The 72,089-nt window shown below is 36.6% G+C and overlaps 2 protein-coding genes across 2 annotated transcripts; one reads left to right on the forward strand and one right to left on the reverse strand.

Annotated features, from left to right (window-relative positions):
• Positions 1-2,748: 2,748 nt before the first annotated feature.
• LOC146136344 (uncharacterized) lies at positions 2,749-21,550 on the reverse strand. Its single transcript, XM_083396212.1, has 13 exons — positions 21,545-21,550; positions 21,386-21,499; positions 20,406-20,510; positions 19,746-19,857; positions 19,397-19,516; positions 19,117-19,244; positions 18,816-18,972; positions 18,143-18,307; positions 15,760-15,894; positions 14,433-14,591; positions 14,023-14,150; positions 3,580-3,730; positions 2,749-2,921 (listed from the first exon to the last, which is right to left on the reverse strand). Exons 1-13 carry the CDS (start codon positions 21,548-21,550, stop codon positions 2,749-2,751), a joined length of 1,653 nt encoding a protein of 550 aa, XP_083252338.1.
• A 36,368-nt stretch (positions 21,551-57,918) lies between these two features.
• On the forward strand, positions 57,919-60,324 carry LOC146136345 (UDP-GlcNAc:betaGal beta-1,3-N-acetylglucosaminyltransferase 7-like). Its single transcript, XM_083396343.1, has one exon. It carries the CDS (start codon positions 58,050-58,052, stop codon positions 59,031-59,033), a length of 984 nt encoding a protein of 327 aa, XP_083252469.1. The 5' UTR covers positions 57,919-58,049; the 3' UTR covers positions 59,034-60,324.
• The last annotated feature ends 11,765 nt before the right edge of the window (positions 60,325-72,089 follow it).

Consider the following 72,089-nt stretch of genomic DNA (forward strand, 5'->3'; position numbering starts at 1 on the left):
TTGCAAATAGTCGTAACAATACTTTTCACGATAACAGTTAAACCTTATAAGGATGTTTATACTAAATAAGGTTTTATGCCGAATTAAAGGGGAGAATGTTGTAAACTAAAGGTTAAAATATACCCTGCGTTGTTTGGTAGGAACCAATGTTAATTAATGGTCGCAATATGCAGAAAAAATCCTTAATTGTTTTGGGGGGAGGTTTAATGAAGACATTAAAGCAAACTTCCTTCATGTGACTCGTTTACAAATGATGAATCACTACAACATATTACGTTGTACACCATCGTCGTGTAAGTTAATGATGTTCTGCGCTGTTAGCAATAAAGCGTTAAGGTATTTTAACAGCTTTAGTTTACACTATAAAGGTGGTGTTTACGCTAAAAACGTGATGTTTTATAGCCAAAGGCACTACGCATGACTAAACACCTTACACATTTTCCTGAGGAAAAGGCCCATCTTGTGCGCATGAAGCTGACCCGACAAAATAAATTGCAAACAATATGGTGTTTTAAAAATGATACAAACACTGGACGAAAATAAAGGAATAGCCTATTTTCCAGCTAGATTTTATGCAGAAGCGTCCTAAGCTTAATGTATAAAACAAATCACTGCGTTTCTTGTTTAGAGTTATTTTGATGCGTATCAAACTTGAAAATTCGCTTGTTCTCGGCTGACCCAAATTACTTTAATTGCCCAATTAACAAGCGCAAGTAGCATGGCGTGTGCGCATCAATCCATATACTATCATCTGCCAGCAGTAGAGCGACAGCTATTTACTGCTCTGCTTAAAGGTATAATAAGAAAGATTTTATTCCGGCTTGAAACTATTAAAAGCAGTTTGATAAGTGGCGCCAGACATGCGAAGTGTCTTTTTTCTTGTTACTGTGTTATGCATATTATCTGACTAATCTTTATTCCCCTTAACTGGTGGCGTCATGCGCGGTTGGCTGCACGATCCTGATAACTTATCTTTCATGGCCCATATTCGAATTATCAGACGAGGTATGCAGAGCACAGCTAATTTTTGCACATTTTAAGACCCTATGCCGCAGTTAAAGCACAGTACTTCATTTCTGGATACATCTATGTCCCTAACCTACAAAACTGTTTCGGCACCCAACACATATATATAAAACAGAAATACCACTGAAAACTGCAATGTTTAATATTTCAATCACACTTTTTTACACATCTAAACCACAATTCTTAAAGATGCATAGTTCTATTGCTTCTCTTTCTTTCCTTATCACAGAGAAACAAATAGTTAGACGTCTTTGTTTCGATCGAAAATTCCTTTCCTTTTTGTAAGCCGTTTAATAAATCGCTAGTGATTTATTCGCATGGTTTATCAAATTGTGCAATATTTTAAACTCGTGATATACTAATAGACGGTCAACCTGCTAATCCTAACATTGTTATTTTGTCTGCAACAATAAAAACTATGTTGCTTAGCCGATGCCCCTTTGCAGACGATGAACAATAGTAAGAAGTCTGAAACCCTGCGACCAACACGACACTGCTATTGTTAGGACACATATCTCGTTGTCGCGAAAGCACTGCCTTTAGGATGTATTCCCGATTGGCATCTGGTATTGATTTCTCAGTCGCTTCGTATGTCGTCGTTGCCAAGACAGCCTGTGGGGTTAATAAAACAATCGATAGGCCTATATATTTTTTCAATTGCAAAATAAACACTGAGTAAGGGAAGCTTTGAATAGAGTTTCCTTTTACTCAATTTCAACGTTAAACGGTTCGCCTTTATGTTCCAGAATATTTATATCATTTCCGTACATATTGAGACTGGGTCCTGCGGAACTCTGTACTTTTTTCATTCAATGAGGAACACAATGTTTCAGGCTTTTGCGGTTCTATTGTGATTTCATTAAAGAAAGAAAAAAGTGAAAGAAAATACTTTTTGAGGTTGAGACGTTTGCTTTTCCTTCTGACCAAAGGCAAGAAAAACTTACAAGTCAGTTTAGGCCAATTTCTTAGTAACAATGTCATCCTATGAATCAGGGGTCTTATCTGGGGCGCGCCCCTGAGGAGTCATTATAAGGGTTAAAACGCAAAATGACTCAATGTAAAACCAAAACATGATTTATTCAATGCGAATCACTTAATATACTAATCGCTCAACTCACTATTCTCAATGATATAATTTTTTTTCTTATATTCAGTTATAATGATCTGAATATGACAGGATACTTATGTCCCCTATTTGTCAGTTCCATCAAGGGGTAGGCCTAAGGATCAGGAAAAAAGCAAAAACGAACAACGTGAGCCAGGAAGCAAATAAGGTGATATTCCATTGAACCAGGTGAACTCTAAAGAGAAACTATGCTCGTTTGTTATCGTCGTAATTTGTCACCAAGTAGGCCCAATACAACTGCTCAGGGGTGGATTCTGGATTGTGCATTTTATGTTGCTTTAAAAAAATTGGCAAAAGTATAGGCTTATGGCTTAGTGGTCCCCCACTGCATCGCTACCTGCAAGTGATCATGAACTATTACACATAATTATACTGCTTTTTAACTATGTTCAGCGTACTTTTTATCTGGGTACTAGGCCAACTAGCTTTACGAAAAAACAGCGTTCAAGAGATGCCAAACTAAAAAACGAATATTTAGATTTGCACCACTGTTCTGCGACGTTAACTATCTTTCAAAAAGCGTAACCAAGCGTTAAAACAAGAGCCTGGTCATGATCGATAATTTTTATTGCTCGCGTTAGTCAAGCTATCGACGATTACTGGCAGGAGCCCTGCAATTCGTAGTACAGGCTTTCCCATTGGTTGTAGTCGTATACGTTCATACCGTCGTCGATGTGAACAGGATCAGATTGCATCCAATCCCCACCCCACCTTAGGCCATCATTCTTTGCCTTGTTGATGAAGCAATTAGAGTATGAGTTGCGACCACCTGAAAACAGCTTATAAACATTTAACGCGTATAAATAGCTAAGGTACTTTAACCATTATACCGGTGCGTAAGTCAGGAGACAATATATCAGTTGGGATCTTATGCAATAAAATTGCAAGAGTATCAACCTATTGTTAGTCCTAAGTTTGCACAATTTAATTTTAAGTTGTTGTTCCGAAAGACAATTTGAGAAAGTAAAACTGTAATGGGCGATTTTTAGTTTATTTTGTAAAGGCTACCTGTCATTAGAAGCCCCAAGTTTCTTCTGCTCCGCTATGATTGCTACCCAAGAAGATTTTTTTTTAAGGCCCCAAGTATTTTTAAGGGGAACGTAAAACTTCCACATGGAAGATTTGGGCACCCAGCAACCTTTACATTTTATCAAAATAAAGTTTTCAGTTGCCTTGGAGTATTGCCCTGTCGTTTCGTTGTATTATTTTTAGGTGTGGTTTACACCTATAACGAGAAAACTCAGTCAGCGGCAAATACCGACATAAATTAAAGGCAACGAATAAAAAAATATAGTAGGGGAGTTAATAATTGGGGATTTTGTTTCGCCAATTGTAATATAATATATAATATTTGCACAACGTTGAAAACAACGCCTAACCTCTCCACATTTTAATACCCTCAACCCTGTGTTACATCTTATACGTACCATCCATGCAGTCGCCGTTGCACCAACCATTCGGTGTTTCAAGATTAAAGTCGATGGCATGTCCAACTAAATGATTTGATGTGGTTGATGGAGGAACCACTGTACCATCGAGATCCTGGCCCTCCGTTCTGAATGCGTGGGTTACTTGAACCTACACGTAAGAAAACATTTACAAATTCAAAAATCGTTCCATGCTATGCTTGACTTATAGTTAGGTGTCTGCCGAAATGGTTCATACTTTTTCGATTTGCATGTTTTACAGCTTCTAAATTTCCATTTCTTTGGTTGCTTTTGACGCCGATTTCGACTAATTGAGTTCTATGTTGCTTTCCGTTTCTGGACAATTTCTGCTCATGTGTGCATAAACACCCTTGCACGCTTTCTGTGCATAAAGCACATAATAGGACATTTTATATACCGGACATTTGACATAATACATTCAAGTTTACCAGACCTATAGTCATATTAAAATTTTTCTCAACCTAATTTAACATTTTATTATCGCGTACCCGAAGTATTCCTCTTATAATTTTTCTATAGCAACAGTAAGCAACAGGCTAGCGCGTGCGCAGGAGGATTAAAATATTTTTGTCATTTACGCGAATCCATAATATTTTTGCAATATATAACCTTTGGATTGTGTCGAACATAAACGCATTGTATAAATACTTGCTCTTCGTGCCAACTTTTCACGCGATTTTTATTCAGCCACAGCTGTGGAGTCAATGGCTCTCACAAGTCAAATGGTCCCCTCTGTTTGTTAAAATCAGCTTGACTAAAGCCAGTATCTATAGCTGCTAGCACGAGAAATATGCTATTTTTGTGTTTCAATGTCTCCCAATTAAAGTTAAGACAATTAAAAAAAAATAGGCAATTTGTCTGCAATTTGCGCGATGATAATAATTTATCTTTAGTATTTTCAAAGGTTAAGAACCAATGTTTATGGGCTCAGTGCTATTCAACCCTTTTTGGTCAGTGCTTTTCAACCCTTTTCCATTGTATACCTTTAATAACATACTAATGACTTCGCATAGCTCACAAATAGAAATGCACAAAGACTTGAAAAAATCACGCAGCCTTAAGAACTTGCTGTTTTTCGTAAACCCGTACACCAAACTCGAACCTAAATACATTTAAGGGTGAGAAGCGTTTTTTTAAAAGGAATCTCTAAAATATTCGCTTTTATTAGGTTAAAACTGCCGTTTTTATTTATAGAAGTCCTGACGTATTGATCATTTGGCAAACAAGTTGCTAGCGATTTCCGAGCTCCTGTATGGTCCCACAAAAACAGTTTGTTCCCAACGAAAAAATCGTATAATGCCTATATTTTGTTAAACTTTAGGTTGCATAGGTGTAATTGCGATGCAGTTTTGGTATGACCCCCACAAACGAAATTTCTGGATCTGTCCCTGCAGGGCTACGTGATATGGTGCTTCTGGTACATTTCATTGGATTAGTAATCCAACATCATTGTAAATGAACTCGAAGGAGGCAGCACTTCAATTGCTAAATCGGGGGCATCAAGCCATGACCCTTTCACAAACTGTATAATTTTTTTAGGTAATGGAATATTTTTTTTGGAGGGGTTGTAACGAGTATTTATTTTATTGGGATGGGCGCATTAAAATGTATGGACATGACGTAAAACAAGTATTAAACCATATCCATTTTTTTAATGGCTATTGGCCGTATATAGCTGCTTTGCTGTGGAGAAACCATGTAAATCTGACCATATTGCATATACGTTATACATTCGCGCCAAGGGCAAAAAAGTTACAGTAACTTAAGTAATATTTTTATCAAATTAGTCAATACAGCTTTAACCTCAGATGTATAGATTACATAAAAGAGCATTAATAAAAAATGTACGCCTTTTGTGGTTCATCTAGTTTCATTAAACATAATTTCAATTGAAACTAGACGGGGGTGCGGTTGTTGTATATTTTGTCAGGGGATATATTTTCAGGGCTTAGTGTTTATTTTCAATTTTTACTTTATATTAATTTTTTTTTTTTTTAATTTTTTTTTAATATTTTGTTTTGTGTACTTTATATTATATATTTTGTTTTTCATTTTCCTTAACTTGTTTCTGCAAGCAAAAACAGATATGGGCCGAAAACTTCCCCACTTAAAATATGCCTTTGATGCGAAAGGGGTTCAAATATGGCGTAGAATTTGGGGAATGATCGAAACATATATTTGATAAATAGAATTTACTTAGATAATGCATATGGCTATTTTATTAAATTTTGACCAGCTTACGTGTTTGAAAATCAAATATTATCATTCTCTTAAAGACTAAAAATGGTTTAACGCCTATGGTTTGCTATACTTTTGCAAACTTTCACTAGGTAATTTTTACCATAGCTTGGTCCGAGCAATCACTGTTAAAACAGGCTTTAAATCTGTCGTTTCAAACAATATGAAAAACACTATTACGTGCCTAATACGCAAACTATTAAATCGAAAGTTTTGCTAGATAAGTTTAGGCCTGATGTTGGTATGCTGGTTGGAGCAAGATGCACAACAGGTGCTAACAGAGAGACGTAGACTGCCTTAAGATTTCGCATTTAAACTTGCGGCGGTAAATACACCCTATTGACACTTAATTATTAGGCGAAGCTTATCGCGAAGTAATTGGTCGCCCCAAAAAATGCTGACGCCGCATTTAAAGCAAGCACTATAAATGTGTCGCCGATATTCTGCCTTGAACATCCCTACTCGAAATGCTTCCCTCCGTTAATTGTACGGTGGGTAAAACTTTATTCACGGCCTTACCTCTTTGTGTATTACCGCGACAATACGATGAAATACGATTTGGAGAATATTGGAAACATCGTATTTGGAGAATATTTGCTATTTGCACCTGTTCTGTATGTTACTCCAATCCAACATATCTACACACAATTATAAGTTGTGTATAATAATATAATAACTTATGGCTTTGAAGCGAAGGGGGTTCAAATATGGCGTAGATTTTGGCAAATGATCGAAACATACATTTGATCAATAAAAATTTACGTAGATAATGCTTACGGCCATGTTATTACATTTTGGTCAGCTAGCATGTTTAAAAAGTCAATATTTTCATTCTCTCTAAATGATTTAACGTCTATGGCTTGCTATACTTTTTCCAACTTTTACTGTGTAAATTTTTACCATGCCTTGGTCTGAGCAATCACTGTTGAAACAGAGTTTAAATCTGTAGTTTTGAGCAATATGCAAACACGTTTATGTGCCTAATAAGCCACGTTTTATATTGAAAGTTTTGCCAATTTAAATCCAATAAACGCAAGATTTATTTATTTATGACGCCATGTTATGACGTAGCTTTGTAACGTCGTCGTTAAGAATGCGTTAAACTTAAGCTTTTTGTTGTTGCAGCCCTTGTATAATTATATTTGCTTAGACCTGGTGTTGATATGTTTGAATGGTGCAACAATTACAACATGTGCTAACAGAGATGTGTACACTGCCTGTAGGATTCGCATTTAAATTTGCGGTGGTAAAATATTTTATGTTGTAAGAGCAATAGGTTTTTTTACTTAGAGAGGCCTCTTTATGAAAGGCAAGTCGCATGTGCATAGTTTTACTAGGCAAGCCACTTCCAACACAAATGTTGCACGCGCGGGACAATAGGGCGCAGCAGGGATGCCAGCAGCCGCCTCGTCGCGACGCGAGCTGGACAAAGCAAGCGAATGTGAACGAATTCTGTATGAAAGTTTTTCTGCTGCTAGATGGCTGTAGTTAGCTACAAAGTGCTAAAACGCAATATTTCAGGTTTTTACCCCCCAAGCAAAGGCCCCTGGGAGTGCAGCCTCATAAACTTTTACAAAGCACCTACATACCACTCTACGCCATGTCTGAAAATTTGAAGGTTCTACGATGTCTACTTTTTCTATAAAGCTTCGGACAAAAAGCGGTCTGAAACATACCATAGGAAACCAAAAAAGAACTAGACACGAGTTCATTTCAAATACTTACTACGTAAATGGGAAATTTTTCCGTTCGTTTACGTTTTAAAAATCCGGTTCGTTTACGTTTTAAGGCTGTCTTTTATGCATAAAAAAAAAAAAATCGCGCTCGCTTCGCTCGCCAAGTGTCCACACACAACAAGCTTAATAATCACGGAACTAGACCAGTGATTCTCAACCTTTTTTAGAGCAAGAGCCGCATTTCAAACCTAAGGTTTGCAAGGAGCCGCATAAAAAACAACAGTAGGCATATAATTAAAAAATATTAAGAAAGCAACTAGAAAACAACAAATATACATTACGCTAGCCTAGGCTAACTAATTAACAGTGTTTGCCATAGCTTGTCGATCAGGACTAAATATATTGTGACGTAACAAACCACAAAATTATTTTAAAGAGCCGGATGGAAGTACCCGGTAACATTAGTACTTCGTATTCGGGATCCTTGCTGATACAATTCGTTAATTCTTGATTTCTCTTACTTATTTTGTTACAATTCTCAATTCTGCTACTTCTAACTAATTTTTCACTCGGTTAGAGAGCCGCAAAATGTTCAGTTGAGAGCCGCATGCGGCTCTGAGAGCCGCGGTTGAGAATCACTGAACTAGACTAACTAAAACGGTTATCGCGTTTCCTCAATGTACTTTTATTACACTTTTTATATGTAGTATGGATATCGACGTGTGAACTAGAGTTTTAAACCAAACAAACGCTTTTTTTGCGCTTTGCGCCAACTTGACCTAGACCAGTGGTTCTCAACCTTCTCAACCTAAACTTCTCTGGAAGTATGTGCAATTCAACTACTTGTCGTTCTGTTAAGCTTGCTTTGACCACTTAACACAGGGGTGGGCAACCTTTTTCTATTTGCAAGCGAAAATCAAACTTAGAAATGTCTCTGTGGGCCGTTAAATTTAAACTGTGTAGACTTGTGTACGACACATTTTATATTAACAACCGCAAACACTGTTAATCAGGTATACCACAGTACGGTATGCTATTTTGCATTTGAAAGGGGTCTAAACTACATGCTACATTCGATGCAGGAACAAGATTTGCACACAGAGCCAAAAAAATTTGCATTTACTTATGGGTCGAGATTTGCGTTGGCGGGCCGGATATGTTCCGCGGGCCGTATGTTGCCCACCCCTGAACTAACACAATAAAGTTTACCACAAAATTCAATCAATGAAACAACAACACTGTCTCTTCGAGCCAAAATTGTAATATCGTTATTTGACGTTTTGCGAAAAAAATGTTAAACTTGCTTGTATTAGTTTTGCTATAATTCTAACTTGCGGTTTAAAAACTAATTAAAAACTTAAAGGATCCAAAAAAAAACTGTGTAAACTAGAAAAACACAAGTGTTTGTTGTATGTACCGTAACAATGTTTGCCAATTAGGAGACCAGATAAAGAATTGCAAGCTTAACGTCGACTGTTGCAAAACTTCTCACGAATAGCAAGTAGTAACGTGTAAGAAAAAATGAGTTAAAATAGGTCAAAGAAGGTTTAACACTGCAAGTTTAAGTTTTACTAAAAAAACTAAAAGTAGTGACACGGGTTTTGCGATACCACATTGCTACAGACTTATGCTCGTGGCCCCCCAATGACAGGTCCGTGTGCCACGGTTAAGAAAGACCTAGACGATGCGAAAAAACATACAAAACGCGGCGACCAAAATTAATACGGAACTAAATTCAAGGATGGAACAGTAAGTGTTCCTCTTATACCACAATACAAAGGAGTAAGTCGCAATGTGCTAACTTTACTGTGACCATCAGGGGCGTATCCAGAAATTTAAGGGTCCCGAATTTTCAACTTGGGGAATTCCCCGTTTTTCCGCCTGACGTTAATGACGTCATAAAATAGCGACTGTGATGACGTCATAAATAATACCGCTTAGTGTGCAATCGTTAACTTCTTGAGTAAATCGAAAACAAGACCGTGAAATAAATGTGATTGATTTTGGTAGATCCATGTACGGGACCACGCTAAATTACAAGCATTTCTTTGGCCACCTGCAATACTAAACGAAGATCGTTTTCCCGGGTGTTATTCGACTAGCATAACATAAAAACGCCAATCCAATAGTTCTAAAATCAGTGTTTAAACCTTTTTAAGTGAGGGCACACCTGACGAGCGAAGCGAGCGCGATTTTTTTTGGTATAACGGTATTTCTTTTAATTTTATTGCAAGTTTGCCCGCGACGCACTTGGCAGCCCTCCACGGCGCAACGGTAAAGCAGCGCTGATCTAGTTCAAAAGATAGCATTAAAATGTAAACAAAACGGATGCAGAAAAGCCATTCGCGCGAAGCGCAAAAAATGTTTCGCACTTACGTAGTTAAAATAGTCGAAAAGTATACGAATTGGTAAACTGCGAGAAACATGAGCACCGCCTAACTCGACGTTATAAGCGAGAAAAGGCGGAGACCGCTTGATTTATTGTTGTTAATTGTCGAACACACACTTGCTAATCAGCCAACCTGAACAAATAACGAAATACGAGAGAAAAAATATCCCGCGTTTACGGTCGACCAAACAAGACACGAAAAACGGCGTTTTGCGCTCGATCTTCGTTTTGCATTAGCTTAAGACGCGTGAGTCGCGACCCAATTACATTGAAAAACACGCAGCTTCGCTCGGTGAGTTTAAACGTTGACAAAAACGAACAAAAAAACGATATTGTCACTCACGAAAAGGGGGGGGGGGGGGGTCCGAACCCCCATAACCCCCACCCTGTATACGCCACTGGTGACCATCGTCACAAGCCTTGGTTGGCAAATTGCGCGCAATGCTTTTCTGTCGAAGGCAGTGATACAAAATTTTTCTCAGCCTTCGCCACAAATGTGAAAAAGTTCACTGCAAACTTGTTATGAAACCTTACTAAATCACTAACAATAAGCCTTACTACACAACAAGGTAACCACTAATTTTATGAGTTGTTAATGCACATTTAAGTCTAGCATACTTGCCTGAATGCCTATTTGCAATTTCGAATGAGTTGTGAACCAAACTAACAAAAAAATTGGGCTACACACAACAAAATTTGGCCAACATTGAGAATTTTATTGATTCACACTGCCGCGGCGCAGTTTAGGAGAATCATAGCTCTGAAGCAAGAGTGGGCAACCAGTCAGATATAAAGAAACTCATTTCTTACGTTAACGTAGGCTAAAATGTGTGTTCATCGCATAAAGCCACGCGAATAATTGTGAATGAATAAAAGTAATTTTAGGTCAGGTTTCAGTTTAAAATCTAGTTTTCGCAAAAGCAACAATTCTAATTCTACTATAATACTAAAAAACTAAAAAGCTGTCATTTTAATTCCAATCTTATCAAAAGCTGAACAAAGTTAAAGTTGTCCAAGGCCGGTCATGTACAATAAAGCCGAGTACAGCATATACAACGAAGCTACTATAGCTGTCTGACGGAACCTAATCAATAAAACATGTCCCCATTTTCACAAAGGGCACAGCAGTCCTCTTTCGGCAACAATGCCAAACTCCACTCTATGATTTTAAGTTGATGCTTGGCTTGGTTTGAAGTACGTCAGCTAACCGATCTGGTCACATATAGCCTAGGAAGCTAGCATTTTTACTCGTCTCGCGTTTTGGCGTGGGCGATTGGTGCGGAGTTACTGAAGTGGGACGTAAGAGTGCGGGGAAACTTTACCAATTGCCCAGCTCTAAGGTAACTACCCACGTCTATGTCTATCACAGAGCTTTGCACATCAAGAATATTTTTTGCCTTCTTAAAATTAGAAAACGCCTCTTTAGCTGTTGATGGAACACTTCAATCATCACGGTCGATTGATGTCAACTTTACAAATCAGTGTACACTTTTTTGTACTCAAGCTGTCTAAGATACATAACAATAAAACTTAATAGGTCTTTATTCAAATTAAGTTTTAGCAGAACTGATGATGCCGATTTTGGTGTTACTGCAGTAATTTGCATTTGAACAAAGTTGTTTAAGATCATTTTGTCTTTACATCAGGTTGTTTTAGATCGACTTAGATGCGATTAAAAGCAATATAAACTAGACGGGGGTGCGGTTGTTGTATATTTTGTCAGGGGATATATTTTCAGGGCTTAGTGTTTATTTTCAATTTTTACTTTATTTTAATTTTTTTTTTTTTTTTTTTTTTTTTTAATATTTTGTATTGTGTACTTTGTATTATATATTTTGTTTTTCATTTTCCTTAACTTGTTTCTGCAAGCAAAAACAGATATGGGCCGAAAACTTCCCCACTTAAAATATGCCTTTGATGCGAAAGGGGTTCAAATATGGCGTAGAATTTGGGGAATGATCGAAACATATATTTGATAAATAGAATTTACTTAGATAATGCATATGGCTATTTTATTAAATTTTGACCAGCTTACGTGTTTGAAAATCAAATATTATCATTCTCTTAAAGACTAAAAATGGTTTAACGCCTATGGTTTGCTATACTTTTGCAAACTTTCACTAGGTAATTTTTTACCATAGCTTGGTCCGAGCAATCACTGTTAAAACAGGCTTTAAATCTGTCGTTTCAAACAATATGAAAAACACTATTACGTGCCTAATACGCAAACTATTAAATCGAAAGTTTTGCTAGATAAGTTTAGGCCTGATGTTGGTATGCTGGTTGGAGCAAGATGCACAACAGGTGCTAACAGAGAGGCGTAGACTGCCTTAAGATTTCGCATTTAAACTTGCGGCGGTAAATACACCCTATTGACACTTAATTATTAGGCGAAGCTTATCGCGAAGTAATTGGTCGCCCCAAAAAATGCTGACGCCGCATTTAAAGCAAGCACTATAAATGTGTCGCCGATATTCTGCCTTGAACATCCCTACTCGAAATGCTTCCCTCCGTTAATTGTACGGTGGGTGAAACTTTATTCACGGCCTTACCTCTTTGTGTATTACCGCGACAATACGATGAAATACGATTTGGAGAATATTGGAAACATCGTATTTGGAGAATATTTGCTATTTGCACCTGTTCTGTATGTTACTCCAATCCAACATATCTACACACAATTATAAGTTGTGTATAATAATATAATAACTTATGGCTTTGAAGCGAAGGGGGTTCAAATATGGCGTAGATTTTGGCAAATGATCGAAACATACATTTGATCAATAAAAATTTACGTAGATAATGCTTACGGCCATGTTATTACATTTTGGTCAGCTAGCATGTTTAAAAAGTCAATATTTTCATTCTCTCTAAATGATTTAACGTCTATGGTTTGCTATACTTTTTCCAACTTTTACTGTGTAAATTTTTACCATGCCTTGGTCTGAGCAATCACTGTTGAAACAGAGTTTAAATCTGTAGTTTTGAGCAATATGCAAACACGTTTATGTGCCTAATAAGCCACGTTTTATATTGAAAGTTTTGCCAATTTAAATCCAATAAACGCAAGATTTATTTATTTATGACGCCATGTTATGACGTAGCTTTGTAACGTCGTCGTTAAGAATGCGTTAAACTTAAGCTTTTTGTTGTTGCGGCCCTTGTATAATTATATTTGCTTAGACCTGGTGTTGATATGTTTGAATGGTGCAACAATTACAACATGTGCTAACAGAGATGTGTACACTGCCTGTAGGATTCGCATTTAAATTTGCGGTGGTAAAATATTTTGTGTTGTAAGAGCAATAGGTTTTTTTACTTAGAGAGGCCTCTTTATGAAAGGCAAGTCGCATGTGCATAGCTTTACTAGGCAAGCCACTTCCAACACAAATGTTGCACGCGCGGGACAATAGGGCGCAGCAGGGATGCCAGCAGCCGCCTCGTCGCGACGCGAGCTGGACAAAGCAAGCGAATGTGAACGAATTCTGTATGAAAGTTTTTCTGCTGCTAGATGGCTGTCGTTAGCTACAAAGTGCTAAAACGCAATATTTCAGGTTTTTACCCCCCAAGCAAAGGCCCCTGGGAGTGCAGCCTCATAAACTTTTACAAAGCACCTACATACCACTCTACGCCATGTCTGAAAATTTGAAGGTTCTACGATGTCTACTTTTTCTATAAAGCTTCGGACAAAAAGCGGTCTGAAACATACCATAGGAAACCAAAAAAGAATAACGGCAAAAACAAGATATGTCCCGAAAATAAATTTTCGGCCCATATAATAACGGCAAAAACAAGATATGTCCCGAAAATAAATTTTCGGCCCATATAATAAGTCCGTGGTATCTTTTTAGTTACACAATTCTTGCGGCGCAAAAAATGCATGTAAATTACGATAACAGAAGGTTTCCTTTATTTAAAGAGTATCCTTATACGCATGGCGCTCACTTAGGGCTCGAAAAAAATAATTAGGAGTAAGAAAAGGGGTTTGAAGAGCGAATTTTTTTCTTTTACGTATAATTTAAACAAAATATATTTAAAACAAATTCGCTCGAAAACAACAGGTTGGATCTGCCCCTGGCAAAAACACTGTATATTAGCACAAACAGCGCGTCCACTTACTGTAACACTGCAATCTATAGCCCATGTGTTCATTTTTTCCATTCTCGAGTAGAAGCCTGATTCCACCGAAACAGTAAGTCCGTTGTAACCCTTCACGTTGGTATTAGAATATGTCATCAAAGGGCAAGCTGCGTGACACCCGTAACGTTTAGTAAGGATCAGGAAAACGTTTAAAAATACAAAAACAAAAGTATTAATGTAATAACGAGAGTCGCCCAAATGTTTAAAAATGAAAAAGGGAAGAAATAACATATCATTGACAGAATGTTAGTAATCAATGGTTATCCAAGACAATCGAAACACATTAACAACAAATATTTAGCGCTAGGATTATCGGTTCGACAAAAAATACCAGTAAAAAATGTGAACAACGCAAGTAACATAAAATAAAAAAAATACAACACACTTACGGCCTCCTCCCGTAGAGCTGCTCGAGCAGCATTTTCTTTCAGAAGACCCTCCACACTTTCCAGAACTGTAGGAGCCCGAGCAGTAGTTGGTGTCGTGCTGACATACACCGTTGCAAGCAGCATCACAGCAATTTGCCCAGTCCTGTTCATCGTTCACGCCTGGGTTTTTCAGGAAATTTTTATTTGAAAGGTATGTTCGTGGTTCTCCGAAACTTTCTGGCGGTTTTTGAGCATTCTAAGTAGGCATGTATAGTGCAAAGGATATCTGTACCAATCGACGAAATGATCTATTTGGATCAGGCCTGCGGAGTCGGAGTTGGACTCGGGACTCGAGAAGTCGGTTTGTTTTGCTGAAGTCGGACTCGGGTCTCGAGTAAGATCACATGAAACTACCCGAGTCCCGAGTCTGACATGCGCATGCGCAGTACCAAACTAGAAAATCGTAAAGGTAAAATTGCATATTGTGCAACATTTTCCAACCATGTATTGTGAGTAAATAAGTTATATGACACCCCTAAGTGGGTTGCTGAATATCCACGTTATTTTAGTTAACGTAAATTAGCGGAATACAGACTGTAGAGTCAGGGCCGAACTCAGGACTCGACGAAATTGCAAATTTGGCCGGGGTCGGACTCGGGAGTCGGAAGTCGGACTCGGGTTATTTTTAACCGACTCCGCAGCCTTGGCCAGGTTCAGGAATTTTTATTTAGCGAAAAACATTGGAATGTTGACTGCAAAATATCCAATTGGCGACAAGGGTACTACGGAAAAGCAAGCGCGAAATGTTACTATATTATTAAGCTGTGTTTAATATAATGTTTCTACACTGGAAGGCCCCCAATACATTTTTTTTATATTTGAAAAAAATAAATTCTAATAAAGGATTCTAAAGTTTATATGTGCAAACTGTTATAAAAAATATGGTATGGAAAATTCTAACGGGACTCTTTTGAGGTTTATTAATTTAATTTTCTGATTGACTACAAATATAATTATTTGTCTTATCATTGTCATAATTTTGCCGCTAATCGCCCCGGAAGTTTTGTAGAGATCCGCGAAATTCACTTATTGTTAAAATCCATCAAAAAACTCAATTGTGCATATTTATACAGTGGTTTCAACCACTTTCTGCGCAGGTGTTAAATTGCTGATGGACGTTACACGGCACCTTTTATCTTTATTTCAATTTAAAGTTTAAACGACTGGCTTTCTAATTATGCCTCCAGTCGTCAACAAATTGGAAACAATATTTCAGAAGTTTGATTGATTTCAACGGTCGGTCACATATACTCGAACATTACTGTTCTTACGAAGTTTTGTCACTCACACTGCGTATTGCAATTCAGGCAGCATCTTCTATTGTTGTCGCCGTCACACAAACCAGACTCTACGCCAGCAGAACATTTATAATATCTGTAGTCGACACAGGTGCCTCCCTGGCTTGTACAGGGAAAGTCAGAGGCTGTAAATTAGAAGGATACAAGAACAATTAACTTACTGGATCGTTGCTTTGAAGCATAATGGTTGGAGGTTGCAGTAAGACGTAATAAGAATATCAAAAAGCTTTGATATTCTTTTCGGATCGTTGCTGTTTGTCGCATCATTTCACTTTGTTACATTTACTTTTTTAGTTTTTTTTATGGCAAATCAGTTTATTTCATAGTTTTGTATACATTTGCTTAGTCTAATCATTATTTTAATACCAATTAACATTCCGCACTGCACGTAATACTTATGATGTCGTATATCGCCAAACACAAAATATGCTACGTGTTACTAAAATAATAATCATAGGTATACTTACCTTCGCTAAAATTAAACTTTTGTAACCTTGTAATAACAAAATTTTGCAATTCAGATTAGTTTTAAATAATTTATAGACTATATCATGTTAAAATTCAATGAAAAAAATAGACGTGCATTGTCCTTATATACTCTACACCAGTGGTCGGCACACTGTGGGCCGCGGGCCAAATTGGGCTTTAGAGCAACTTTTGTTTTACTATTTATTATATCACCTTTATTATACAGTTGTGAGCCGCGCGTTAGGCCTACATTAGATTCCTTGTACTGTATTTATTTAAATGGTGTGACCAAAAGTTTTCATTAGGCTCGTTTTGTGTCATATGTACCCCCAATTGTACTTTAAGCCAAGTTTAACAGTAAAAATACATATTTTCGAGTTTCGTGCAAACGTTTTTTATTTTTTTTCGCGTAACGCGCTCAAAAACAACAGATTTTTACGAATACTTGCTTTATAAAGTAACTTTGTAAGGTTTCTCTAAATTTTAATACCGTTACAACAACAAAAAACTGTATCCGCCTCTGTTGTCCTATTAGTTTTACGTATAGTGGGCCTTCAATAGCTCTTGAAAGAGGATTTTGGGCCGCGACAAGATTGTCGACCACTGCTCTACACTTACCATATGCCGAACTTGCGAATAGCAGCAATCCTATTATCAGATTCATTTCAATTTTTTGATCCTTCACAACTTGTGGCGTACCCAATCTAGTAAACCATCGCTAGCGAATGCTATTTTTATGCGGACTTCTTATCTCGTGGGAATATTTACAGCACATGGCAAACATTTCTACAAATTGTTGTAAGGTTACCTTGGAAGGCAACTTCGCACAGAAGTCAGCAAAAAGTAATGTTTGGTCTGTTGGTGCCGCAACATATGTCACGAAAACACCAAATTCTCACCTACGCAGCATATTGTGTTCCTTTGTCTTTCGTGCTTATCAGATGTAGTGCTGTGTCAGCCAAACTTGTTCCCATGAAACTTTCCACAAACGCCCCCGCCCTAAACCGCTGGTCTAAATTTATTGAGGAAATACCTCGTTACGTGTTCGTGGGTCACAAATAAAGAATTAAGCCAAAATAAAGTAAGATAAAAACCGCAACTATACAATAGTTTTGAATTTCTAATTATATCTTAAACCCGAAATAGTTTGTTATTGACTGCCTACTGTGTGTCAACACGTACGGTCTGGGTGCCTCAAGTGACAAAAAATATACTGGCACGATTGTTTTCTTTACAGTACTTTAACGGGAACCTTGGCGTTCGAAAGCAAAACGCAAACTAATAGTATAAAAATTTATTGCGGAAATGTACAGTACAGCGAGACAAAGAGTACAACAAAAATAAAAAGCATGCTATTTAAATAATAACAGTAAGAAAAAATCCGCAAACTATTAGATCTCAGCATTAGCCATCCGTGATTCATCTATCTAAGTTAAAAATTTCAAGAAGACCTCTTTGGTGTGTATGTTTGTCGTCTTTATTTTTCGGAACTTCTGTTGACAATATCCGCTGGAATCTGATCATTTCCAGAACGGACACAACGTTAGCCCGGACGGCGGACAAAGTGAGAACATTACGATATTTTATTGAATATAACGGCTTTAGTGTTTTTATTGAAATTACGATATTATTAGTGTAAATTGATAACTATACTCATATTATTTGTTTGATATTTGCAAGTTACATGTTTAAAATAGAAGTAAGGTTATCAAGGAGATAAGTTGGTTCAAATAGAAGAAAAACATGACGTTTTAAAGTTGTCCAAGAGGAAGCTAAATTTTTCGTAAAATGTTAACTCCTTATAAAAACCACGTTCTAAAGATGAGAACGGGCAGCACGCTGCAGCGCCCAGCGCTTTTCCAGCAATTATCTCTGTTTCTCTCTATTGTTTCAATTAATATCGACAAACAGGTTGAAGGTCGGTGTATAGCGTCATCCAGCGGTCATGGTTACGGTTATAGAGATTGTCTTCGAGATGAATTGGCACGAGATCTGCTCTATCACGTCCGTACGAGACGCCTCCCGATTCCAGTTTGTCGACGAAGCACTTGGTTTCGGGGAAAAGTTTGGCTGCAAAACAACGAATCATCTTACACTACCGCAGCGAAAAACAATCACCAGACGGGTTTCCAGAGGCGTAGCTAAGGGGAGCGGCGGGGTACATATGTGCCCGGGCGCCAAGGTACAGGGGCGTCAAAATGAGGCTTACCAATGCTAAAATAAGGCTGCTTCTTCTTTTTATGTAATCTGTTAAAATTTGAATTGTTTTTCCGTATAAAGTAAGGTGTATTATGTTAATCTAATAGAAAATGTGATTAAACGTGGAGGAGGGGCCGACAAATTTATAATTTGTCCCGGGATCAAAATACTTTGGCTACGCCTCTGCGGGTTTCCCCAAACAATAAAAATGTTTGGGTGTATTAGATATACCGCTCATACGAAATGGACACATTTCTCTTTGCGGTGTAAAACCAATGTATACTGAAAATCATAAATTATATTCAAGCCTGGAAAGTTGTGAAAAATATGTTTCACGTTGGATCTATTATCCTAATAAACAGATGAAAGAAATTCCTACCTTCCACACAAGCTCCTTTGCAAAGTGTTCCATCGGGTAGCACAAGAACGGCGTCAATGGCGTGGCCCACGTCGTGATTGGAACGTCGTGATGGAGGGGCGACTGTCCCCCCCTGTACAATCCCAATGGAAGGCGTGTACGAACGGCTGACTGTCATCTTTTAAAATAAAACAAATCTAAAGATTCTCAAATTACCTTAATGTAACTTTCTATTCGCTTGTGCGCCATACCGGTTTTTATCAATATTATATAACCGCAATTATTTGTTTTTATTGTTTTATTTTATCTGCCTATTTCCTACCGTAACGTTGCACTCTGCAGCCCATCGGTTCATGTTGTCCATGTGAGGCTCGAAGCCGCTTTCAACCAAGATCGGTTTGTCATTTGATGATTTTATGTGACTGCTTGAGTACTCCAATAACGGGCACACTGAAAAGAGTTGCGAAACTGTATTAAGGTAAGCACAAGGTCTTCCAAAATGAAGTGTATATTATGCACTCGCAAGAACCCAACAAAGTGGTCAATACTAGTGAAAATAGAGTGACTTCTGTCAGACGTTATAAACTTAGCATTTTACGTACCTTTGCAACAACGCCTGTTCGCCCCGCCGCCACACATTCCAGTCAGGTAGGCTCCTCTACACGGAATATTATCCATTTGACAAACGCCACCTTTTGCGGTGCATTGTTCAACCAGGTTGCCTTAAAAGAGTGTGAAACATGTTTACACCGTGCTCAGGGTTTAAACAATCGCGATCAAACTAAAAAATTATTTTTTTATAGGAAGTTTGCCATAAGTTACGCAAGCAAATATATCTAAGGCCCAAATATATCTAGATGCTAACACTATAGCTGGGAGAAGTAAAGTATTTTTATAATACGATTTAAAGATATAAAGTTATTTCCAACAGTCTCAAAACAATTTACTTACTGTCACACGAAGTATTTTTGTTACAGTTTTCATGTTGACAACAACACGCACAGAAGGACTTCTCATTAAATGAATTGCACACAAAACTTCCCTTGCGTTCAATCAGGCGATTCTTCAAAAAAATAAGCTTGTTGTTAAATCAGGTTTGAAAACAAATTAACTCAACTAGCTTGTATGCGTCGTATTGAATATCTAAAGAGTAGGTCATGAGGAAAATTGTACCCGTTCGGTTAAATCATTGGTTCTCAATCTTTTTAGCTTGCGGCACAGTAAAAATACAACAATTTAAAAACCTAACAATCGCCCTTAATACAAATAAAAAAAGGTTATAATATATGTTTTTTCTAATCGATATCATAAATTTAAGTCTAACATTCTGGCTTGCATGCGTATTTTTACTAAAAATGGGTTATAAACTTATATCCCACAATAACAAAATGTACGGGACACACTTAAGAAACTCTCGAGACACACTAATGTGCTGCTGCACACAGTATGAGATACACTGGCTTGAAGTATAACATTTGTTGTACCAGAACAACCAAAAACATGGAAACACAAAGTTTAGTTACACGGCTAGACGTAGATCAATTTTATACAATTTTATACAGAATTACTTTTTATTGCAGATATTTTTACAATCAGTGATGTTATGCAAACCTGTTTTTGTCGGCAAGAAGACGCTGAACGGCATTTCTTGTGAATCCTATACTGTGGGCTTTCGCTCAAAAAACCATCGCGATAAACAAAAGTTTCGCATGTGTCCTGAAAATATACCGACAAATTTACAACTTTTTAGACACGTTAAATCTTATATAAATGTGCAAGAAATGAGTTTATATCAAACACCTAATATTAACAACAAAAGTAAAGTTTTTTTTTCACACTTCCAATAAACAATTATGTTATTATTTCAACTACTACACAGAATGTTTTATAAAACAACCTGCGTCTTGTTTGTTTGTCTTTAATGACCAAAATACTAAGCATTTTAATGAGTTTTTCATGATCCCTAAAAAATAACTGATTTGCGGTTGACCGGTAATCAGTAAAACATCTTAAACGTGTGGTTGAAGACGCCTAAACGCTAATACAGTAATTCGAACCACAATATGTTGTTTAAATCAATGTTTTTATTAGGTCAAAATTTTCTATTTTTAAGGTAAAAAAATAATCGCCCTTGTTACAAACAAAAAAATTAGTCACGCTTGTTTTAGCTTAGTTCGTTACTGACTTTAGAGTAAATATTTTCCTACTAAATACGTTAAGAAAGAGTCGCCGACGCGTCGTCGAATCAGAGCAGAAAATCGAGAAAAAAAGTGTTATGGTCAGAATAAATTGTTTAAAAAGGTATTTCGCCCGGTACTGTTCTAAATTATTGTGAAATTTGTATAAACAGCCTAAAAAAATGAGTTAATCATTTCGTTCTAAACAACATGACAAATGGTGGTATATATTACAGGGTCGTTGACTCGCAAACAAGAGGTCGTTACGCGCGCGAAAGGCTATATGACAATATTACATTACTAAGACTGGCGCAGATTATGCCGTGTCGGTGACTAATAGCATACCAGTTTTTCGCGTTTGAACTTGCCGCGTGAAACCGGAATTTTATTTTTTATATTGCCTGGTGAACTTACTTGGTAATGGGGGCATTTAGCGACGTGCCCCTTAGCATTGCACTCTTCCATGCTTCGAGCATTGCGACAATCCCAACACCGCATACCTTTATATGAGGAAATACAAACAATTAGCTTACATGAGTTATTTTATTAGATTGCCTAGATAAACTTACTTACAGGCATTCCAAAAGACTAAAACATTTGTTTAGGTTTGAAAAATATTTCTTTAGGTACAAACTACTGAAGTAATAACATTTAAAAAAGTATCTCACCTTCTACTGTAATTGCAGTACAAAGGACAAAGAACGTCGAAATTATAACTTTCATAATGTTTTGAATATTATAAATCAATAATCAGTTGAGCATGTAATAAGCTGAAAACAATGTATGGTTGTTAATTACTTTTTTGTGTGTTATTTCTTAAACATTTGTTTGCTTTGTTAAATTACATAAAATGCTTGTACACAACATTAAGCTGATACACAATCACATATGAGAAATCTCCCGACAAAAAAAAAAAAAAAAAAAAATTCTTGCTTTTGAAACAGTTAAACGACCGTTTTATATGGCAAAATATATATTTCCGTAAACAAACCAAAAATTTATTTTATGTTTAATACTGTTTTTAACTAACGGTCAAAATATCATTATATTGTACAGAGCGTTATAATAAACACACCTTTGTTTATTACGTTAATAACTGTAAAACCTGGTGCATATAAAACGACAAAATATTTAATGCCGCATACAAAAGTAAACAGCTTTTTCGAAAAACATTTCTGGTATATTTAGTCGAATTCAACCTCATTTAAACAAAACTATATAGTTATATTTTTAAGCTAAAGAAAGATCCATTTTATTTCTAAATTGTTTAACGAGTTGAGTCGTTGTGATCAACGGACTCAACTGTGGTTTTCAACAAGACTTCCAACCTATTTATATTGAAAAATCGCCGGCAAATATGATTGCTAGGGGCCATCGCAACTCCGAGATCTAAACCGCACTATGACATAGCCTGAAACTTGCTACGATAACAATCTCAACTTGCATTTTCTGTCTATGATGTTGACGCGTTGGCCGCAAGTTTCGGACCAACAGACGTCATGTGTAAGGATCGACGTAACTCTATGACCTCACCCAACAGCAATCCAGGTTTTCGGCGAACACCTTGTGATTTCCAAGGCTTGTTTACGCTTCAATTACCATTTGACGTAAGTCAATTTGCATTACCTGACGAAGGAATATATTTATGTTATAAAAAATGACATAACATCATCTAAATAAACAAAATATTCAACATATTTAGATATTTTTGTTTCTTAGAAACACATTGCGATACAATGTTAGATACCATTGGGATATTTTTATAACTTTCCACATTGAAGTAAAACGTATTTTCAGTATAATTAAATAGTTTTAAATTGAAGTCAATCAGGTTATACTATTTCAAAATTGCTATGTCAAATTATTCGAACTCTATCAATTTAGAAAGGCATTCAGAAAAGTTGCGGAATATATCGTACTTAACATATTTGCGCTGAACAAATTTTATTTTTTTCTATTTTTTTTTGTCCTAAACACATTTTCTAATTTAGGGTAAACGAAAACGTAAGATACTTATTGCAAAATGGTGTAATTTTGGTTGTACAAAAAATTATTCAACTTCGTCTAATTTTAAAAGGCTAAAAATCATGGTGATACAATTGGATAAATATGCCTGTAATGCAACTACTGAAAACTTTCCTTAATTTATAAATGTTCTTGCGTAATATTTAACAATCCGATGATTAATGGGAATTTTTATTTTAGAACAGCTTTGTGATATCCGCCGTTGATAACGTTGGAATGTGAGGCACACTCTCCTTGCGGAGGACTGACATTTTAAAATTACAATACGAAAATTAACAAATCGTGTAAAAAGCAGTATAATCAAAGGTTTGTCCAACATTATATATATATAAAGTTACTGATGTTGTGATATATAAAGTAACTTATGTTTTACAGAATCAAGACGATCGACGATCGTAAAGTTAATGAATCATTGTTTTATACAGGTTTTCTAATAAATAAATCAATGTAGCGCCACACAAATTCATCTAACATGTTTGATACTAAAGTGGTCAAACAATGGTTAAACATATCATAAACACAAGGTCAGTTATTATATTTGGCTTTGATTTAGTATACGTTTTTTTTTACTAGAGCTTTACCAGCATTTTTTCTTTATATTGCGATTGTTAATAATACATAATGAAAATTCATATGTAGCCTACAACGACCTTTTCAAATCTATTAACAAATTGTATATGTTAAATATTATGTGTTCTCTTTTGTAACATTATCACAAATTATCATTTGTCCGATAAAGAGGTTTGTTTAGTCTCTGGAAAAGACAGAGTAATATTAGTTTTTAGCAGTAGTGGCCATTATTTAAAACAAATACAGATTTACCTGATTGTACGTATGGTCAATTTGCACAAAAAGCGGAAAACGGACTATTTTATGCAAGAGCCTCTACATCGGGCATTTCATGTTTATAAGTCTATACATTCTGTAAAGCATAGTTTTGTGAAAAACTTAAAACGTAAACTTGTACCACATTTCTGTATAGCAAATTGATATTTGGATAAAAAAACTTGAATTTGACCACTCTTCAACATTCCTACAGGTAATCGTTTCGAGTATTTCGTCTGCAGTATCCTGAGCTTTATATACGAGCGTAATATAGGAACGACGTCGTCATAGCCGCCGGCATTCTTTACGCAACCTGAAGTTAAACTTAGCTTTATTTGCCGTTTTTTGCCACATGTGCTTTAAATGCCGTTCCACATCAACAACGAATGACGTACTTTATTGCCGAAAAATAAAAAGGGAAAGTTCCGTGAATCAACGAATTATTCATGGTTTCGCCTTACTAATCACAATATACATTGGGGCACTTTTAAGGTTTTTTTTTACATTAATAGGCGTGTTGTTTTCATTCATTAACCGATCATAGCTTATTTTGTTATAATATTTTCTGAAATATATAGTTCTTTAACCCTACAATGTTCACCCACAATTCGTATTGCAATAAAATGATAAATAGTTAATTAATAATACCCCTTTAAGATTGCTTTGCATAAACACCTCTTTTCTAGACTTAACATCCTCTACATTCACTTTTTCAATTGGCTGTTAACAAACGTTAAATTAATACTTGATGAAATAAAATAATACAAACTGGGGTACGCGTATCCCGAGGGGTACACGAACAAGTTGCGCTGCGGCTTCTACTCGCAGCAAATTTACTCTTCCAGAATCAACTTTCAAGAAAATCACAAGCATGTTGAACCTTTAAGTTTTCAGATCGCGTTGTTAAAGTTTAAGTTTTCCAATATTTGCTGTTTTGTGGATTCTTGAATGATTTGTTTTGCTTGACAAAGCATCACAATGTGAAAAAATCTTCCAACACATACCCTGAAGACACTTTTTGCGTTTGCAGTGTTGGCTAAAGCTAACATGCCGCGCATGCATAACAAATAATATTTAAGTCACTGTTAATTCCAATGGTATCGTAAATTGAAAACAGCCTCCAGCCTTAATACCGAAATAAGAACAACATCAACGTCGGAAAAAAACACAGGTCGAAATAAGACCAAAATAGGACTAATACCTAATAGTCGTAGTACCGTCTAATTCGGAAAAAGGCCCATACCCGTTGGAATAAGACCTTAATGGCCAGAATAAGGCCTATAACACCTTACCTAACCTCAAACTCCACCCCCAAGTACACAACTAACTCCCCTGATAATTTTAACCCCAACACCCTCTCCCTACAGTTTCGGAGTTATTTGTGCCTTTTAGGCCTTATTCTGATGAATGTGAGCAAGCGAGTACAACTATCCACTTAGTGGTTTGATAAACATATTATTTTCGGAAAAAGTAACTGCGTTTGTAGGGCAGTTTTGTTGCAACGCAATCTTGTATGATATTACGACAATTTGCTTGGGTCGCAAGAGTTTATCAAATTAGTTTTTTTTCAAAATGGGTCGCCTTAAAAACGTGTTGGGAACCACTGTGCTAATTGGCCGAAAATGCTTTTTGACTAAAGTTGCAGATAGACCAAAGTTTGGCTTACAACTCATTTATTTTTAAGGGGTACGCCGTACATCCAAATAAATCGAAAGGGTTGCCAGCTAATCACAATTTTGAGAATCCTTTATCTTAATTGATATCAGAAGTAACGAAAATTGATATTCGTGTTAAGTTTACAACTTTGAATTATACAGTAGTAGTAACGCGCTGTTTTTCTCAAGGACGTAATTTAAAGTTAATGTGTCAACACAGTTCTTGTTATGTGTAAACTATTCTGGGCAAAACAGAAGCGGTATGAAACGGCCGAGTCCTCATTTTTATGAAATAAACAAGACGCGGCCACTTCGCCTCTGGGACGGTGATGAGCAGCACTATTAATATCATTGACAGTTTTAAACGAAGTAAACTTTTTCTAAAACCGACCACTACGTTTATACATCAATCTTAATAACAATTGGCTAGCACTTTAAAACAAGTCATTCTTTTGGAATGAGGTTACTCTCTTCAAGATGCTCGATAAAGCGCTTAACTTTAGCATTGTAATCGAGCGACGGCAAAGGCTGCAAAAGGCCACGTTCGGTATCACTACTTCTCCGGCCCTGACTGGGTTGTTGCTCGTAGATCAAAGCAGGGACGCTATGACGACGTCTTCTGGCAAAAGTCGGATGTTGCGAGACCTCTGGGGTGACTACTGAAAAACGACGTCCCGTCTTACATCGGTGCTTTTCAAGACCGTCGTTATTCTTTTCTCTGTGCGCTAAATACAAAGTGTTTTTTTAACAAAAACACACGCGATATAGTTAAAATATATACTTTTGACCGACATTTTTCGCCTCCATGTAAATGGTCGCGCAATTTGAAAGATTGTTAACTTTGAAACAGTTCTATTTACAAACTCTTAAGCAAGGTATACAGTGGCGTTTACACTAATCTAAACCGATCTGATAAAGTTGCTCTAGAACAGTGGTTCTCAACCGCCGGTCCACGTCAACTTTTCTGCCGGTCCGCCAAATACAATGTTATATCTCAATTGCAAAATGCAACATGTTGAAGGCTTGCCCATCAAATTGAAAACTTCGCCAGTTTCGCATTTTGCAGGATTGTGACGTAATATAATAATGGTCTACTTTGGACTTTATCGTACGCCACAATGCTGCAAGTGTTGTGCCCATCTGTTTAAAAGTAGGCTACAACTCGTTAAACTTTAAGACCAGTTGTATTTGAAAAACTTCAAAAGAACCACGCATAACAAGTATGACATCAAAAAGACAGCGGTAAATCTCTCATTAAATTGAAGTTTCCATTCTTTGCTTTTAAGTTGCATACTTTTGTCGTAACTACATTTTGGGTTGATTTTGATTTTTGAAGGTCAACCGGTCCGCAAAATTTGTTTTGAAATTTTACCGGTCCGTAAGCTAAAGGTTGAGAACCACTGCTCTAGAGAATAAATTAAAACCGTTCGACCGAAATCCTGCTTTTCGTTAAGAAGTTTACTTACTATTGTTTTCAAACCATCTAAAATAGACTACTTATATCAATTTGATATTGGATCGGCACCGATACCGTATCGGTCGGTATCAGCATGGTATTCGGTCTGATGTTACCCGAAACCCCTAACTATGTATTTGCACGTCAGTTCAACGTGCTCTGATAGCAGTAATTCTTTTCAGCTTGCCGAGTACCAAATAAATTAAATAAAAATCTCGGGACACCTTTAATCATTCTATAAAATGTAATTTGACTGTAACTCGTAAATCACCAGGTATTGTATATTCTTGACTACACCGTGGGCTACACACCGATATGCAGACAAAGTACAAAACATCCGCGGCGCACTGAACGCGCGGGGCGTCGCGGTGGAATGTTTTAGTTTAGAACCGCTGTATAAAAGTGCCGCGTATACCCAATGATCATATTTGTCAACTTAAGCTCGATTAATAGGCTATGTTTTGTCGTGTCGTGTGACTTTTTTAACCTAAATATATGTGCAAATCTGAAGTGAATAAAATTTGGTAATCCAATTGTTTCTTCATTTTACGTTTTACATGTATAACTACATCCGTATACTGGGATTAATATAGCTACTAGCACTCACGTTTTGCCTTCCTAAACAAACGTGATAACTATTTTTTATTTCAAGATAATTGTTTTATTTAGTCTAGATTTAGGGCAACTTGTTACCATATACACTATTTCGCTTATGAACTGCGCCATAATTTTGTTTTTTAACCGGCATTTCGACCAAACGTTTTTGATCAACAAATCAACCTTATCTTTAAACAGGTGATAACTTGTAATTGGCACAACTAAATTAAAATAGCCTAAATTAAAATAGAAAATCAACGACATGCCTAAGAGAGATCGAACCAAGTTTGGGTTAAGACAGACTTTTCTAGGATTTCGCCTAAGGCTAAAATTTTGTGGCAAACAAAAGCAGTTTGTTTATGACTTCAACAACACTGAGCACTGAGGACGTTGGATTCTTGACATTTCATTGTGGTACCGATACCCGTTATTTTGAACAAAAAAACGTTGCAAAACTTCCCGATACCAAATGACCTCACTATGCCAAAATAGAAAATTGTTTAAATTGAAAAGTTCAAAGTATTACGTTTCCAGGTTATTAGACCAAAATTTTGTTTAGTGTTAATAAGTTTAACTCTAGTTGTTAACCTATTGTATTTTTGATAAATTTTATTTTAAGGTAAACAACTACTATTAGGACCGATACCACCCTATAGTATCGGACGAGTAGCGATAACAACACTTGGTATCGGACGTCTCCGATACGATATTATCAGCTTCTGAGTACAAAAGAAAAAAATAAATTACAGCGACAAAAACAACACAAATTATTTTTGCAAATTTTCAATGAGCAAAATATCCCCAGGCTCGTCGGTTGACAAACGATGCCCTAAGCCGTTCTTTTTGATTTTTGCGAATTTTTATGAATTAATTGTGATAGTTTCTACGACTTTCTATTAATATCATTGACAGTTTTAAACGAAGTAAACTTTTTCTAAAACCGATCACTACATATATACATCAATCTTAATAACAATTAGCTAGCACTTTAAAAAAGTCATTCTTTTGGAATGAGGTTACTCTCTTCAAGATGCTCGATAAAGCGCTTAACTTTAGCATTGTAATCGAGCGACGGCAATGGCTGCAAAAGGCTACTTTCGGTATCACTTCTTCGCCGGCCCTGACTGGGTTGTTGCTCGTAGATCAAAGCAGGGACGCTATGACGTCGTCTTCTGGCAAAAGTCGGATGTTGCGAGACCTCTGGGGTGACTACTGAAAAACGACGTCCCGTCTTACATCGGTGCTCTTCAAGACCGTCGTTATTCTTTTCTCTGTGCGCTAAATACAAAGTGTTTTTTTAACAAAAACACACGCGATATAGTTAAAATATATACTTTTGACCGACACTTTTCGCCTCCATGTAAATGGTCGCGCAATTTGAAGGATTGATAACTTTGAAACAGTTCTATTTATAAACTCCTAAGCAAGGTATACAGTGGCGTTTACACTAATCTAAACCGATCTGATAAAGTTGCTCTAGAACAGTGCTGGTTCTCAACCGCCGGTCCGCGTCAACTTTTCTGCCGGTCCGCCAAATATATTACAATGTTATATCTCAATTGCAAAATGCAACATGTTGGCCCATCAATTGAAAACTTCGCCAGTTTCGCATTTTGCAGGATTGTGCCCATCTGTTTAAAAGTAGGCTACAACTCGTTAAACTTTAAGACCAGTTGTATTTGAAAAACTTCAATAGAAACACGCATAACAAGTATGACATCAAAAAGACAGCGGTAAATCTCTTATTAAATTGAAATTTCCATTCTTTGCTTTTAAGTTGCATGCTTTTGTCGTAACTACATTTTGGGTTGATTTTGATTTTTGAAGGTCAACCGGTCCGCAAAATTTGTTTTGAAATTTTACCGGTCCGTAATCTAAAAAGGTTGAGAACCACTGCTCTAGAGAATAAATTAAAACCGTTCGACCGAAATCCTGCTTTTCGTTAAGAAGTTTACTTACTATTGTTTTCAAACCATCTAAAATAGACTACTTATATCAATTTGATATTGGATCGGTACCGATACCGTATCGGTCGGCATCAGCATGGTATTCGGTCTGATGTTACCCGAAACCCCTAACTATGTATTTGCACGTCAGTTCAACGTGCTCTGATAGCAGTAATTCTTTTCAGCTTGCCGAGTACCAAATAAATTAAATAAAAATCTCGGGACACCTTTAATCATTCTATAAAATGTTATTTGACTGTAACTCGTAAATCACCAGGTATTGTATATTCTTGACTACACAGTGGGCTACACACCGATATGCAGACAAAGTACAAAACATCCGCGGCACACTGAACGCGCGGGGCGTCGCGGTGGAATGTTTTAGTTTAGAACCGCTGTATAAAAGTGCCGCGTATACCCAATGATCATATTTGTCAACTTAAGCTCGATTAATAGGCTATGTTTTGTCGTGACGTGTGACTTTTTTAACCTAAATATATGTGCAAATCTGAAGTGAATAAAATTTGGTAAACCAATTGTTTCTTCATTTTACGTTTTACATGTATAACTACATCCGTACTGGGCTTATAGCTACTAGCACTCAAATTTTGCCTTCCTAAACAAGCGTGATAACTATTTTTTATTTTAAGATAATTGTTTTATTTAGTTTAGATTTAGGGCACTTGTTACCATATACACTATTTCGCTTATGAACTGCGCCATAATTTTGTTTTTAAACCGGCATTTCGACCAAACGTTTTTGATCAACAAATCTCCTTATCTTTAAACAGGTGATAACTTGTAATTGGCACAACTAAATTAAAATAGCCTAAGTTAAAATAGAAAATCAACGACATGCCTAAGAGAGATCGAACCAAGTTTGGGTTAAGACAGACTTTTCTAGGATTTCGCCTAAGGTTAAAATTTTGTGGCAAACAAAAGCAGTTTGTTTATGACTTCAACAACACTGAGCACTGAGGACGTTGGATTCTTGACATTTCATGGTGATACCGACACCCGTTATTTTGAACAAAAAAAACGTTGCAAAACTTCCCGATACCAAATGATCTCACTATGCCAAAATAGAAAATTGTTTAAATTGAAAAGTTCAAAGGTATTACGTTTCCAGGTTATTAGACCAAAATTTTGTTTAGCGTTAATAAGTTTAACTCTAGTTGTTAACCTATTGTATTTTTGATAAATTTTATTTTAAGGTAGACAACTACTATTAGGACCGATACCACCCTATAGTATCGGACGAGCAGCGATAACAACACTTGGTATCGGACGTCTCCGATACGATATTATCAGCTTCTGAGTACAAAAGAAAAAATAAATTACAGCGACAAAAACAACACAAATTATTTTTGCAAATTTTCAATGAGCACAAGTTCCCCAGGCTCGTCGGTTGACAAACGATGCCGTAAGCCGTTCTTTTTGATTTTTGCGATTTTTTATGAATTAATTGTGATAGTTCTACGACTTTGTAATAGAAATTAGGCTTTAAAAATATTCATAAAATCCCCTTCAAAAATAATTAATAATTTAGTACATCTAACCTTCTGTTGTACACAGCAAAGTTTCATCGAAAAACGCTGGATTTGTGTTCAAACTGGATTGGGTCTTTAGCAAAACGTTTTCCAACCTTTGTCGTGCAGCCACTTGCTGTCTACTTGCATTGGATATAGCCTAAATACAATATGGATAGTTATATCCTACTTCAGCAGCTTTTGAAGTGCATTACGTTATTAAATTCATTAAATATTGTTTTTGGTTTTTTACACTTTAAACTGAAAGTTAATATTAAATACGGTTTATTCCTTGTATAGGTGGGTAAATACTGATGAAGTCGCCCGCCCCTGCCATATATGACTATCTGAAATAGTCTATTAAAATAATTTAATAACCTTTCAAAGCTTTGAGAGTACATGTTTTTGCAAACAAACTTAATTTTAAACGGTAAGTATCATCTGAGCAGGTTGACTGGTAAGATAGGGATTAGCAATGAAGTTTCATGTACTATAGTTGGGGACACGGTATTGGTTCAAGGTCTACTCTAGGATTTGCGAAACTTTCACTAGAAATTTTAGCCGCCAGTAGATAGCAGCTCATTTACTGGTAGATGATAGTATACGGTTTATTGCGAGCACGTTATTCTACAGGCGGTTATTAATTGGATATTAAAGGTTTTGCTCAGTAGTAAACAGAAATGCCAATATTTTGTTTCCATCAAAAATCACTTGACGCAAGTAACAACTATATAGTGTTTGTTTTAATAATTGTTTATTAGACGCCTCAAAGACGTTTTTGTAATAAAAATGTTTTATTTGTTGGTATTAAGATGGCTATTTTATACGGCGTTTATGAAACTTGTATAGTATATAGTTGTCAATTAAATTACCTCAGTTTTGCACTTTATTTATAATTTATGACTTGTCGATAAATTCGTGGCGTAACTATTCTATTAGCGCAGGCCAGTAGACCAGCAGCTATCCGATCGATTTAAGGACCGACGATGCAAGATATTAACCAGGCTTGAAGCAACAAAGCAACTCGAAATTTCACCGTGAAATATCTTCTTTGGAATGTTTATTTGATATTATATATGATTGCATTTCTTATTTATTTAGTCTATATTGTTTATGGTTACTCTGAAAGGAAATGTAATGAAACAATGCTTGCCAAATTAAGATGTTTGTTTAAAGTTGACACTTTTTTGTTCAACAAAATATCGCTTCGCTGGTTCTCGTGGTCAACTCGAGGGCAGTTCTCAGAGAACCTAAATGCAATTGTAGTATATTATGAATAAACGTACTATTGCATTCTTATTATCCCTTAAGACTTAACACACCGAAAATGCATAAATGCTCTATTTCTTCTATATATAAAACTTTCGTGGTTTTAATTTCTCATTGCCCTTAAACATGTATATCATTGCCACTGAGGAAAACTGTGAAAACCCAGAAAGCAACAAGTCCTCGTTTTTATATCGTACGTACAATTGCGATTTCACGTGATAAACCCTCTAAAAGTGGACCTTTATTTCGATTTTTTAAACACTTAAACTTTAAGAAATTCAATATATCTGATGCTGGGACAATCGCTTATGAAACTTTAGGATATCATAAAAGGTTTGTCGGGGGCCCCAAGATTTCAAGCGCTTGGCAAATCAAGCTAAATAGTGGTGTTCTTTGCAGTCCAATAATTCCGAAAACAGTTAATACTATATTATCTATAAAATAACCTACTTGTACTGCAGTGGTTCTCAACCTTTTATGCTTCGTGGCCCCCTTTGAAAGACTCTCGACCCTCGTGGCCCCCCTGCTCATGAAAATACCTAGCTTGTTTAACGTATTTTCAATTGTTATACTTCTTTACGTTAATAACAAATACAGCCATTTTTCAACGAATAAATTTACTTACTTTATTAAAATATAACAAATAAGTCGATTTAATTTAAATTAACTTAGTTTTTTTATATTTGGCTCTGTTTTGCACTAAGCCAAGCATTCGTCGAGATGATTTCCCGATTTTTCTTTATTAATGCGTTACTATTAGCCTTTGACAAATAAACTGTGTATAACCTCGCTGAATGTTGGCCTAAAATTGACCTTGAGTGCGTACTTTATCGTTTTGCGATGGAATATTTATTTTGCAAGAAAATTGCGAAATCGTCGCAACTGGATCTTGCCCAACAGCATTTGTCGGACACTCAATGATTAGGTAAAGGGTATTGGCAAGTAATAATTGGCCGCGCGAAAAAACGCTGACGGCGCACTGCATGGCTGCGTATTAAGCAGCACAATTGTTTCGCCAAAGCGACAGGCTTATAACCAAACTTGCCCCTCGCGAACTTTCAATTAGGCGTAACTTTCAGCGATAAAACGAATAAAAAGGACCCAATATTGTACTTTAAACAACCCTAATGACGAGTCAAAACAGGTACGAAAATTATGTTACAAAACGTTACAAGAAAGGTTTACAGTCATAATAAAAAAACACAAAATTAAGTTTACGGGTAAATTTGAAAATAGTGACACTTTGGTTTCGCAATACCTAGCTAGAGAGTTATGACCGTGGCCCCCCAATGACTGCTCCGTGGCCCCCCAGGGGGGACGAGGGCCACGGTTGAGAAACCCTGTTCTAGTGAACTAATAATAAACTCCCCTTTTGAAAAGTTATGTAGAGTTAAACTTTACTAAAAACTATACGGTCAAGCCTTAAATGACTCCATATGGTATATTCTTTCAACATGAACAAGCCCATTATAAATGTGACTTGTCAACTGAAAGTTAACCAAGTGAAATAAGCTGTACATCACCGTAAAATCTTTCTTCTTCCTTCGCGTAAAGAATCACGCTTCATGCTGCTTTTTTCAGGCCACCAAATCCCTGCACCTTTTAAATAATGATACACGTTGACGGAGTTAGCTGTTAGAATAAGTAGGCAACCCGTGAAATGTCTGTTAATGGGAGCCTCGTATGATGACTGGCCTGCTAGATTCTTGTGAAAGTTGTTTTATGATATCCGACCACGCGATACCCATACAGTTTGTGATTTCATGACGAAAACTTTCCGTATTTTTGTCGTATAAAAACAGCCTTTAAAGTGGCTCCAAGTTGGTCTGTTATGTCTCATTCAGTGCTCTTTAAATAGTCGCCGCTATTTATAGCGATTGTCTCGAATAGGGTAAAATAACAAAGCTTTTCGACACAATTGGAAACACAGAAATGCTAAACGTGGCTCGGCCCGTTGTCACTATACAATATCATACAAAGATTAGGTTTAAGTTGTTTTTATCTATTCTTAGGCATAGAAGCAAATGCTAAAAGCATTTAACTATATGTACCCTTCTTGACGTGCTTGAGAAAATAAAATAACCAATTTACCTATGAGAAATATAATAAACCAATTTAACTAAAGGGCACTTTAAAATAAAAACATTTAATTTTATATGCCTGGGACTTGTCCTAGATACACTTCAGGTGAATTATGAAAAGACTATTAGGCAGATGTGTCAACTGTTTGCCGGATTAGGCGTAGTAAGATTCGCTGCAACCAGGCATGAATCGCTACAACCAGGCACGTTTTATAAAGCCACCACTTTTTTTATTCATCAGACGACAATTTTAAACACTTTTACCTGCTTTCCTTTGTATAGTAGGAGTAATACAGCCAATGAGGATGCCAAAAAATGTAACGTTGACATGCCTCAACAGAAATTTTTTGTCTGATTCGGGGAATGGTGATGTCAGCCTTTACGAGTTATCCACAATTACTATTAATTTAGCGGCCAACATCGATTGTGCTAACGGCAACTTAAGAGAAAAAATGATTAACGACAGTGTAAGAGAATTTGTTTACTGTTTACGAATCATTGGAGAGCTAGCTCAGTGCTCTTCAACCGGTGTGCTACGGTTCACCCGATGGTGCCCCAAAATATGCATATGGTGCACCATTACATAAAGGTATACAATAGTGCATCTCAAACTTTTGATGAAGAATGGAAATGTTACATCGTATTTTCCAGCAATTACCGATTTTCATGAGACAATTATGTTGCAGCCTAATCGTTGTGAACTAACTTTCTATAACATACGGTCATTCTTTTTTGCCTGACTGTCGTGGTGCAAGTTGTTTTGCTGTTTATTGTTGAAAGTTTGAATGCTGCTTATAACATGCTACAGCACTTGCAAGCAGCCTGAAGCCATAATCAAACTCTCACCGACAGTGTTCAAAACTTCGGCAGCTCGACTCGATTTAATTGACATAATGTTTTTGATATGCATAACTCAGTTTACCTTTCAAGTAAACAGGGTGCATAAACTCGTCACACCAACTTTAAGGTTTCTGAAACTCAAAAAGGTTGAAGAGCACTGAATTAGCTTACCCAGCCGTCGATGATAAGGCCATAAAAAACGAGGTTCTTATTTTTTTTTCTACGTGGTAGAGTGACAGAACACTTGCCAATGCTGTAAGTAAAGACGCTTTCACAAAGCAAGAATTTCTAAAGCGGCAAGATTGCTATACACGTAAATGTTGCGTGTCATACAGTCTCTACGGTAATAGGCCATGTGGGCAATAATGCCTTCAAAATAAGCCGGCGTTCTGCTTTAAAATGCAGCATTAGATAAAGCTAATGGTGACAACCATTTATGAGTTACGGCCGGAGTTGGCTGATATTCGCTCCTATAAAAAACATGCATTGGCCGTCGACAACGACATCGTTCCTATGCTCGACCCACTTCCATCAACCCCGGAGTCGAGACGTTCCTAACAAAATAATCCGGATTCCAGATTCTTCTACGATCGACAACCATGGGCGTACCCAGGGGGGAAGGGGCAAGAGAGGCACTTACCCCCCTCTGGAATTTTAAAATGCGATTATACTATTGTTTTTAAGTTTGGTTGTTGTTTATCTGTTTTACTAAGTTACTAATGGAATAATATTGATTTGTATATAAATTTCTTCTGATATAAAATCGTATATACATATTAATATCATAGATACTGAAGTTAAATTATGTTTATATATTCATATTTCCTCTTCCTCTGGAAAATTTTCTGCGGGCGCCTCTGTCGACAACCACTGTCACGAACAATTTGTTTTGAATACGAGCGTCATGCGTATCCAATTGTTACTGATAATTTCCGACGTCGCATTGATCGTAGCACTACCCCAACATCAAGACATCAATTGTAATGGTTGCAATTCAAACATTAATGCGTAACTTGGCTTTGCATCTACTGCCAACTCGTATCGTATTCGGCCCGAAAAAAATTGCTTTGAAAGTCAACCAACTTCAGCTGCATTGTTTCGGGCACATCACCGCTTTGCCTTCGACAGAAAAAACAGTGAATCATCTCAAACCTCAGGAAAACCAGTGAATCATCTTAAAACATTTTTAATAAAGTCATATCAACTATCCACAATTTTATATTTTCAGTTACGAAACGTTTTGCATGCTTTTCAGGGTTTTAAAATCCACATGGAAAAAGGAGATCTTCTTGCATCATTGAAAACACAGTTTTTGGCAGTAAGGAATACATTCTGAAAATGTTTTTGTGATACGCAGGAATGTTGTATCAATAAATGAATATAAGCAATATCTACAGCAAATGTGTCTATGATACACAATAATTTTATATCAATACAAATCGTCGCTTAACGCTACATGCCTGAACAATTTCGGGTGTTTATGGTTGTGCCTGATCGATTCCATATGTCAATTTGTTATGATCACGTGTTTTGTGACGTACTTTTGCGAATTATTAAACCTGTTTTGAAGGTGACGTTCTAGTTCATTAGGTTCGGTCGCTCGAACACTCACTCACTAACTCTTTCATTTGTCTTTTTTTTAACTTTTATTTATTCCATATAGATCAGGGCTCACCAAACTACGGCCCTCGGGCCAGATCCGGCTGGACGGTTTATTCATTTCGGCCGGCGGTACACTTCCCCGATGGTCCTTATTACGGTTAGTCATACATAATTATCGGTTGAAATGTTGCTGGATACAAAACTAAGATTAATTTTGATTAAATTTTAAACTAATCGGCATTTAAATAAAGCTCAGTATAAATTTTGATAAGCAATTTTATTTTTATTTTACCCTTATTTTACAAAATATAAGTCAAATAAGGTGGGTACAAAATTTTATTTCCGCCCGCAATCTCCAATGCTTTCATTGTCCGCCGCGCGACAGCTAGTTTTTCCAGCTCTATTTAAAAGGTTGGTGAACCCTGATATTCATCAATGCTCCACGGCGGTATGCTACGGCTAACAGAACGCAAAAAATGCTGAAATAAATTAGCTTCAATTTGAAGTGTAATGTTTTGTAGTGTAATAAAACTTAAAAAATGCTAAAAGATTTAATGAAAAGAGTCGCAACTAAGTGATCTGTAGAATATTATGATTGCTATCTATGCAGTAAAATGCCAGGTAAATATATCATAATCCATTGGTGTTTCTCTTTTTACTACTTTTTAAACCTTTACGAGAAGTTTCATTTGACCTTCACAAGCAGTTTGATTTCTTCTTTGCATAAACTAACTCATAAGCTCAGTAACTTTTGTCTTATAAAATAAATCGAAATCTGGTAACAATTTGACTTTTGCCCAGAGTGATTTTGCATTTCGCCTAGTTTCAATCGCGATAATTTCATTTCATAGCTAATGGGCGGCAAACAGTATGGACAACTTTCTTAATGATAACACTTTTTGGTAATTTTTGGCATTTTTGAAGTCGTATTTCGCAGTGATTCTATGTACATACCTGTCTTTAAAGGCTTCTTTGTAGATTGAGATTTACCTATACTTAGTTGAAGTTCAGGCAAAGATTTCATCAATAGCGGTTTCGACCTCACGTACTTGCTTAGTAATCGCTCTGCTGCCTTTCCGTCATTGTAAAATAAGCCTTTATTGAAGGAGAATTAAACTTGGTTTAATATTTCAGTAGTAGATCGCCTTTGAAATTTGATGTTTCTGATAGATTTGCAACGATTGTGGATCAACTCAAAAACCTGCCTAAACCCGCTGTAAGCCAGTTCGAATCAGCAAGTTAATTCAATTTTGTCATCCAAGTCACAAGTCAAATTTGACTAATATATCCGAAGTCGATAAAGGAAATTGGGTTTAATTTAACTCTCGATTTTACAGCTATTTTATAACAAACAACATGTTTAATATCATTTTTACTTTTTACAATCTAAAATTAAACCAAGTTTTTAGGTCATGGCTGAAAAACTCGTTTGAGACTTCCAGCTCTTGCAATCCAACCAAAGGTGAAAATAAAATCATTTTTTGACAGAAGCGATGAATTTTTTTCTTACCGGAACCCATAAAAATTTTAGAGATGTCTTCCCAAAGATACGTCATTTTAGAACGTCTAAAATAAGTAACCTTGACAAACTATAGTTGCCGTTCGATGTAGTGCACTAATATGCAACTGAATGCATTCGATGAGATAGTCGGGTGGCTTGGTGAAAAAAATGACATGTCCTGGTACAAGTACCAATATTTTTACCGGAACGCCGTTCCGACAACGATTCAAGGCTTAGCTGGAGCGTAAGAAATGAACAAAGTGTGAGCATATCCATGTAGAAATTTGTTATGAAGCGAATTTATTGACGATAAGGCGAAACAGAACAATCACAATAGATAAAATGTGGAAATACAGTTCATTTCATTTTATGTTGCTTATACAAGCTTTGGTTCTCTGGCCTAATTATAGTGTAGCATTATAGTGTATATAAAATCAAGCAGACCAACAAACAGCTAACAAAATCTCGGTTTCAAAATACGCTCCACTGGCTGACGCAAACAATGTATATAGCTCATTTGGATAAAAGTACAATAGTACCTGTTGTTTGCGAAAAGAAATATTGTAACACGGGGTGGTCCAAACCTAGGCCCGCGTCCCACAAGTGGCCCGCGACATCGTTTTTCGTGGCCCGCGAGGCATTGTTTAATTATTGGAATGCGTACCTTTAAGGGTTTAATCAAATAAATATAAGCGACCGACGAACAGCAAGCATGCTCTAATTGTTGTTTATGATTACATTTTCCGGTTACACCATTAAATATACCAGTTTACTATTGCTCATCAAGTTCATATCCAGGTAGTGGCAAGAACGGCTAATTTTTGGAATGTGTTAGACCGGTTTTAAAGTTGCAGTACGTCCTATATGTAACTTTTTTAAATGCATGTTTTGCGAACTTATATGTTATGTTTGCGTTTTGTTTTTCGTCTTTTTGATATGAACATAACATAAAAAGTACGACCCTATACCCTATGTAAATTACTATTTTTTGCTACTTTCTTGTAAATAAACGATTACATATAAATCGCGCTTCTGGAAAGTATTGTTTTTAAAGGTTTTCACTGTGACTAAAGGCTAACGCCCTGACTCTTTCCTGATGCAATTTCAGGAAAATTGATCTAGTGTGAAGCATCTTGCTCCATATTGTTACCGGGTTGAAATCCCGGCCATTCAATCCCAACAGTCTGATGATTGTGCCGTCGCCTCGCCAGCTTGCTGTGTGTATTCTTTAAAGTTAAACTGTCAACATATTGCTATACTCGTATTTCTTGAATTGCTTAGAATTTCCTGGATTTTCGAATCGTGTTGTCTCGAAATTTAGTTACCGCCAGCTGGAATATGTTATTTAGGTGATTTGTATTTATGTCAAAATCAGCACTCCTACTGTTCATTGTACCCGTAAGTACTGTTTCTAAGTACCCGTAAGTACTGTTTCTCGTTGGTTTGATTGAATAAATATTCTTTTATTGTGGCTCGCACCCACAAGTTAAAAACATTTACGCTTATAAGATACAGTCTTCTAAATTAAAAGTTTTGTCAAATACGCAATTTTTTGCGCTTCGCGCGCACCATTTTGCCAGTCTCATTATCGCTTGATTCCGTTTGTGCACAAGTTCGACAGCAAGTTTGCAAGTTTCTGGAGTTTATATGTCTTTTGACGTTACTTTTTGATGATGCTTTGTGGCGTCATCTTTAAACAATTCATGCCCCGACCAAACGAAAATCATTGATTCGCCCCTGACACGCATGTAGCGCTTTATGTGTCTCGCAAAGAATATGCAAGAAATATCGTGGCCCGCGATGCTGTCAACCTTGGACCGCCCTGTTGTAACATAAAATCAAAACAAAACAATAAAAGGGCAGAATCGAACATATGCTCAAAAGTTGCAGACATATAGTTGTTACAAAAACAATGGTTTCGTGAAACATTGTTTGCCGAGCCATAGAATTGAACGTTTGTCACCAGATATGCTTCTAATTTCAAATGGTATTTCCTCTCAGTTCTGCGACCAAGACGGAAGTGCGTTTAATATGCATAAAATAATCGTATAATTTTTTCTTACTGAATTAGTCTCAAATATCATCGTAAGTCAAATATAATAAATCTGTGTCATAAAAACATACGTCCAATAATTTCCACTACAAGTTCGGCACGACGTAACTGCAAAAAATTTGAAACTGGCAACCATAACATGTAACCAAAAAGTAATACTGCAGATCGTGTATAATTTTTTCGTAAGACGGCAAAACAATGAAACATTATTTTTGTAGAATTTATAAAATTATTACTTGTGCCTAAACGTTGCTCTATACGTGGTGCTAAACGTACGGTAAATATAAATTTTAAAACATGTGACGTTTTGGTTTTCATTTTGTGGTGATGGAAGGCGTTAGCCCAGTGTTTCTTAAACTTTTTTAGTTTTGTTTACCCCTAGCATCTAACTCCAGATTTCATTTACCCTTGTCTCATGATATGATAAACTATCTCGTCTATATGTAACAGCACAAAATGACTTGGGTTGTTTCAATTTTTGTTAAAATCAACTCAAGCTAAGTTTTACCATTAGAAATCTACAATTTCTCGAGTCTTGAGATATGAAGCTACAGAAGCACAAAACACAGTCACAAAATGCTTGTAGTTATACACTCAGTGCAAACCAACTTCACTATTACAATAAGCAAAAAACACCCAAAAACAACAGTTTAGTAGTCGATTTACTGCAGACCTTTTATTCATATCTGACGGTTCACCCCTTTTGGTTGTTCACCCCTGCAAAAATTTTATTCACCCTGGGGTGAACCATTCACCTGTTCAAGAAACACTGCGTTAGCCTAAATTGTAAAACAGCAACGGCGCTGGTCGTTTCTATTCTGTTCGCCCCTGTTTGTATCTGAAAGCGTTTAAATAGATGATGCCTTTATACAATTATCACATTACAGCAAAGTATTACATTACAGCTTGCTTTTAATGAGTTGTGTGGTATAAATTATTACAGTTATCTGCGTGGTTGTAACAAATTTAAATCTTCATCTTTGTAAACCAAAATCACCACATTTTTGCGATAAAATTGAAAAAAGCAAAGATGTTAGTTGTGTGTGAAATACATACAATAAATAGGCTTTACAAGTCTTAACTTCACAAAATTATTTTATTGCCAAGTTTTTTTATACGAAAATGTTAAAATCGTTACAACTAAAAGATTGGAAACCACGAATCCAAAGGTTTTTGCTGTTTAACCAACCGACCTGACAAATTGAGATGTCAAAACTTATGGGTGGAAGTTATTTGGTTATCTGTGAGCTCAATTTTAACTATCAACGTATCAACAGCAAGGTCATAAGTGTATTCGAAGTGCTTTTTGTCAAACAGAACAATAGTTTAGCTGTTGGTTTACTACATTTAAACTATAATCGAAAAACAATTAAGTAATTCCTAAGGTATATTAACGATATTTGAAATACATATAGCTGAAACAATAGTAAAAAATTGATCTTTATCGCCACTTATCAGTGAAAAACCTTACTCTACCTTTATATGCGCCCAACAATGGCAAGTCTTAAATCTAACGAAAACCGCAAAGTCGCAGTAAAGACGGCATAAGAGCATTTTACATCCGCTATTTCACAATACAGGTCGTTTATCCGGGTTCAGTTTGACATTCTTGACACTTCATGGTATTTTTAAAGATCGATTCATCAAATGATACAAAAGCTATATCCGGGTTGTAAACTTTTATAGCATTCGATTTGTCAAAAGGTAGATAACAAAAGGTTCGGGAAAGATTACTCTAAAAGGGACGGCATGTATATGACTTAGATTCAGTTTGTACCTATGTTGGTGAACAGTAGTAACTGTGCAGTTAGGTTTTTAAGATCACGTTTGCCTATTTGATCAAAGTAATTACTTCATTTGCTATCAGATTGTCCGGATGTACTGTTTTCCTAAAATAAGGTATCGGTATCAAAGCTTATTTTCCTTTCGTAAAAGAGTCTAAAAATAAAAAGTAAATGACAGACCGAACAACAAAATTCTAGATCAAAATTAATGTGACCGAATGTATATAATAAAAAGAGGACGTCTTTTGACTTAAGTGAGAGGTTATGGGGGTTCGCACCCCCTCACGCGTCTTAAGCTAATGCGAAACCAAAATCAAACGCAAACGCCGTTTTTCGTCTCCTGTTTGGTCGACCATAAACGCAGGATGTTTTTTCTCTTTTGCCTTTCCGCATTCGTTCGGATTGGCTGATCAGCAAGTGTGTATCAGGCAATTATTAACAAGAAATTGAGCGGTGTCCGTTTTTTCACGCTTAAAACGTCGAGTTGGGCGGTGCTGATGCTCCTCGCCATCCGCTGTCGTGTGCTTCTATTTTAGCTGACTTGACGCACAGCACAGCTCGTCGCATGTTGAGTTGATCGCATAACACCGAGTGAAAACGATCTTCGTTTATTGCAGGTGGAAAGAAACGGGTTTTCGTTTTTCGCCTGAAGTTAACGATTGCAAACTAAGCGGTTTTGCAGCTGGCAGTAATTGTTGACGACGCACCTGTTTGCTTTCCGTCTAAATATTCGCTTTTACTGGACTTTAATTTTATGACGTCATTAACGTAAGACAAAATGCGATTATTAGTATTATTTATAGGTGTAATATGTACTTATGAAGGTTAAAAATATTATACATTATTCATTGCCCCCAGTGGCGTATCCAGGTTGGCGGGAGTTCTTACCCCCTATTTGGAGGTAATATTATCGTTTTTTTTCGTTTTTGTCATGGTTTAACAAACTGTTCGAGGCGGCGTGCTTTTTAAGTAATTGGGTCACGCGTCTTAATCTAATGCGAAATCAAAATCGAGCGCAAAACGCCGTTTTTCGTGTTTTGTTTGGTCGACCGTAAACGCTGGAAGTTTTTCTTTTTCGTTATTTGTTTAGGTTGACTATGATCAGCAAGTGTGTATTCGACAACTGACAACGCTAAGTCAAACCTTCTTTCTTTTTTTCTCGCTAAAAACGAGTTATACGCAGTATGTTCCTCGCTGTTTGGTCTTAGCGCTAATATCCGATGTTGGTGTAACATCGACATTTGTTTAACTGAAGCAGACTCTTAAAAGGAGGTATAATGGTAACTATCGTGCGCGTTTCAAAGTCTCCATTTTTAAGTAATGATGGTTAACGCAAAATTATGCTCTTTAAGCATACTCTAAGACCACGTGCTAAGTGTGCAATGGACACAACTTATTTCCCCTCAACCAAAGCTTGTAATTTAGCTGACTTGGCACACAGCTCGGCGCATGTTGCGCTAATCGTGGCATAATAACACCCGGAAAAAACGATCTTCGTTTAGTATTGCAGGTGGTGAAAGACGTGCTTGCAATTTAGCGCTCGTTCCGTTCATGGAACTTGAAACCTGCGCTGCTGATAGTCGAATTATGTGTGATTCTACCACAATTAATCACACATATTTCACTATCTTGGTTGTTTTTTTGCCTAAAGTTAACGATTGTACACCGTGATTTCGCAGCTGGCGCCTGACAGGATTGTCGACGACGCACGTGGTCGCTTTTGCTGGACGTATTTGGCGGTTTCTGATTAGTTTTTTTATCGCGTCTTGCAATCACCATTCTATGACGTCATACTGTCACTGTTTTATGACGTCATTAACATTAACGTCAGACGAAAAATAGGGGAATTCCCTGAGTTAATTCAGGACCCCTCCCTTTTTGAAATTCAGGACCCCTCCCTTTTTGATTTTCTGGTTACGCCCCTGATTTCCCCCCCCTGGAAAATTATCTGCGGGCGCCCCTGGGCAGCGATATCCCTTTGCTCTCGGACGGGTACAAATGCTAGCAATTGGCTTTAAATATCGGCTCCGATGCAATGTTTTGGGCATCCCTACAGCACATCCCTTATTTCAGCAGTTTATTTTAATGTAGGCTATTCTGTGGACCCTATTCTGCGTTGTAGAAGTACATTTTGCTATAATAGTACACTACTGTAAATAGGTTATATATGCACAATGCACATATATTCGTTTCGAATATAATTTAATTCAAATTATGCCACTAAGGTTGGTTTACTGAAATTGTAATAGTATTAGTCTTTATTTTCCTCTAAATTATTATTACCTTGTTTCGATAAATATATTCCATAACCTATAATCATCATCAATACAAAATTACAGGTCACGCTCACCTTAAAACGTCTATTGTTGCCAATTTACACACATAAATAAATTTTGCCCTGTGCTAATTTTGTTTGACTTTTTAGGAGCATATGTTTCAGTTCGCTTTCATTTTTGAATGTGTTTCATCATGTTTTTTACTTCAGAGTGAAAATGTTTGTCTTTTTTAAACTACGGTTTTATTGTAACATGGAGCATTAAAGAATTTGTCGAGCCAAAGGTGCTATCACGAAAAAAGGTTGGAAAGCACTGCTATAAACTAGCACCTGTCTTTTTTGTAAATTTTGGAATCATTTATTAAGTTTTAGGCAACAGAAACTTCATGTCTTCCAATAAACTGACCCCTTTTTAAAAATAATAAGCAACATTCTATATAGTCCATTAGCATTGGCACTGAGAAAGCGTTATCGCCAAAGCCCAGTTTCATCACGATTCTAAAATAACAATACGTCAGCAAGCGGATCCAACTGAGCAGTGAATTGAGCGCTTTGTTGTTTGAAACTCCACAGTCTAAGATTAAGTTACTTCAGGTTTACCAAAGTACAGTAGGCCTTGTTAAACCTAAACCTGGCGGTACGGGTGTGCGTACAATATACCTACAGGCTTGTTTTGCACATCGATTTGTAAGCGTTGGCTCTCTTTACATACCTTAGAGGCGTTTAACATAACCTTGCATATACATATACACTTTAAAAGCAACATTTTGTGATAAAAATGCCATATAACACAAAATGAAGAGAAAAACAGACACATGAAAGAAAAAATGATCAACTTGATTGCGTTGCTTCTATGTGAAATTGTCCAAATTGCAAAACCTATGACAGTTATTTGGTATAGTACTGTATAGTAGAAATTTTCGTGTCGGCAGCTGAAAACACGCCTATTACTTAATACCTACCAAGAAGGCTTTCATATGCTTTTTTTCCATAGTCGGAGAAATACATATAAGTATAGGAAGCAATGAAGCGCAGGGTTTCCGTCCAATTGAAGTAAGTTCGGTACTTATAGGATTGCCATACGGTATTTTTCCCAGCTTAAATTTGTGGAAATTTGCTGGTTAAAAGCCCGCTTTCATAACGCTTCATGGGATACGTTTTAACGCAGGTGGCCTTCACGTGTGCTCAATCATTGCGTTCAACTGTGTGTTAGTTAAACACCTCCTCATATGGATAAGGTAACAACAACATGTCCGTCCTAAAAGAGAAAAGTTTGTGCAAACACAGAGTAAACGAGACTGCTGTAACCGCGTTGCTTTATAAAGCGTATCCACGTTGGCAAAATGGGCTTGTAGCCGACCTCTCCTAACGTTTGCAGAGGAGTTGGACTATTTGTTTGGCCCGAAAAACCATTACAAGCGCAAACACTGACTAACGTTGGTGACTTCGCCAAACCGTCAGTGGTGTACCTCGGTGGCGTTGCGTTTAGTGATAAGCTTATAGATCTAGACTTTTGTTTCACTATTCACAACTAATGTAAGATTTTTTACGAGATAGCTTAGATAGAAGTTCTTGTTTCCAGTCATAGATATCTACCTAAAGACAGTAATGGTTTCAGTAGTTACAAGTATGCCAAGTTGTATTGTGTTTTAGTATTGTATTTCTGTATTTGTTAGGCGTATGGCGAACCTGACTGTATATATTTGTACGTTACGACAATATGCACAAGTTGCACTTAATACACGGGAATTGAATACCGTGAGGCCGAGTATCTGCATTAAAGAACGAAATTAGGAGATATAAAGATAGTCCTGTACGTGGTGAACACCTACCAAGTTCACGTGCTATAGCAGAATTTCAAGTACTAGAGAGCCTTACAATTATTTCAATACAAAAACCGTGAATAATGCAAGTTCAGCAATAATAACAGAATGCTAATATACCAAGTTTTCATCTTTACATTTTCGTTTTTTGTTGGAATTAGATGTCATCGTTTTCGTTTTGCAGTGTATTCAAGCAGACTAAACTGAGCTAAAGCTTACTGTCTGAGCAATGAAATTGCGTTGACTTGCGGTTAGCTAACTCTTAGTACAGGGGTTCTTAAACTGGGGGTCCCTAGGGATCTGTGAACTGGTTTAAGTGGGTCCGTGAAGGCCACATTAAAATATTGCTATATATTTAGGAGTAATCAATTTTTCTAAGGAAAGAGTTTAATTAAAAATAAAACGTTTTTGCACTGAATGTCTCTATTTCTATTTTCTTTTTCACATTTTGTGGACTAAAAACTGCAGATTTTTACAGTCTATTTGTATTGTGACGTCAATTTATGACATCATCTTATTAAATTTCTTGCTTACCATGGTCCACGTGAAGCAAAAAAGAAAATTAGGAGTCCGCGGTGAAAGATTATGCGACCAAGGCACATTGACGTGCCTCAATTCAGTTTTAATAAAAGTTAAAGTTAGAAAGTAAAGCAAACAAGATTTATGTACCGTGCTTCTGTTTTTAATAAGAATCGCCTGTATCTTCTGTTAGGTGCTCAGTGGACCCTAACACAAAGAAAAAAAATTCGCTAAATCGATTTCGCCAAAATGAATACGTCCTAAACATAGGGTAGGCCTAATATGGGGTTAATATAGCCACCGCTTTGTTACAAATTTTGTGTAATAAAGTCAAAGGTTGAGTGGTGTCACGGTGAATTGAAAATCCTGTTGTTCCGCTTTAGTTTAGGGCAGGAGCTTGAAACACTTTTTATTGTCTGGACAGATTCAAATATAAAATGTTTATACCTGCTACATTGTTTAATAAGAGTAAATTTAGTGTCAATTTTACTAGTTTTGATAATAGCAAAAAAGCAAATTGCAAAAGAAATTGTATGTGTGGCACCTATACTACTTATAGTGCATACTTTCCAACCATCATGGAAAGTAGGCTATAAATATACTGAAAAAGCCCCTCGCTAGATACAACACTATATAAAATAATCATTTAACTTGATGAGCTAGGATGAAAGCTGTGCGCGACAAAAAATTATTTTACTGTCCGAAACCTTGGGCCGTATAGTTGCTCGTCTCTCCTTTTGGATAGGCCTATACAAAAACCTGCACAAGATGATCCCTCGCTCTGAAAATTTCCTTTTTCGTTTTAAAGCTGATTAGTATATAATGCTTTCAGATATATCTGTGAGTTATAATACAAGACATTTTAAAAATCCTTTTATTAAGGTTCATTTGATTAATTCAAATTTCAACAAAATATATATATAATCTCATCGTTTTACGAAAAAGCTATTGTGTTTTTCAGCAGGGTTTGGCACCATATGGTCCCATTCGCTGGCTAAAACCAAACCCAGCAAGGCCTTGGCGAGCCTTACTAAACGTCCACTTATAATTTGGTTGTTTAAGCATGTAGTATAATGTTTTAAGCATGTAGTATAATATTTTAAGCATGTAGTAAAATTAAAGCATGGAGTATAACATTTAACCACTGGATCTAAGCTACCCTGTGTAATGCTAAACCACTTTTTTAAGTGTTATTTAGAAAATGGCCAACCCTACGGCTTTCTTATAGAATCGTGCCTACAAAATTTTAGGTGTCGATCCATAATATAATATGCGTCTGTTTTACGTGTCGGGCAGTGTCAAAACGTAAAGAATCAATAGTTTAGATCAGCTTTAAACGAAAGTTTACAATTAGCCTTGAGCGGTGTAAGCGGTTTAGATCAGAAACTCGTTAAAACTATTCGGTATTGGATTACAACTAGAGTTTGCACAGCAATACTCTTAAAAGATTCATATTTGTAGTAATTGCAGTAATAGATTTTATTTTTTTCAAGCATAAATAAAAATTTTAATGATCATTTATGTTATAAACCGCGCACATTTTTCTCTGTTTAACGTACACGTTTGGTCAGTTTAAACTACATGTTTGCTCAGTCGATATTACCTAAAGCAGTAAAATGGGCCTGGCATTGGCCGTTTTGTTGTCGACGTTTGGGCGCCTTAGTTTGAATGGCGCCGTTGGTTTGGCACTGCATTTTTTGGCCCTGTTTGGGGTTATTGGTGGATAATAGGTGGGGTTAGAAAATGGGTTAGGGTTCAAATTATTATGGGAGTTAAAAAATATGTTTCTGCAACCCTTAATATAAAGTGTTGATCTTGATTGACGATAAGCCTATTGAATAATATAATAATAAGTACAATGTTTCCAATGTTAAGCCTGTTGAATAATATAATAATAAATATATACAATGTTTTCGATGTTTTGCTCAAATTGTTAAATAATGTTTAGTAGATTCAACATTTCTCTTTTGATGGCGAACATTACTATGGGAATGTCATTGGTTAACATACAACATTGTTAACCAATGTTTTACCAGCAATTCCGATTACTTTTTCCGTTGAATAAACTCCATATCTGGGTATTTCCGCAAAAACATTAGTGAGTTTGTTAGGAATGAAATTTGAAGAATAATACAGAGATACTAAAGGTCAAAATGTTATTTATCCAATAAGGGAAAACAATGTTATGAATAGGTCGAATTCGTGCCAATAATTGAGTTCCGGTTGTATATGCATAATTTGACTTTTTTGATCCTCTTTCAAAAGTAGGGACTATAGGGGTTGGGGCTGTTAAAACCCCAACTAAACGTTTATCAAACAAATAAAATTCGTTTTTTAAGTGAGGTTCTGTTAACATAAGTGAGGTTTCTGTTAACTCTAATTGCCTCGATTTATTTTAAACAAAAAAAATGTATCCTCTATGTTAGATGCGTTTAGCGTAAACAGCGACCATGAATTTACCCAACATTATAAGGGACATTTGGCCGAGCATTTCACGAGTTTCGATTTAAATTCGCGCACCATAGTATTTTATTTAATGGGTTTCAGTGTCATTTTTTAACTATAACTACTCTGTGCATTCCGATGGCGGCACTCATTCAGCAGCGAATGGTACTTCCGCTTAGGTCTGCATATTATTGTGTACCAAGTCCACACACTTGTGTGTGTGCGACTGTGCGCGCATGTCACTTTGAGGCTATGCATATGCTCATGCGCACGGTTGGATACGCCCAAGGGAGACCTACCTATTTGTTCTATATACTGCGTAACGGTAAATCGGGCCACCGATGCCAAAAGAAAGCCCTCAGTCAAGCCAATCACTTAGTCAAAACAAATCTTTAGCGTTTGTACCATATTTTGTTATTATATTGCAATAGACTTCGGTGTTCTGGGCACTTGGGATACAGTTGGAAAATTGTAAGTTAATTACTGATATAACTTTAGTAGTAGCAGTCCAATTCAACCAACTCTCATTTTAAAATTTAATACAAAGCTATAAAACGGGTGCAAAGTCTCCTATTGCTGATGCCTGGCAGAAACTTAGTTCGATACCAAACACTCCCTTTTCCACCACAGCAATGACGTATTCACTCAACATTAGCATATGTACTCCACAACTAAATGGCTGCACCGAAAATGCAATTTGTAGAGAATGTGAGTCCATACAGCGGCAGCACTAGGTTTTGAATATGTAAAAATGGTGACAATGCCACACGGTGCTGAACAGATTCCCTTGAAATTTGCCAAATATATTTTAGAATCAAAGTAGTTTTGCGAAACGTTTTACATTTTGGTAGTACAATTTAGCAAAAAATTTAAATTGAAGGGGGCTCAAGGCTTTGGCACTGCGCCGATAGTCATGACTTAAGTTAAACTTTTGCAACAACTTATTCGTCGGTGCACCGAAGTGTGGCAAATTCCGATGTATAGTTGCTCTGAAACGTTGTAATACAAGTTTTTAACATATACGTTAAAGGTTGCTAACCATCATATAGTAGCACTAACGTCAACCGACATGAACCGCACACTGGCGTGACTTTTTTCATATCCATTTTTTCTATCTTCTAGTTCTATTTTTCTCATTTTTAGTAATTGTTTTACAAAATGGCAGTAAAAACTAATAAGCCTTATTAAACAAAGACAAAAAAAGAAAATTTAGTTTGATATCCGAAAAAGAGTAAGTACACAGAAATATGTGATATTTTTCTTTGCGTGGAAATACCAACATAGCTACTATTTTTCGCTTTAAATTACTTTGGACCCGTCTTCAACGCTCGAGCCTCAAAATTAGCCGATTGCTGCGGAAAATCGTTCAAGTGTGACGAATATGCAGTCAGGTGTAGTAGGATATCTCTTTGTAAGCCTCATACCATTCAGCGTCGTTGCCCTCTCCTCACAGTGCTTTTATCAACTAACCTAAGTACCAAGAAAGGCTGTTCTGCTTAAAGTCAAACAATCTAGCACTTTAGCATAGCGTCAAATAAATGAGAACATTTCGTTTGCTGTTTTGCAGCACAAATTGAATTACAGGAAATCGGTTCAAATTACGTTAATTAAACCATAAGGAGCAGCGGACAGCCGGGCATCAAACACTCGTAGGAGTATTGATATTTTCATTTAATCGTATATTTGGCAAAAAAGTAATGGTTTCTGTTTGAGAATAACAGAGGCAGTCAAACTGCGGCGCGAGCGACATGTGGGTCCTATACGCTCATACAGTTTGGTAATTGCGGTTTTACAGACTACACTACAGTGTGGACTGTACAGTGCAACTAACAGAAAGTTTATGGTATTGTCAGCCTTAAAAAATAAGCGGTCCGTCAGCTTGAAAATCTATTGAAAGGGTTTCGTGATTATAAATACGTTGGGAACGCTACATTACGCAGCCTATTGCTTGTTGGTGTGTAACATTTTTAATAAACCTGAATTAGCAGAGTTTCTCAAGCTACATGTCGCGATCCAAAAGTGGCTCGCCGTTTGATTTGGTTGGGTCGCAGACTGAAAGTTTATTAAGATTGGTTCTCAGCAAACTTTTTTTCCAAAATTTACAAAAATTGCAGAAGCAATAGGCAGACATGACCCATATTTAATAAAATTCACTTTAACAAATTTCGAAACTGATATGGCAGCAAACTGTAAATGTAAAGGTGTAATAACAAATGGTGAAATATGTTCCAACCATGTATTGCGGGTTAATGAATTATATGACACCCTAGAAGTCGATTGGTTAATATCCACCTCATCTTATAGTTACATAAGTGGGTGAAATACATGACTCGGGTTGTTTTTAACCGACTTCGCAGCCCTGGCTTATAGTGTAGCTCTTTGCGGTTAAAACTGTGCTCTCCGTATAGTCACCTCTGCACTAGAAACAATGAATCATTGTAATTTATAAATTAATACATACGAAAGATAGCGTTTCTTAATTTGTAAATAAAACTTATCGGATTTAACTGCTTTAAGTTTATAAATAGCTAACTATGTCGCCGTACGTCGTATAATAATGCTGCTGTGGCTTCTATAGTTATTCGCCGTGACGGTGACGAAAAGATAGTCTATTGCAGTGGTTCCCAACGAATGGGTCGCGACCCAAAGTTGGGTTGCCTGAATATTTTTTTGGGTCGCTTGTTTTTTAGGCATAACATATCTTGGGCGAAAAAAATAGCAGTAAAAAAAGTTTAAAACTTGACAAGATCACAAAACTAGAAATTTAAATATAAGTCATAAAGCGTTCATGTGTAGACATCGGAAAACTTTGTAGCATGTTCGTAGTGCAAAAACATTTAACAGTTTTCCTTTAAATTGTTGTTATTATGGTTATTAATATTATTATTAATGTTATTACTGAGTGAACTATATTTCAATTAATTATTAAGCTTACAAAAAATTGCAAAACGATCATAGAATGAAGTTGGAAGTTAAGCATGCGGTTATATCCCAAAACCTTATTGACACCAAGCGAGCACAGCTATATGATTAGTGATTTGATAAACATATTATTTTCGTAAAAAGTTACTGATTTTGTAGTGCTGTTTGTTAGACGTCCCATACAAACGCAATCTTGTATGGCTTTTAAAATATTACGAAAATTTGCTTGGGTCGCAAGATTTTACCGAACTGAATTTTTGTTATAAAATGGGTCGCCTTAAAAACGGGTTGGGAACCACTGGTCTATTGTGTGAGTTCGAAACTGCTATACTTTTACCGAATAAAGTACCGATGTTCGAAGATTTAAAGTGCTTTCCTTCTTGCAAAGTGTCAATTAAGCCCCTTTATATGTTAATTGTTTAAGAATATTTTATATTTTTTGTGTGTGTTCAGACTAAAAATACCCAAGCACATGATATTACCTCCGTTGAATGTAACTAACAAATGCTGAAGCTGCTGCTATATTGCATAGAAGTATTGTTATTTTTAGTGGTACCAAACTGGTTCGATTGTAATCGAAGATTGTATAGATTTAGCTGTCATTTATGCCATTCTGAAAATGTGCCCATATGGAGGGTTATTCAATAAGCTAAATTGCTTGCTGCATTCAATAGGGTAAAACGGGGCACGGCGTTTAGACGTCGCTATTGTTTTTCTACGAGCGGGCAAGATGGTGATGTCCATTCGTTGCCTGGCACAGCAGACCAAGAAATCGACCATCGCCTTAATATTTGTGGTATGCAGTGTTCTTACTTTGGACATGACCGCCCGGCTTTTAGCTAACACCCAAACGAAATACGTCATGAACTACGATAAGGAAAATGGAGAAGCAAGTGGTAGGTTAATTATATATTTTGTTTTTACCTTGTTCATGACCACATTCATGTAAAAATAATTGCTATGTTTATTAACCTAAAAAGTCACAAATAAAGAATCTCAAGATATTCGAAAAACTTAATGATAGGCAAACTATTAAACCATAACCAGTCCAGCAACATTGACGACTGTTTATATCATACTTTATGCTAGATTTCTGTAAAAAAAATCATGCTAATATAATGCGATACAGGTATAATTTTTGTCATGCTAGCCAGCACGAAAGGTTCCGAACCAAATAGACATTTTGTTGCGGTCCCGATATAAGTAATTATATTCAGTCTGTTCATTCTACACTACACCATACGAGTCAAGCGCGTGTGTTTCTCATTTACACAAGGAAGTTGCTTGCTCTGGCGCCTTTTTGGCAAATATTTGAACTGTCAGGACTCGAGTTCGATTTTTTTCACTTCGGCAATATGAGAAAGGACATCATCCCGTTAAAGCTATTTACTTAGATCCGTGATTTTTAACTTTTTTAAGCTCGTTTCATTATCTTTTTGATGGGTGAGGTGGCGACCCAATTGAGCCTTAAAGTAATGAAATAATTTTAAGTCGATAATCTTGAAACGAAGAAACCATGTTATCCTAACTTGTTATATACACTTTTGCTTTTAATCTTTTCAATTTTAATAAAAATCTAGATTTTTACAACATGATTAACACTAGGCTGTATACGGTGTACAATTTGCGTGCACGACTAAAAACTTGTTCCAATTGTGTTTTTGTGACATTTGACGTCACAGTTACGTTTATAATTCAATAGTCTTAGGAAACGTGCTGTTCGCGAAACATTTGGTTTGCAAATTATGCAACGGAAGTTAATCGTGCGAACGCGAAAAAATTGCGTTTATTTAGTTTCAGTTGGCAAGCCTATACCTGATTCGGCACATAAACATATTCGTTATATTATCTTCACACCTGAATGACTGAAACAAAAACACGGAAAAAGTTCGGTAGCGCGGTCAGCATATAGACTACGTTTATCGTGTTTGAAAACTTGAATAGGTGGGACTTATGATACAATATGTACATTGTACAATACAAATCTTCGAAGAAAATTACAGTGATCATAGATAATTGTATTTTTTAAATAAAATCGTAGTCCAACCATCGCTTGAATGTCGACATGGTGAAAATGTAAAGATATGGCAGGGCACCTTTAGGCATTGACATGCCATAAGTGGGCAAAAATAATGTCTTGGCCACTTGAAGCAAAGGGAACAAATACATCAATATGTGGTCGGTACATTTCTTTGCTGGGATTAAAAATTATGTTTTTTGATTTCTTTACCAACAAATAAAAATAATTTCGCCGGCCAATAAAAACTCTCATTAGGCCCTCGGTTCTGTAATTGGCTCACGCTACATAAGATTCTAACTAGACTTAGAACAAACAAGCAATTTTAACGAACAAGCAAAATTCAAACTGTATCGGAGTTAAAATGAGCAGCATGTCGCTCGAATTCAGTGGTTCTTTATATTTTTAGCCCATGGACCAATTCCATACCAGTAAACACAATCGCGAACTTTTGGGTAATGGGGATAAAAAACAGTAATGTATAAAGCAAAAGCGTTCAAATGTTATTTGAATCAATATACTTTGAATTACTTTGATATGTTTTTGTAAATGTTGCGATGAAAGCTACATCGCGGTAGTATAGATTTGTTTTCTTTATACAAATTAATATGTTTGTTCACGAGTTTATGGTTTGCTTCTTTTGGTGAAAACGAACTTTTTCAGATGTTTGCCTTTAAAACAGACACTCTGGCTTTACCATTTATCTTACCCGAAATAAATTATATCAATACAGGTTTATGTATGTTGTAATAAAAAAACAAACAGCTAAAGATAGTAAAAAAAAAAACAGGTGTGGTTAGTTGAAATCGAATCATATCAAGCAACGCAGTTCGATGATACAACATATCATTATTTTATTGTTCTGTTAAATTATGCCAACGATGCTTATTGTAATATATTTGATAATGTCATCGCCACGCTGTGCTGTTGGTGCCGTAGCCACAAACCTTTTTGAACTAGTAAATATGCTTTTACAACTCACGCAAACTCGAACATAGGTTACCTCACAAACAGGCCAAAGGTAATAAATATTAAAGTAATTTAAAAAAGCGGGGCCAGTTCTTCTTACAACTGGTTTACCAAAAATATCTTGGTAAATATCTTCATACCTAGGAATGAGCGAATATTTGATGTGGGCTCAAAATGCGCCACGTCTCTTTCTAAGTTAACGGTTTTTTCAATTTAAACCAAACACACGTATTTTTGGCTTTAAAACGAGAAAACGATGGGTTTGACCACAAATCATGAATGAAATACCTTCATAAATTTGACAGATAATATCGGGTTTCTTAAATTTGCTTTTTCTATGACATATATTGGTGACCTTTGAACATTCCCATGCACCCCCTTGAAAAATGTAAAAAAATAAAGAAGTAAATACTTGATTCACCCCTGCTCGGTAATGTCGATAGTGCCTATAGTCAACTAAACGGGAAATAGCCGATGGCACATACATAGGCGCCCGCAGGGGGGGAAAGGGGGGAACTTGCCCCCCCTCCCCCCCTGGAATTTCAAAATGTGATTATTAGTATTATTTGTAAGTGTAATATGTATTACTTATGAAGGTTATAATATACACTATCCATTGCTGTTTTTCGTCTTTAGTTTGGTTGACCGTAAACGATGGATAGTTTTTCTCTTTCGTTATTTGTTTAGGTCAGTGGTTCTCAACCTTTTTTCTTACGTGGCCCATTTACCTTGCAAAAATATTCTGTGGCCCAATAGAATTTTTATGAAAGAAAAAACTTTTAAATAGGTTTAGAACAAAACGCAGCAGAACATATTTCAAAACAGATTATTTAATCAACCGTGCATTAGTGAGATACTTGCGACTGAACAAAAAAATTACATTTCTTTTTAATTCCTTCCAAACCATTATTCCTTTAAAATGAAATATAATGACACAAATGAAACTAAATTTAGTTTTTCAAATTGGTCTGTGGCCCACCTCAAATGTTCTTATGGCCCAGGGGCGCCCGCAGAAAATTTTCCAGGGGGGGGCAATCTGGAGCGTAACCAGAAAATAAAATAGGGGGCGGCCTGAATTTTCAACTTAAGGAATTCCCCTATTTTTCGTCTGACGTTAATGAATAATGACGTCATAAAACAGTGACAGCAAGACGTGAGAAAAACTAATCTGAAACAGCCAAATACGTCCAGCAAAAGCGACCACGTGCTTCGTCGACAATTCTGTCAGGCGCCAGCTGCGAAATCACGTTGTACAATCGTTAACTTCGGGGAAAAAAAACAGACCAAGACCGTGAAATATGTGTGATTAATTGTGGTAGAATCACACATAATTCGACTATTAGCAGCGCAGTTTAAGTTCCATGAACGGAACGAGCGCTAAATTACAAGCACGTCTTTCGCCACCTGCAACACTAAACAAAGAACGTTTTTCCGGGTATTATTAGATTAACTCAACATCTGCGCCAAGCCGTGTGCCAAGTGAGCTAAATTACAAGCTGCGGTTAAAGGGGAAATAAGTTGTGTCCATTGCACACTTAGCACGTGGTCTTAGAGTATGCTTAAAGAGCATAATTTTTCGTTAATCATCATTACTTAAAAATTAGACTTTAAAACGCGCACGACAGTCACGATTAAACTTCCTTTTAAAAATGTGCTTCAGTTAAACAAATGTCGATGTTACACCAACACTGCGCTACTGATAGTCGAATTATGTATGATTCTACCACAATTAAACACACATATTTCACGGTCTTGGTTTGTTTTTTTGCCTAAAGTTAACGATTGTACACCGTGGTTTCGCAGCTGGCGCCTGACAGGATTGTCGACGACGCACGTGGTCGGTTTTGCTGGACGGATTGGCTGTTTCTGATTAGTTTTTTTATCACGTCTTGCAATCACCATTCTATGACGTCATACTTTCACTGTTTTAATGACGTCATTATTCATTAACATCAGGCGAAAAATAGGGGAGTTCCCTAAGTTGAAAATTCAGGACCCCTTTTTTGATTTTCTGGTTACGCCCCTGATTGCCCCCCCTGGAAAATTTTCTGCGGGCGCCCCTGGGCACATATCATACAGATTAACTGCTTGTGGATCTAACGCGAATTACGCTTTTTGGTGGGCCATTTAACTTTATCATTTACAATATTTAACTATGGGGTTGACCATGTTATGCATGCTACTGCATGATTTAACGTATAATTAAGATCCAGTCGGTATCCAGTAAGTGCGAAAAAAAAAATGTATTTGCATATGAAAATAGTTAAAATTTCTTGCAAATTGCCCCGTACACAGTTCATAAAAAAGTGCCCGGCCGAAAAAATGTCATTTGGTGGGCCGGATACCGCGGGTGTCGGTTGTCGACCCCGGGTTAAAGGCTTTAAACAAGTGTCGCGCTTCGTCATACAAGTGTTTCTCTATCTATGGGCTTAACATCTTTATAATGCATATCACACAATTAGTGCAACATTGCAATTGTATTATTTGCGTTTTATTTATTTTAAGCTTATAAAACTCCAGTAAAACGAATTGGGTTGTCTATTTTTCGCTGTTATACTTACGCTTGGTACTTAAGTCGAAGTGAAGAAGCATTGGTTTAAACCGCACTGTTTATAGATTTACGCTTTAGCAAAATTAAACTAACAAACGATGTTTAAATTTCAGTGGGAAAGTACCCTAAGGCCAACGCAGCAAAGATTGCGACCACGCTTCATAACAGTACAACAGGAAACAACAGTGTTGCACCAAACCTCGACATTAAAACTACAGCGAAATACCAAGAAAATCCCACCACAGCTGAAAAAACACCAGTAGCTAAATTGACAACAACAATAAAGACAACAACAAAAACAAAACCCTTAACAACAACAACAACGACGACTACAACTACCACCACAAAGTCAACAACCAGTGACGGAAAAGGCACACTTGCAGGTATAGAAAGTATGGATGGCGACCTAAGCCTTCCTCCTCCAATCCCAGAACGCCCGGATTCGAAAGAGCCAATCCTCAACTACAGTCAGAAGCGAGACTACCCTCTCCTTATTTCCCACCAAGACAAATGTGGAAACGGTCCTCCTGTGGACATGAATTTAAAGGATTTTGATTACGACAAGAATGTGTTTCTTCTTATTGTCGTTAAATCAGCGTGTTCCTTGCAACCAAGACGACAAGCCATCCGAGAAACTTGGGGAAATGAAGAGTGGAGCAAAAGCAAACTTGGTGTTAATGTTAGGCTTGTTTTTTTGTTAGGAGCCTGTCAGACACAAGTCTTACAAAAAGAAATAATCGCAGAGGACTTTCAGTATCATGACATTCTTCAGTGGGATTTTTTTGACAGTTTTCGGAACCTTACCTTAAAAGATTGTCTATTCATGCAGTGGTATTCAACTAATTGCAGGAACGTCCCTTTTGTTTTTAAAGGAGACGACGATGTTTTTGTTAACATCAAAAACATCATCACATTCTTAAAGGAAGAGGTGTCCCCCGAAAAACGAGAAAAGCTCTTTGTTGGGTCCTTGCTCAGGGGAAGTCCCCGTATTCTAGATCCCAAGTGGAAGTATTACGTTAGCTATAACTTGTACCCGGAGAAATTCTACCCTCCGTACGTATCCGGCGGCGGTTTCATCATGAGTGGACACATGGTGGTGCGCTTGTTCCAAGCGACCCTGCAGACTCGGATTATTCCGATCGATGACGCGTTTCTCGGTATTTTGTTGAAAAAGATCGGAGAGACGCCTCAGAATGACAACGGTTTTAAGAGCTGGGGTATGAAACTGCACGATCCTTGCAGACTGGCAAATATAAAGACCTACCACAAAATGTTGCCGCCTCAGCTGCTCGAGAGCTGGAAGCAAGTCAACGAGCTCGACTTGTCGACTTGCAGTAACGATTCCAATAGCGTTTTAGCGACACGGACTAAGAGATAATTGTTGTGATTATCTACTTCGGGCTATCGTACTGCTGGTAATCGTCGGTGCTTTGGTTGCGTAGCATTGCTTACGAAGAGCTAGACATCATGTTTGTCTGCTAACTCAGGCTTTAAATTATCCGCCTAAATGAACAAATATTGGCAGTAGATTGACAAAACATAAGATAAAACTGTCCGGAATCTTTCCAAAGAACCACCAGTGACAAATCAGAATTTGCAATTCAATATAGGACAGAGCTGTACCTAAATAGTTTTGGCAAATGTACAGAGTTTCACATACGGACCGCGGTCCTCCAGTAGCCCTGGTATAGAACAACACAATTTTTATACATCGCTAAACTTCAACAAAAGTATCTTAGGTTGAGTATGGGCAAGGTATTAGATTTGTCTAACATAGGCCCAAAACAGTGTAAAAAATTGATCAATAAAAACTTTAGAATAAACCTTCAGGCATTTCCGAATCACCAGGTATAATAACGTGTACTTTGCTTTAGTTGCTTATTAAATGCGTTTCCATGACCGTTTATCTTCATATTCGTCTACTTTGTGAATGTATGCGCCACCTTTCGACTGTTGGACGTAAGGTTGAACTTATAGTTTCCCATATATGACAAACCTGCTGCAAACGTATCCCGATCTAATTGAACTCGCTGGCTTTAAGCTTGTATTCTACCTATACCAGTACGATTGGCTTGCGAGCTTAAGTTCTCCTAGAGACTTATTTGTCAATACGCCTTTCCGCGCAACGCAATACTGTGCGTATACACACCCACATAACGTACGTCTTCGAATTTACCGTACTTGCGTTTCATATTATATTGCAACTCGTAATAACTGCGCCGAATTTTTTTGTTTTCTAATTTGTATTTGGTACAAAATTGAAGGTTCATCTTTTGAGCGTTATATATTTTTGATATCCCATTCTATTTTGATATACTAATAGTATACCTCCTCGGTCATTTTAGTGCCAACACTGTCATAATTTTGCTAACACTTAAGTCCGACATCATTTAAACCAAAAATGTAGGGAAACGCTTTTTCATAGTAGTTATCCTTATCGACACGCGACGTGTTGCATTTTAAGGTTTTTCTACAAAGTTAATGTAACACAAAATTTAAATATAATTAATTTAAATAATTTCACCCATTTCGAATCAGACAAACTTTTACTGTTTTGTTGAACTTGGTGCAATAGTATTAACATATAATAATATTAGAGAATTTTTTGCATATTACACGTGTGGTTCATTATATAGAAAAGTTAGTTAATAAACGGTTTTGAGCTGTGACGTAAGAATATTAAATCAATTTACCTTTCAATAGTGAATCATTGCGTTTGATCGTGAACGGTGCAGACATTCCTACAGTATGTTAATTTTCTATCGGATGGGCACCGTTATCACTCTGGGTAACGGCTCCGGTCCGACATTATCGGATATTGCTACTTGTTACTTAAGGAAAAAGCAGGCAATAAATGTAACTTGGGCAATAATAATTTATTCAACAATTCAAGGATAAGGAGTTGAGGGGTTTTAAAAGACATCTAACCGGCAAAAAATCGTTTCAATAAAGGTTTATAAGGTTTAATGAAGGCCACAATTTTTAATTCGATTGGCGGAGATTTGCAAGGTTCTGTTTCAAACTCCGGTGTATAGACTATGTACAAGATGTATTTTCATTTATGCCATAAAAAACTTTCAAAAGTTTAACAGGCGGCAACTATAGCGCAGCGATAAAACAGCCTTAAAATTATACGTGATAGCACACTTTTTGCTTATCGATGGCTGTCAAACATGTGGCCCGCGTGCCCCTTTTAAAACAAAAATAATATTGTTTTAAGTCAAGAACTGTGTTTTGCACTTTCTGTGCAAATTTAGGTGCCTCTTTTTTGGGTTGTTTACCGCATTGGCACCTGTTACACTATTTATGCGCCATTGGCTTTAATTAACTGCCAACAATTTGGCCAGTTCGCCTATTTCGAACTGAGAAGTGAAACCAGATTTACATCAGATGTGTCCAATATGTGGCATAATTCTAATTTAAATGTGTTCTTCAGCTAATCGAAAACGAAAATTAAACGAACGTTGCAAACTACAACTGTTTTTGTTGTTGTTTTTTCTGTTTGTTTGTTAAACTACTCTACATGAACTCTTGCAGGTGGGGCAAAGAGAGCTACTACTTTTCAACAGTTTTAAGTTTTGAATATTTCAACAGCGGAACATTAACCACCGTGCTATCTGAACTCCACAAAATCAAAACTAAACAAACTGTTATTACATTTTAAAGTGTATACTGTCAGGACTCAGGATGCTGGATTTCGAAAAATTCAATAAAACAGCTTATATCGCAATAACAGTAAAGTCTGCATTTCCTTGTGTCTATAGATCGCAGTAGAGTTCGAATAGAACTGACGTCCAGAAAAAGCGAATGCTTTAGGGATGAACTGGTGCATTAACCACCTCGATAGGCAGAATACAAACGGAAAAGGGAAGTAGCCAGAACGATTTTAAACAGACTTTTCGAATGCACACGAAAAACAAACATGTTAAATAGACCTACAGATCTCGCTCTCTACAGTTTTAAAGGCAAAAACCCCAAAATGTTTTGTATTTATGAATGCAGATAAAATGTCTGTGTGTATCTACATTTAACACTTCAATATAAGCATAGTTCAAATACAATAAATATCACGGATTATAAAACAGTTTTTGTTTCTTACTTTTTTGATGTGACCCACTGACGTAGCCTACTAAAAAAATCTCATGCGGCCCGCAGTAAGACGCTTAATTGACAGTGGCCGTGACTCACACAACAAGTAAAACAATTTCGTAGGGATCAAGGTAAATCATATCATATGAGTATTTAGACATCAGCATAAGTGGTTCGTATTGTTATACGGAACTTTCTGATGGCTGTTGTACAAAGGAAATATTTCGTCTCTATACTTAAATGTACGATCCCCCTATTTTCATTTTCAACTTTATATAGGTATTATATCTTGTTTATTTTAAATGGTGCGTATTGAATATTATCACTACTTTTAACTCAATAAACAACGCAAGTTCTTAACTCTGTGATTTTGGGTAGGAGTAAGTGTTCTCTATAGTGATTTTGTGTAACTGTCTAATTCAATTCCTCAAGTGGTTTGAACCCTGAATTACGTCTAGCAAACTGTTGCGTCAAACATACTGAACTCACTTCTTTGCGGCATGTCGTTTCCCTCAGCGCTACACATGACGTCTTCAACTTGTACTTGATTAGAACGCATTGCGACAAATAAAAACAGAGTAAAATAGTAAGCGGCCATCGTTAATCAACGAGCGCCAAGGTTCCAGCCTGACTGCTTTAAAATCTCCACCAGATTGTCCTTTTCACAAAGTGCAGGCCATAAGATAGAAGTGCGAGTGCGGGACATACCAAGTGATGGCAGCGTGTCAATGAAAACCGCGAAAAGAGGTAGAAAAACAGGTAAACGGTGAGTAACAGCAAGAGTAAAAATATAGGAAAACGTTAAGCAAGAATCCAATGGTGCAAACTACACATACAAAACATTACAAATAAACTATGTAACAGTGAGCCCTACAAAATTTTGGAGGTCAACTATGCAACAGTTGGCCCACAATTTTTTGTCTTTTATTTTCTCTTTTATTATATCGTTGTCACTGATCTATTTTGCTGATTTCAATACTGGTCAGAATAGGGCCAATTTACGCCAACGGACTATTCGGTTAGCCAAAGCGGAATAAATTGGGGAAAAAACACGATTTAAAGTATATTGTCAAACTAAAAATGTGCGTTTTTTACTAACCGAAATTATTTTTGTTCGAAAGTTGTGCATATATGTTAGTGAAATACCTGAAAGTAATTTAAACCAACAAATGTTTTTCATGAACTGCTAAAATTCCTCGCTTTGAATACTTGCAATGCACGTTCAGAATTGCGTAAGGTTCCTTTGCAAGACACAAATTAACAATTTGATTTGCCTTTAAAAACATCAATTTTTTCATTTTAATCTTTCTTTCATAAATAAAACTTTTTAATAAATGCTGAAACTTTATCTGAAACCTCAAGCATATTTGTGTCCCACCCTTGCATCCAAACTGATACGTTTGTCCAATTTTCCAAAGACATCACACAAATGCCAATTTTGAAAGAAATCCGTTCTGGGCCAGACAACTATAGCAACTTCGCTGTTTTGTTGGCGCAAAAAAGCTTAAAGCAGCTTATAAACTCGTTCAGGAATTTTCAACCGAAAAAAACCCTGGACGAACAATAAAACAGACACCTTCTCTGTGGAAAGTTTTCCAAAAACTCCTGACTTTATTAATTGTGTTTTATTCAAGGGAATAACCCTGGTGACAATTTCAAATTAGTCCCCTAAGTCAGGACCCAGCTTTTGGTCAACCAGCTTTTCGCCGTTAATCTTGCATTGTGTTCACTCTGCCATGTTCTTGAATAAGACTTTGGAGTGCAAAGCAGTTGGTTAAAACATAGCTTCGGTACCATCTACCCATAAAATGACACAATTTTCCAACCTTGTCTGTTTTTTTCAAATAAAATTGTAAATTGTTTTAAAAGATCTATCCCAGGGGTGGGCAAACTGCGGCTCGCGAGCCGCATGTGGCTCTCCGGCATGTTTTTTGAGGCTCTTCTAGTTGAATCGCAATATTTAAAAAAAATCTAAAGGATACCAAGAATACCGTTTATAAACGTTTCTCTCTTTTTCGTTTCTTTATTTTAGGCCAGCATTTTGTTTATGACGTCACACTAGACATAGAGGCCGAAGAGTTAGTTAACAAAAGACTCATATTAATAAATATTGTGCGTATTATTTTGCTATTACCGTCATATTGCGTTGATTATTACCGTTTTGTTATATTACAATTATGTTAGTATTGCGACTGGCCTTGCATTATTAACCGTTTTCGTATTGAAATAATTTTGAGGCTCTTTGGTGCTTGTATTTTCTGCAAAAAAAACTTTTAATGGCTAATCCATTGAATACATTTGCCCAACCCTGATCTATCCTCTGAATCCTTGTTTAACGGATTTGCAAAGTACCAGCTCTTGCTTTAAGCTTCGTAATATGAAGCCAACAAACGGAACATAGCAGATCAGATGTACATCTCCACTGCCATCAGTGCCTCAAAACTGCAGCGAAAGTTCTTACTGACTATTTTGATGAACTAATTACCCTTGGAGTCGTACGCAACGTTAATGTAACGGCACATAGTACAGTATATAGTTACCATATTCAGGATTTTTTCGGCATGTCGACAGAATTTAGTGTTCAAATCTGAATCATGTAGTAAAAATTTGCAGGCCTATGCTCTTTAAATTATAGATTTGTGTTTACGAAAGGTAGCACAACTTTCTGAAACAAATATATATATCACAATTTAATGTCAAAACATTTGACCTTATTAAAAATTTTGATCTAGCTAAGCTACTATTGTTAAATATAAACCTACATTTTATAATAAGCACAATATTTTCTGAACATGTAAGCAGGATTTTTGAAGTTGTAAAGTTTAACGTTGCTGTTGTCAATTAAAAGTTATTTTTTATTTTAAGACAGGGTTTCTTGGCCAGGGCTACTTGTACCCCTTGGACCTTGGTGGTACGAAGCACCAAACCAGGGGGTGCGACATGCGGTGTGAAATTATGCGCTATTTAGGCATATTTCTGAAGGATGCGTAATTTACGAACAGCAACAACAAAAAAGCCATTAGTAAATTGACTGATTGCTTGTGTGATGTAAATATTGTTAAACTTACAAGACTGGTTTTAATGCATGCATACAACACGTAATTTTTAAATACACTGAAGTTCAATTCCTATTATTACATTTTATTTTCTTCCGCCGGCCGTTGTAGACAGGGGGTACGAGAAAATTCCATGAAAGATCAAAGAGTACAAGCGCTAAAAAGGTTAAGAAACACTGTTCTAAGACATTTTTACTGTAAGAACCTTTTACTAAAAATACTTGGCTGCAATAAAAGGCTTATTCAGGGAGGGGCACCAGGTCACAGGACAGCAACGCTATATTTTAGGCCACCATTAACCATGAAAAGCAAAACAAAAGCGCTTTGGCCTTATCTTTTTTTATATTCTGTAATATTCAGACAATTGACGATGCATGCCATACCCTTCGTCGTTTGAATATATTCATACCATCATAATCATAATTCATAACCGCTTTATTTGAATTAGCATATTTAAGAAAAGCCCAGTGGGATCGTAAACTATACACGAACTATTGCAGTATGTTCATTGAATCTTGCAAAACGCTTACCTAGTGAAGATAAATGCGATGAATATTTTTGAGAGTTTGCAACTTTTTACCAGAATTAATGACTGTCACAACTTGTTGATAAAAGCCATTATATACATCATATACTGTAGAATATTTTAGAACAGTGGTTCACAAACTTTTGGAGGGCGACTTAAAATTTAGAAAAAAAATTACCTAAAAATATCGCGACCCAAGCCTATTCTGATAGCGGATCCAAGATTTTAGTTTGTTGGGTTTAAATTCACGTCTAAAACAAGTAACCATAAGAAATACGCTTTGGGTCTTCAACCTATCGTTGGGAAACACTGGTTTAGACTCTGTGCGAAACTTTTTGTGTGCCTAGTGAAGTGCTAGGCAAACTTTTTTGTCGCGGCCCAAAGTACTATTTTTAGAGCCATTAAAGGCCCATTACGTAAAACCACCACGAAGGAGGCATTAAAATGTCGTCAAAAAGTTAAGTTACAATTGTTCTTGGAAATAATTGTTTTTCTCGAACAAACTCATGCGCAAATATGAAGCTAAAATCCAGTTTGATCCGAAAAACAAAAGATTTAAATTGACAAAACTTTAATCAAAACTCAAAAGGATACGTGACGCATATAGCACATAAAATATAATAATTTGAAAAATTGACTGTACAGTTACGAGTCACACGACGCAAGAAATCATAGAATATGGCTTTTAGGCTGAATAGACATAAGTATAAACCTTATAAAAGTACATAAAATCGGGAACACACAGTAAGACCTATACTATAGAATCACAATAGGACCCGGAATACGTCCGAAAATCATCTAAATAAGGCCTAAATGACCAAAAGAACGCCTGAAACTGTAGTTGGAGAGGGTATGTGACGTTCGGGGACAATGGGTCTTGCATCGGTCGTATTTGTTGTCGACGTTTGGATGCCTTGTTTTAACCGGCGCCGTTAGGACGCCGCTGTTTTGGCGCCGGATTTTTACCGGTGTTTAGGGTTATTGGTAGATAATATAAAATGGGTTTGGATTGAAATTTTTAGGAGAGTTAGTGATATACTTAGGGGTGGGGTTTTAGTTTGGGTAAAGTGTTGTTTAGGCCTGACTCTGACCATTTAGGTCTTATTCCGATTTAGACGGTACTACGAATATCGGGTTAGTCCTATTTTGGTCTTATTCAGAACTGTGTTTTAATCCGACCTTGATGTTGTTATTTTTTCGGTCTTATGGCCAGTGCCCTAAAATCCTTACATTAGAGTAAAAATCCTTACAATTATGGTCAGGAACTCTTAGAGCCATATTTGGCTTGCGGCTTGACGCACGCTGAGACAATATAAAAATTCTTAGCCACACCAACTTTTAAAATACAGTCCAAAGATTGTACAGCTACCACGCGGCCCATAACAACATGATAACACTACACTATTAGAAAGTAACTCACGGCCCACTAAAATGGCTCTGCGGCCCAGGGACCCAAAGTTTGCCGACCACGGGCCTAGTGCATAGGCCTATCTTTCTAAAATCTAAATTAAAGCTTTTTTCATAAACAAACTTAATCGCGCTTTGCGCAATCAGAAATTAACCTGATTAGACTTGGTTTCACTAGCTAATACAGAGGTCGACAAACTGTGGACCGCGGCTCATATGTGGGCCTTATAATATTTTTAGTGGGCCACGACCTATACTTATTATTATGTAGTTTAACCATGGAGTTGTGGGGCACTGGCCACCTTTGACAACTATAGATAATGCTAGTTTTCTAATTCAATAAATAAGAGCTAAGTGCAGTTAATTCTAATTCTAATCTAACTTGTGAATTGTTTGTGGCCTAGATTTCTAGTTTTAATCTAATTTAGGCTTTATTCAAAATGCTAGTTTGTCCAACGGTATTTATTGTCTCTTAGTCGTGTGGGTATTGACCACAATGAGAAAATATTTATTGCAACAACGGTAAAACAGTACTTACAATACGTACGATAATTTACCTCCGTAACGTTCGCGATCTGACTCCACGATGAACAGTTTGAGCATCTGCTAGTATTTGACGTAAATGCAACTCACTTAAATAACATATTCCAGTTGGCGGTAATTAAATTTCGTAACGGTTGGCGACCCAACGAAAAAAACAAAAATTTTGAACAATTCACGAAACACGATCAACCTATATCTTGTCAAATTAACGAATGCACACAGGCTGGTGTTATGACGTCATAACCGGCCAGACTCAATAAGCAATCCAGCGGGACAAGCTGTTCACCGAATGAACAGAGATGGCCCAGTCATAGTTCCAAAGTCTAAAACCGCCACAGACGAAACAAAGAATTTAAATTAATAACTAGTTGGTGATTTGCACAGTCTGCAAATGTGTTATTGCTAAAACGTTTACTAAATGCAACACAAATATTTACCATTAACTTTATTATGAGAATAAATTTTGATTTAAATTAAATTTATGGTGAATGATTAAATTTACTTCTGGTTCAAATTGTAGTTTAAATTCTAATTTTCGAGATTTCGGTTATTCTAATCGAAATTTTCCACACCAATGTTTGTATTTCTTTACATTGCTTACTGCAACTTACTTTAGATACATAACTGAGTCAAAGTGCGGCACTTGTGTAAAATTAAAACACAGAGTTCGAGAACCTCTGCCGCTAGACAGTGCTCACACAGCGTAAAGAATAAAACAAGCATCTTCCGATTAGCAACCCTTTTTCGGAGACATATCATTTTGAGCCATTTCGATTTTTGCTGTATATTTTGAAGTACATTTATTGAAAATTAGATAACTTAAAAAAATCGTGTAAACCTAATAAATGATATTAAAGTGCATAACCTTTGGTTTAATAGCAGACTTAATGTAGCTCCGAATCTAAAGTATTGACTTAGTTTATAGCCCAATTACTTCTGTAATCGAAAAATTACTCAAGTAATACGAAAACTTTTAAAGTAAGTAACTATAGGTAATTAAGTTTGAATATGTACGCTGTTTAACTCTATCAGATTATTATAGTTTCTTATAATAAAATCCCAGCGCTTTCCAAAAATATTTTCTTATACCTTCTGAACCTTGGTAATTAATATTTTTAAATTCTAATTTGTGTTGGAACTGCTGTAAGTTTTTAACGTTATGCGTTGTTTTGGTTTTGGTTTTGGACATTATTAATATACTCGGTTCTGACTAAAGTAATGTGTAGTGAAAAAAATATATAAATTCGTCACATTAGCCAATTCAAACGCGGGTACGAATATTCAATGCCTTAAACTACTGAATAAGGTAATCATTTTTTCAAAATTATTTTATTTACAAAAATTTATCAAAAATTTTCTCTCAATTCGCGGTATTGCAAAACCCGTGTAACTATTTTTTTTTGGGGGGGGGGGCTTCTTTGTGGCGTATTGCAACGCATTTGTCCTACATTTTATTAATTAATTTAGTGTTTCTCAACCTTTTTCCGCAGGGCCCAAATACTAAGCGTTATGTGTATAACAGCATCATTTTGGCAATTCAATTCTCTTAATAAACTTTTTGTAAGAGAAAAAAACATCATAAATTAGAAGTTGTATTAAATTAATATGACAATTTGCTTCGTATGTCTTCTTAAGAATGTTCTAGAATTGTGTTAAAACCTCAAAATAAATTGTCATAGAAACAATTTGTCATTGGGTCGCGACACTGAATTAATTATTCGCCAGTTATACTTTTAAAAATTGTAGACCAGAAATATTATGAGTAGTTTATTTCATTTGGCGAGCAGGCAGAGCGCCCGCAGAACGTTTTCCCGGGGAAAGGGGATATGAATATATACACATAATTTAACTTCAGTTCCTATGATATTAATAAGTAGGCTTACATACGATTTTATATCAGTAGAAATTTATATACAAATCAATATTATTTTATTGGTAACTTAGTAAAACTGACGAAAATATGAATTATTATAAATATAAACAATAATATTCATCGCATTTCGAAATTCCGGGGGGGGGGCAAGCCGCAAGTGTCCCCCCTTGCCCCCTTGCCCCCGTGGGGCGCCCATGCGAACATTAAGTTAATCGCGACAAAGTACAACCTTCGTTATTATCAACTACATGTGCACAATACAACAAGGGCCGGCGTGAAAACGTGATTCGTCATTAATCACAAAGAAATAATAAAAGCTGGTTAAGTTTAAAAAGGAAATATGCTAGTGTGAATCCCAATCTTAAACTTTAAATACTTGCTATTCGTGAGAATTTTTTTACAGTCGCCCTTAGGGATGCGGAGTCCGTTAAAAATCACCCGAGTCCGACTCCGGTCAAATATATAATCCCGAGTCCGACTCCCGAGTCCCGAGTCCGACTCCGGTCAAATGTGCGATTTCGTCGAGTCCCGAGTCCGGCTCTGACTCTACAGCCTGTGTTCCGCCAATTTACGTAACTAAAATAACCTGGATATTCAGCAATCAACTTATAGGGATGTCGTATAATTCATCCACCCCCAATACATGGTTAGAAAATATACACTATATGGTATTCCGCCTTTACAATTTACAGTTGGCGTCCATATCAGTTTAAAAATTTGGTACTGCACATGCGCATGTCGGACTCGGGACTCGGGTAGTTTTACGTGGTCTTACTCGAGTCCCGAGTCCCGAGTCCGACTCCAGCAAAAAAAACGACTCCTCGAGTCCCGAGTCCGACTCCGACTCCGACTCCGAGCCCTGATCGCCCTTGCTATTCCTTATCTGCTTCCCTAATTGCCAAACATTGTTACGTCACTTACAACCAAGATTTGTGTTTCTCTGATTTAATTAGTATTTCTTTGGAATGGTCAATCAGCATTTTAATTCCTTTGTAAAGCGCAACCTAATACAAGCAATTTAAACATATTTTTTACAAACGTCAAATAACGATAATACAATTTTGGCTTGGAGAGATATACTGTTATACTTGATGTTGTTATATTGATTAAATTTTGTGAGAAAATTCATGGTGTCAAAGGAAGCTTCACAGAACGAAGGATAGTGGAATTGCGCATACTTTCAGAAAAATCTACTATTTAAAATACGTTTTTTCAGCTTAAACAAGCTTTTTGTGTTATCAAATATCGAAAGTTCACAAATGGTGCGAGAGTAACGTCTCAGCTGGCTTCACAAAAATTAGACGAGACGGCCATGATTGTGTACGGTGTCTACACTGCTCGGTGGTGATGTCAAATGCGTCATTACGACCCTCCAAACTTAAAACTCTTTGTAATATAAAGCATCCCCTAAGAAAGAATGATGACGCTAATGTTGAATACGAATACGATTCGACCAGAAAGCGACGTTAGCTGTTTTCGGATTTACACCAGAATAAAAAACAGGTGTTCGCTGCAGCTACAAAGTAGCATATCGAACTGCGAAGTACAAAAGCCACATTCTATCTCGGACGAACTTATCAAGTCATGCGCAGAGAAAAGTGTTGATTTTATCCGATCAGGGACGAAAAGTAGAAAAATATTACTTTCTAATAGCACTATTTGTTGACGAATTGACGACATGGGTGACATAACGTGTACCAGCAAGTTAGCTCGGAAATTAAGCAAAGCACGCAATAGGCAATAGGCTATACAACTAGACAGGTCAACCGACACCGCTATTGAAGGTCACTTAATTACCTTTGCCCGATACGAAAAGGATGGTAACATGAAGGAAGAGTTGTTGCTTATAGCAATATCTTGTTAGGTACAAAAATCGCTGTTGGTGTCAAAGCTATCGTGGATTTATTTTTATTGCCAACCAGCTCAGCTGGCAAAACTTCAATCACATTTGCGCAGATGGTGCCCCAGCGATGATTAGCGTCAGAGGAGGTTTCGTCACACATAAAACGAAATAGCACCATGTGACGTCGTCTCAATGTTAACTACATCAATAGAGTCTTGTATCAAATATATTTAGGTTGAAATGACCAACTTCATTCGTTCGAGAGAAAACCACCCGCTCTTCCAACTGTTGGCTAAATAAATACCATGTGGGTATTTTGTTTTATATCCGCTGGCTGTCGACATACGAATGCTATCCGAGGTTGTATGAACTTAAAAATGAGGTAGAAACATTTTTTCGAGAAAACAAAGAAACAACCATCATGCCAAGTTTTACAATGAAGAGTTTGTTATAATGCTCGCATACCTAACCGTGATGTTTTTGGCCACCTCAACGAAATGAAATTGTCTTTGCAAGGCCGTGATGTAACAATTAGTCGTGTTAAAGACAAGCTGGGTTATCTGCGCGAATAAACGAATGGCAAGCAAGAAGTAGGTTACACTACCTCATTTCCTTTGTTGGATGAACGCCTAAAAATGAATTAGATTTGAATTGTCGTTTAAAGTTAAAACGTATATTATAGAACACCTTAAAATCCTTTCTGTTGAGGCAGAGTATTTGGCAGAGTTCAAAATTTCGGATAAAATGAAGCTGGCATTTGTTAATAAAATTGCTGACTTTAACTTCTGGTTGTCTATTCGAGATTCGTACCCACTACTCAGTAAAAAGGCCGCTGCATTGTTCGTTCAATTCACAACTACCTATGTCTGCGAATACTGATCTGAACCGAATGGAAAATAAAACAAGTGAAACCACGGCAAACACAATTCTAGCTAATTTTATAAGCATGGGGGCCACGAGGGTTAACAGCATTTCGAAGTGGGCACGTGGCATGAAAGGTTGACAACCACTGCTATAGATGATCGCTAAAATAGTAGCATGCGATTAAGCGCAACAACTACTGTTTATCGTCTCATCCTTAGAAGTATAAGTTTGCC

This window comes from Ascidiella aspersa, chromosome 8 (genome assembly GCF_963924565.1).
Source record: "Ascidiella aspersa chromosome 8, kaAscAspe10.2, whole genome shotgun sequence".
NCBI lineage: Eukaryota > Metazoa > Chordata > Ascidiacea > Phlebobranchia > Ascidiidae > Ascidiella > Ascidiella aspersa.

Bases quoted from the DNA above. Each gene is read 5' to 3' on its own strand.
- LOC146136344 (XM_083396212.1), bottom strand. The intron at 20,511-21,385 runs GTAAGTTCACCA...GTATATTTTCAG, and splicing joins CTAAATGCCCCCATTACCAA to GACACATGCGAAACTTTTGT. The intron at 19,245-19,396 runs GTACGTAAAATG...AACTCTTTTCAG, and splicing joins GAACAGGCGTTGTTGCAAAG to TGTGCCCGTTATTGGAGTAC.
- LOC146136345 (XM_083396343.1), top strand. From the start codon at position 58,050: ATGGATGGCGACCTAAGCCTTCCTCCTCCAATCCCAGAACGCCCGGAT.